The sequence below is a fragment of the Heloderma suspectum genome, chromosome 2 (assembly GCF_057233095.1).
Source record: "Heloderma suspectum isolate Gila_16-S chromosome 2, 16-S_ref, whole genome shotgun sequence".
Lineage (NCBI taxonomy): Eukaryota > Metazoa > Chordata > Lepidosauria > Squamata > Helodermatidae > Heloderma > Heloderma suspectum.
The window spans coordinates 199,274,301-199,335,248 of NC_139459.1; the positions used below are offsets into that span (position 1 = coordinate 199,274,301).

At 43.4% G+C, this 60,948-nt stretch overlaps 2 protein-coding genes across 2 annotated transcripts; one reads left to right on the top strand and one right to left on the bottom strand.

The window, feature by feature from the left end:
- Positions 1-10,210: 10,210 nt before the first annotated feature.
- C2H17orf67 (chromosome 2 C17orf67 homolog) lies at positions 10,211-15,194 on the bottom strand. The gene is made up of 3 exons (XM_084832332.1): positions 15,146-15,194; positions 13,788-13,888; positions 10,211-10,327 (listed from the first exon to the last, which is right to left on the bottom strand). Exons 1-3 carry the CDS (start codon positions 15,192-15,194, stop codon positions 10,211-10,213), a joined length of 267 nt encoding a protein of 88 aa, XP_084688458.1.
- Positions 15,195-19,039: 3,845 nt separating this feature from the next.
- On the top strand, positions 19,040-50,956 carry DGKE (diacylglycerol kinase epsilon). Its single transcript, XM_084837238.1, has 12 exons — positions 19,040-19,084; positions 19,473-20,865; positions 26,466-26,625; positions 31,775-31,894; positions 34,304-34,447; positions 35,923-36,080; positions 38,295-38,346; positions 40,244-40,357; positions 42,961-43,032; positions 43,470-43,597; positions 45,272-45,383; positions 46,801-50,956. The coding sequence occupies exons 2-12, from the start codon at positions 20,405-20,407 to the stop codon at positions 46,990-46,992; spliced, it is 1,713 nt and encodes a 570-aa protein (XP_084693364.1). The 5' UTR covers positions 19,040-19,084; positions 19,473-20,404; the 3' UTR covers positions 46,993-50,956.
- The last annotated feature ends 9,992 nt before the right edge of the window (positions 50,957-60,948 follow it).

Below are 60,948 nucleotides of genomic sequence, written 5' to 3' on the forward strand. Positions count from 1 at the left end.
TTCTTTCATTACGGCTCAGTTCAGACATAATGGAAAACCATGATTTCCCACTGCATGGACAAGGCAACATGTGCCTCAGGCTCATGCATGTCCCCTGGTTGGTTTGTTTAGGTATTTCTGTATCGCCTTTCAGAGGGCGATATTGAAAGCTTCCACATTTGCTTTCCACTAACCACAATTTCCCATGATTCCCTGTAGTATGTTTAAATTATGGTTTGAGACCAAGCCAGGATCTGAAACCACAGCTTGATCCTGGCTTGCTCACATTAACCGCAGTTTAAACAAACCACAGTTCAGGCATCGTGAGGAACTGTGGTTAGCGTAAAAACAATAGTGGATGCATCTGGTGCATAAAAGAGGAGAAGGGAGGTGGGACCACATAAGCCCAAGGCTCATTCATGGAGCAGGAAACCATGGTTTCCCATTACACCTGAACCATGCCTTTGTATCTATGTGCATCCATTTATTGTGTATTAGAGTAAAATACATTTACTACACACAAACACACAAGCCTGAACTTCTAGAAATCCCAGAGAGGAAATTGAAATCGAAATGTGAAGACTCTTACTGCATGTATGCAGTCTAACAATTATTTTTTAAAGACATCCCCAACTTCTTACCAAGAAAACAACACAGAGACAAGATTTTCTCTGGAGTAGGTACCAGAAAATAAAGAATTCCTGTGCCTCAAATAGACTATTGATATTGATGCCCAAGGCTGTTACTTTGCAGAATAAACGACAGAGTGTGAAGTTCAACAAGTTAATGTTTGAAATTGCAGAGAAAGGCCAGGGCCAATTCCAACAAACACACATGTAAATATCCAGGAGTAATTGTTTACAGGGGAAGCACCCATGTTGCCCAGTGCTGCTCAGGCCTTGTAAACCAAAGTTGACTTATGGTTTATGAGGGGTTTATGGTGAGGATTATACAAAATGAAACCACTTAGAGGAGTAGGAGGTGATAACTGATAACAGAGCTCAGTGGTCTGTATAACATCTTGGGATCACTATACCAAACTATTCACGTATTATTAAACAGAATTAAGATGCTGCTTTTCCACTACAAAATAAAAATAAAAGTGGATTGATTATAATGAATCTTTTTTCATAGCATAGGTAAGGGTTACATTATAGCCACGGGACACCCACAATTAAGCCTTTATTATTTGCTGAAATTTTGATGCTAGGACTAGGGAGGGAGATTTAATTTGCACGCAGGAACAGTGACATCTAGTGGACAGCTAGCTTTAAACATTGCAAATTTCTAATTGCAAAATTATTCTCCAACCTTTGTTGGTTTATCAACATAGTAAGATTTCCCACTTTGGTTAGGGCCAGGCTAAAAGATATAGGCAAAATGCTGAAATATCCTAGAGCATATTATCTCAAACATGTTAGTCACAGTTATTCCTTTCCTGTCAAGACTACCACAGATGAGAATGCATTCAGAATCTTCCTCAGTTCCTGCCTGGACTAGCCACCAAAATTTAAAAGAAATTGATATTTGGATCCAGTGCAGTTTTGACCATTCTAAGTCCTGCTCAAAAAATTCTGATCGTCATAATGAAATTGGCCATGCTTTCAGCAAATCCACCATACGTCCACACTAGACTAGGTTTTAGTTGTTGTCACACTTAACCAATGAGTGTATTAGGTATCCTTTGTGGTATTTGCATTCTAATATTTTATGTCAAGGTCTGTTTCACCAAAACTCAGATGCAATCCTGAGCAAGATATTCATGGGTGAGAAAAATGAAGTGTTTATGTAGTGTTAAGACTACCAAATCCATGGTACACTGCAGCCCAGAGCAAAATATGCATGTGCAAGAATCCATTGCAAGTCGCATCTGTGAGCAAAAACCTACACGTTAATACAACCAAGGGCATGAATTAAAGCAAATAATTGTTACGGCACTGAAGGAATGGAAGGGAAGCTGGAGCTAACAGAAATTCAAATTAGATTATAGATCTGCACAGAAAATCTGTTGTTAGGGGCACTGGAATATGAAAGTGGAATCAAATGTTCCTCCTGCAGATTTTTTTCAGAAGACAGTTTCACACTTCTTCCTGTTCTATCCATAGAATATATTCCATATTTCAATATATTTTTTTCTCCATGCTAGTAGGCTACCATTCCTCTAAATCAGAGGAGGGCAGAAGGTAGATCTCCAGATGCTTTGGACTTCAACTCCCAGAAACCCCTGCCAGCATGGTCAGTGGTCAGGAATGTTGGGAGTTGAGTCCAAAACATCTGAAGATCTACCTTCTCACCTCTGTTCTAAACTAAAAAACAGAGCTACTTCCACCCTGTTTTGTGAGGAGGGAACAACCAATGCATTCTTAATTGGACATTATTCTTCACAAACCCTTTATAAGGAGCAAGTGTAGCATGCTTTTTACAGTGGGACACTTCAGAGAATTAAACCATTTCAGGGGACCAAATTTAGCTGGGGTCTTACTCTGTAGTAGAAGACTTAGCATAATAGTGGATCCAGTCATGCCCTTGGTTGTTGTACCAAGAAGTTATACTTACTTCAGGGCAACCTGTTCTGGCCCCAATCTACATGGAAACAGTATGAGAAGTGCTTTCTGGTTATATCCGAATTTTCATGAAATTGCTTTGGCCCATCAACAGCACATGAAGCAAGAAAAGTGGAGTATACACTACCTAAAAAAACCACTTTCACAGATCAAACTGCACTTGAAACTGCCTTACTCTGGGGTTAGGTGGGAGGAGTTCTGCCAGTAGAACTGAAAGTCATCAACTGCATAGATGCTGCTCAGCGAAGAGAGAGGTTTGTTCCCCACCCCTGACCATGCTCCCCTGCTCAGAGAAGTTTAATGGAAGAGATGAATTATGTCCCTGTAGCTTACCCAACACATCTCCTCTCGCATCCACCATTTGTCTTTATAAGTGCGCTCCGCTTCTAGAATGGTTACATTGATAGGAAGCTGTGCATTGCATAGTGCAAAGTAAAAATAAACAGTGGAGAAGTGCCCTATATCAAAGCACATCACTGCGAAGTAGTGAGAGAGTGAAACAGCGCTATTGCAAAATAGTGCTACTGCGATATAGTGTAAAGTAGAAATAAACAGAAAAGAAGGAAAGAGGAGTGCCAGTGGTAAAAGAGTGAAACAGAGCTATTGAAAAATAGTGCTACTGAGATATAGTGCAAAGTAGAACTAAGTAGAACTAAACAGAGGAGAAGGAAAGGGAAGCACCAGTGGTGAAAGTGTGAAATAGCACTATTGCAAAATAGCTCTACTGCGATATAGCACAAAGTAGAACTAAACAAAGATGATGATCTTTGAGCAGAAACACTGGTGAGCAGTGCCGTCACCTCTGCCCATCCTTGGCAGTAGAAACACAATAATAAAGTAAATAACTAACCATTTGCTGCCCTTTTATGACACTCCAAAACTGCTGCCTGAGGTGACCGCTGGTAGGGCCGACCTGTGAGGATTGCAGCTAAGCTCAGAAGGAACAGGGAATTCTGTGAGGGCAGCGGGTGACATATGACATCAGAATCCCTGCTAATAAAAAAGTGCCAGCACTGTGTCCCTATGAGCCCAGGCTCCACTACACCACCACTGGAGAGGAGTTCCTGGACGACGTGTCTTTGTACCCAGCATGTTGCAAATCATTGTACTTTCCGAGCCACATTTTACCCTCACAATGATTTGGTGAAATAACTTATCAGTTCAGTTGTCAGGGAAGTGACGAAATGATGCTGGGGAAATTTTCTGAAAGTAACTATTAAAATCACATTAAAGGTGCAATTCTATGCAAGTTTAGATAGAAAAAAAGACCCACAAAAGAGTTGTAGGCCTTTTTTCTGTTGAAACATGCATAGGATTGCCATTTTATAGATTAGTATGTCATCATAGGAGGATTTTTTAAAATCAACATTCATCATCTGATCCAGTGAATAAAACACCAAAATAACGGAAGCAGTTTTTGTTTCAAGCAGTTTTTGTTTTGTTTTGTAATACACAAGGCAATTAACATAAAACTAGCATTGAGCGAACAGTTGCATTTAGTTACAAAGTAATTAGTAAAACTGCAGACATGTTGTTATTTGTCTTGTCTTCCAAAGCAGCTGTGTTGTTATGTGTACTCTTCAGTGCAAGCTTCCCGTTTTCTTATATATCCCAAAGTAAAAATTTCTGACATCTAGTGCAATTTTGTTCCAATTCAATCCTAAAACTTTGAGGGTGTGTGTGTGGGTACAGAGATCTGAAAATGTTTGGTGTTGGGCTCTGACAGGCTAAAACTCTGAGGGCACACAATCCAGTCTCAATTTGACTGGATTGTGTTTACTCAATGTGACCCATGCATTTACTCAAAAGTAAGTCCTATTGTATTCAATGGAGCTTCCTGCCATGTTAATTGTGGATGGGATGGGACTGAATGAGCAAGTGAAGCATACATTTAAATCTCTCCCACTGAAATGTACTTATTATGTCATAGGGAGAAATATAGATATGATACTGGACAGAGGGCTTCTTTACATGGGGCTTTTGTCCTGCTATTGAGATTGGTTACTCATGGGAATTTGCGGGTCCTTCAGATGACGTCGTCAGCTTCCAAGACTTCTCCCTCACTAAATGACCTTTATTCTGTTTTTTAAAAAGACCAGAGATAATGAGCTATCAAATCGCAGTGCTTGCGTTCTGCTTGAATTCCCTCCCTGAGAAAGGAAAAGCTCCAATAAGAAGAGCTAGACCACAGCGCCATCTAGTGGCTGTATAATGAAACATATGGAAGACTCGGATAGGGGGGAAAGGGGGGGAGAAACCGGGGGGAGGAAGTGTAAAGGGAGTCTGTCATGATCCTGCATTTAATACAGAAGCAGAAAGCCCCATTTTAAATGTGGGATTTTAGGCTGGTGTAGAAATGCTCAGAAAGCTGCTGCCAGAAATAGCAGTCCCATGTCAATAGGGATATACGAAAGGCACTTACCTTTCGCGGATTATGTTTATGGGGGGAGTGTTCCGTCCCTCCCCCCAGAATCCTCGCCGGGGGGGAGGCACTCCGTTCCTCCCCCCCCCCCCCAGAATCCTGGCCAGCTGGCTGTGCTCCGCAGGGATTCTGCGGCACCGCCGGCTGGCTCCGCCAGCAGCCAGACATCCGGCCGCTAGCTAGCAGGGACACAAATGGTGGCGGCCATAGCCGCCGCTGTTTGCATCCTTGCAGTCAGCCGTGATAGGCTACATAAATGTTTATGTAGCCTATCACGGCTGACTTTAAAAAAAAAAGCGCGTACACAAATGGCGGCGGCCATGGCCGCCGCCATTTGCGTACACGCGGGGGGGGTTTGTTTTGTTTTAAAGTCAGCCGTGATAGGCTACGTAAAGATTTACGTAGCCTATCACTTTTTTAAAAAAAAACCTAGCCATGATAGGCTACGTAAATCTTTACGTAGCCTATTACGTTTTTGTTTTTTTTAAAACTGGAAATGGCGGTGGCGGCAGCCAGTCAGAAGACCGGCCACCGCAGCCGCTGCCGTCCAACCGCCGCAGCTGCTGCCGGAGCCACCGCCGCCAGGAAGATCCGCCCAAGGTAAGTCTCATCCCGGGGGAGGGACGGGGGGGCAGGCCATTCCGCCACCGATTTCAGGGGGCCAAATGCGCTGGCATTCGGCCTCCCCGAGATCCATGGCAGAATTTTCGTACATCCGTACATGTCAAGTTTATTCCCACCAGTAAAATGTTTGCGTGGACTTATCTATATTGTTCCCTTGCACTTCCTTGCCCCCTTCCACATAAACTGGCAGCTACTGGCAGTGGCGGTAAACATAGAGAAAAATATAGAGAGGTCTTCCTAAATGTTATGGGAAGGGGGATGAGAGCTCTACATGAAGCTGCTGTTTTCAGTGGCAGCTCTGTGTGGAGCTCTTAGTTTTAGAATGAGAAGAAAGTGCTGCAGAGTTTAGGTTTTTCAGTCACAGATAGCAGTGGTAGAAAACAGGGAGGGAGGGATAATTAAAGCCACAATTCTAGTCACACTTACCTAGGAGTAAGTTTTATTAAAATGGGTGGGATTCACTTCTAAGTAAATCAGGTATCCAGTCGGGTCATACATGCAAAACCATTTGTACAAGCAGGAATGACAAGATGGATGCTCCCAATCCTATGTATGAATTCCCCCTGAATTCAGTGGCACTTAGTCCCAAGTAAGTGCATAGCATTGCAGGCTGAAGAAATTGTGTTGGATACAGAAAGTAGCCATGGGGTTAGATCCAGTTTTAGTCATACTTAGAGTAAACCACCCCTTCATGGATCACTGCCTTGTTGTGGCGAAGGGGCTTGCGTAACTCAGTGAAGCCATAAGCTATGCCGTGCAGGGCCACCCAAGACGGACAGGTCATGGCAGAGAGTTCTGACAAAATGTGGTCCACTGGAGAAGGAAATGGCAACCCACTCCAGTATTCTTGCCAAGAAAACCCCATGAGACGTATCACAAGGCTAAAAGATATGACGCCGGAAGATGAGCCCCTCAGGTCGGAAGGTGTCCAATATACTACTGGGGAAGAGCAGAGGGTATTTCCAAGTAGCATCAGAAAGAGTGAAGCGGCTGGGCCAAAGCTGAAAGGACACTCAGCTGTGGATGTGTCTGGTGGTGAAAAGAAAATCCGATGCTGTAAAGAACAATATTATTTAGGAACCTGGAATGTCAGATCAATGAATCAAGGTAAGCTAGAGGTGGTCAAACATGAGATGGCAAGATTGAACATCGACATCTTGGGAATCAGTGAACTCAAATGGACAGGCATGGGCGAATTTAATTCAGGTGACCATCATATCTACTACTGTGGGCAAGAATCCCTTAGAAGAAATGGAGTAGCACTCATAGTCAACAAAAGGGTGGGAAAAGTAGTACTGGGGTACAATCTTAAAAATGATAGAATGATCTCAGTACGAATCCAAGGCAAACCATTCAACATCACAGTAATTCAAGTCTATGCCCCAACCACTGATGCCGAAGAAGCTGAGGTTGATCGGTTCTATGAAGACCTACAACACCTTCTAGAACTAACACCAAAAAAAGATGTCCTCTTCATCATAGGGGATTGGAATGCTAAAGTAGGAAGTCAAGAAATCACCAGGAGAACAGGCAGGCATGGCCTTGGTGCACAAAATGAAGCAGGACAAAAGCTAATAGAGTTTTGCCAGGAGAACACGCTGATCATAGCAAACACTCTTTTCCAACAGCACAAGAGGCGACTCTACACATGGACATCACCAGATGGTCAATATCGAAATCAGATTGATTATGTCCTTTGCAGCCAAAGATGGAGAAGCTCTATACAGTCAGTAAAAACAAGACCTGGAGCTGACTGTGGCTCAGATCATGAGCTTCTTGTTGCAACATTTCAGCTTAAATTGAAGAACGTAGGGAAAACCACTAAACCATTCAGGTATGACCTAAATCATATCCCTTATGAATATACAGTGGAGGTGAGGAATAGATTTAAGGGATGAGACCTGATAGACAGAGTGCCTGAGGAACTATGGACGGAGGTCCGTAACATTGTTCAGGAGGCAGCAACGAAATCCATCCCAAAGAAAAAGAAATGCAAGAAAGCCAAGTGGCTGTCTGATGAGGCTTTACAAGTAGCAGAAGAAAGAAGGGAAGCGAAAAGCAAGGGAGAAAGGGGAAGATATATCCAACTGAATGCAGAGTTCCAGAGAATAGCAAGGAGAGACAAGAAGGCCTTCTTAAATGAACAATGCAAAGAAATCGAGGAAAACAACAGAATGGGAAAGACTAGAGATCTCTTCAAGAAAATTGGAGATCTCAAGGGAACGTTTTGTGCAAAGACTGGCATGATAAAGGACAAAGAAGGCAGGGACCTAACAGAAGCGGATGAGATTAAGAAGAGGTGGCAAGAATACACAGAAGAACTATACAGGAAAGATCTGAATGTCCCTGATAGCCATGATAGTGCGGCCACTGAACTTGAACCCGACATCCTAGAGAGTGAAGTCAAGTGGGCCTTAGGAAGCATTAGTAACAACAAAGCTAGCGGAGATGACAGTATTCCAGCTGAGCTATTTAAAATCCTAAAAGATATTGCTGTTAAAGTGCTGCATTCAATATGCCAACAAATTTGGAACAGTCAACAATGGCCACAAGACTGGAAAAGGTCAGTTTACATTCCAATTCCAAAGAAGGGCAATGCCAAACAGTGTTCAAACTATCGCACAATTACGCTCATTTCACATGCCAGCAAGGTGATGCTCAAAATCCTACAAGCTAGGCTTCAGCAGTATGCGAACCGAGAACTACCAGAAGTACAAGCTGGGTTTCGAAGAAGCAGAGGAACTAGAGATCAAATCGCCAACATTCGCTGCATCATGGAGAAAGCAAGAGAATTCCAGAAAAATGTCTATTTCTGCTTCATTGACTACGCTAAAGCCTTTGATTGTGTGGATCACAACAAACTGTGGCAAATTCTGAAAGTGATGGGAGTACCAGACCACCTTACCTGTCTCCTGAGAAACCTGTATGAGGGTCAAGAAGCAACAATAAGAACCAGACATGGAACAACCGAGTGGTTCCAAATTGGGAAAGGAGTATGACAAGGCTGCATATTGTCACCCTGCTTATTTAACTTATATGCAGAGTACATCATGAGAAACGCCGGGTTGGATGAATCACAGGTCTGAATTAAGATTGCCGGGAGAATTATCAACAACCTCCGATATGCAGACGATACCACCCTAATGGCAGAAAGCGAAGAGGATCTCAAGAGCCTCTTGTTGAGGGTGAAAGACGAGAGTGCAAAAGCTGGTTTGAAACTCAACATTAAAAAAACTAAGATCATGGCATCTGGCCCCATCACTTCCTGGCATATAGAAGGGGAAGAAATGGAAGCAGTGACAGATTTTACTTTCTTGGGCTCCAAGATCACCGCAGACGGTGACTGTAGCCATGAAATTCAAAGACGCTTGCTCCTTGGGAGGAAAGCTATGGCAAACCTAGACAGCATAGTAAGAAGCAGAGACATTACCTTGCCGACAAAGGTCCGTCTAATCAAAGCTATGGTTTTCCCAGTAGTAATGTATGGCTGTGAGAGCTGGACTATAAGGAAGGCTGAGCGCCGAAGAATCGATGCTTTCGAACTGTGGTGCTGGAGAAGACTCTTACGAGTCCCCTGGACTGCAAGGAGGTCAAATCAGTCCATCCTAAAGGAAATCAACCATGAGTGCTCATTGGAAGGACAGATACTGAAGCTGAAGCTCAAATATTTTGGCCACCTAATGCGAAGAGAAAACTCTCTGGAAAAGACCCTGATGCTGGGAAAGACTGAAGGCAAAAGGAGAAGGGGACGACAGAGGATGAGATGGCTAGATAGCATCACGGATGCAATGAATATGAACTTGAGCACACTCCAGGAGAGAGCGGAGGACAGGAAGGCCTGGCGTGCTATGGTCCATGGGGTCACGAAGAGTCGGACACGACTGAACGACTGAACAACAACAGAATAAACCAATTGAAATCAATGGGATTTGTGTTAGTCATGACTAACTGAAATCCCACTGTTTTCCATAGGCCTTCTATAAGTATGATTAAATCTGTATCCAACCCAGCCCTGTCTGTATCACTCTGGTTTCTAATTCTTATGCAGAGGTTGACTTGCCCATGCTTCAGAGGACTACAAACCTACTTTTTAAACAACAACATTATCAAGAATTTCTAAGGAATCTCCATATATATATATATATATATATATGTCTACTCCGAACTAATCCCTATTGTTTTGAATGGGGGTTACGCCCAAGTAGGTGTGTATAGGATTATAGCCTAAGGCCAGGAAGATTACTCAAATGTATGCCAAGCTATTTAATAAACACGAAGCTCTTATCAATACTCATTGTTACATAGAAAGCTCAGCAAAATTGCTAAAATTGCAAGGTAGTATCAATTCTCCCAAAATATTTGATGCTCTAGTTACATAAAAAGTACTAGATGAGTCTTGTCTCGTTTCATGTAGGTTGTTGTCTTTTCCCTTTTTTTCTGCCCATAGAAGGATGATCTGGGATGGGAAGAAGTATTTGAAGATGTTATATATATTAATTAATTAAGAAGCCCACTGCATTTTAGAAGTCATAAAAATTAGATTTCTTCTTTGAATGAAATACTGATTGACAAACAGACAGATTTTTAAATGCTTACTTCATTGGAGAAAGAAAGTCAGCCTTTACACTGGGTAAACTAAATTTCTATTGCAATGTGGATAGCAGTGTGGATTCAACCAGTGCTCAAGAAACTGTTCTTCAGATCTCTGCTCCAATTGTTGGAGGTAAAGCAAATGCTCCTGTTAAAAGAATTTATGTTATTATTTTTTTAAAAAAAACTCTCACCAATGTGGCACTGCCCTCCTTCAGGCCTTACATTAATCAATTGGTTTAATCTACTGAACCCGTTGTACTAATCCACTATGCTAATAGCAAATTCATTCTCTGCGTGTACAGCTTTATGTAGCCGAAATGTCACCCCCACCCCACCAGGACTGGCACCAGGTTCAAGGAGCCCTGGGCAAGGTGGCTATCCAGTGTCACTCTGGGTCCCCCCTCCCCCAGCCAAGATAAGTTTAGCATGTGGTAGCTGGTAGCATTTGAAATGGATACCCCTCTTTTTTTCATTTAAAAACATTTTGTACTAGGATCATGGTTTGTGTCACAATGTTGAGCTGAGTGCTGCCACCCTGCCTAGTAAAAACTTTTCTTTCTTTTTTTAAGAAAAAGGGATGTCTGTGACCACCATCAGCCTAGGTGGGCTGATTTTCCCCACTCTATGGGTGCTAGAGTTGTGTTTCAGCTTCCAGAACCAAATTGGGGTGATTTGGACAGATTCAGGAGATGTCCAAATTGAGATGGGGCTCTTCTGAAGTGGACCAAATCAGAATCTGAACACCTCTGAAGATACAAAATTCAGAAGAACGCAGAGACACAGACAGTGTGTCTCCAAAAATGGATGCATTCCTCCCCAAGCTCTCTATGGGCTTTTCTACATGGGGCTGCTAATCCACTGCAGCTACTTTCAGTTTTGTCGCAAAATTGCCGAGCACTACACGAGGAGTGCTTCCTTTCCAGCTTTTCCACTACATAACCTCTAGGTAGCACTGTGGTATGGCAGACTAGCACAAATACACAAGTGGAAACAGCATTTTCTTTTGCTTTTCAGAAATAATTGCCCACTTTCTCTGCTCTAAAAAAACCTGTTTAAAAACAGAAGCAAAACTGGAGGGTCACAATGTCATCTAAAGAACCCTCAGACAACCGTGAGTACGGAAAGCTCTGGGGAGGGAGGGGATGTAGTTTTCTGCCTGGCAGCTATAACATATCACAGTGAATACCAAGACTCTCCAGTCCCAGTGCTATGGAGGAAGGGTTCTGAAGTAATAGATCACAGCTCTTTGCTAGTTCTCTCTCCCAGGAGCAGGAATGTTAAAAGAGGTTTGGTGTAGTCTGCGAGACCTGGGAGAATGCATCAGTTGAATTGCTGTGGTTGTCACTGGTGTTTTAGTTATTTTATGCGGTGGTGGTATTTCAGTGGATAGCTGTTTTTAATGTAGTGTATTTTAATTCTGTTGTAAGATGCTTTTAGTCTTTTTTGAGAAACGCAGCTAAGACATATTGATAACAATAAGAACAACAACAACAACAACAATGGTATCTGTTGCACTCGAGCTGTTGGAGTTAGTTTCATTAAGTTGCGAAAACCAGGGGCTGAGGAGCAAAGCCATACTGTTTAATGACTGCATGGAAATGGCACCGTAAGCATTCAGCGTTCCATAGTTTGAGGGAGGGTTACAGAATGCTTTGGAGGGAGGTGAGAGAGCAGGACAAGTTCTCTTTTTAGAGACTGTAGTGGGGCTGGGGATTTCAGGCCTGTGTATGGGACCCATGCCAGCAGCCTCAGAAGGAGATCTTGCTCTACGCGTGTGGGGAAACACCCCTGCTCTCAACGGTAAAGAAAAAATAATCTGTTCATGAACAGGGTTTATTTTCTTTATTGTATCACACAACTTGAGCCTCGTGTGGCGCAGAGTGGTAGACAGCAGTATTGCAACCGAAACTCTTCCCACGACCTGAGTTCGATCCCAATGGAAGCTGGGTCTCGGGTAGCCGGCTCAGGTCAACTCAGCCCTCCATCCTTCCAAAGTCGGTAAAATGAGTACCCAGCTTGCTGGGGGAAAGGTAGTCACGACTGGGGAAGGCAATGGCAAACCACCCCACTATAGTCTGCCATGAAAACGCCAGCGCAAGCTGCGTCCCTCTAGGGGTCAGTAATGACCCGGTGCTTGCACAGGAGGAACCTTTCCTTTCCAACACACAAATTCCATTATTTCTTCTTTTTCTTTTTAAGGAGCATAGCCAAAGATGGGCCGTGATGGTGCTAAATGGGTGTGGTCAAAAGAGAAGAGGTAGAACTACAGAAAGACCAAGGATACCTGCAAGAGATTCTTTTCTACTTATACCAGCAGTCCTTAACATAAGAGACAACAAGAAAAAGCACATTATGATTCAGTACAGCCTCTCTGAACAACAACAACAAATATCAATTGGTAACAAATGGCATGAGACTACAGTCCCATGTATAGATGGTCTAGAAAATGGCAAACTAATGGAATATATGGAAATAAGTGAGGGTAGGCAGCAGGTGAAGTGTTCTGAAAAAAATCCTGGTGTCTTTTGTTAATTTCCTGAAATTAACAAAATTCTTCCCCGTTTCTAAGCCGAAGAGCCAGCGCTGTCCAAAGACGCTTCCGTGGTCATGTGGCCGGCATGACTGAACACCGAGGTGCACGGAACGCTGTTACCTTTCCCGCCGAGGCGGTGCCTATTCATCTACTTGCAATTTCTTGCTTTCAAACTGCTCGGTTGGCAGAAGCTGGGACTGAAGACGGGAGCTCACTCCGTCACGCGGCACTCGGGTCTCGAACTGCTGACCTGTCGACCTTCCAGTCTGCAGTTCAGCGTCTTAACCACTAAGTCACCGCGGCCCTTTTACCTTAAGTGAGGGTAGGCAGCAGGTGAAGTGTTCTGAAAAAAATCCTGGTGTCTTTTGTTAATTTCCTGAAAATATAATATAGCACACCTCTCATAGGCTTATTATTATCATAGGCTTATTAATAGGCTTATTAATAGGCTTATTATTATCATAGGCTTATTAATAAGCCTCTCATAGGCTTATTATTATTATAATATAGCACACCTCTCATAGGCTTATTATTATTATCATCATCATCATCATCATCTAAATTGAGGATTTATTATATATATGCTTCATTCACTTTGTATATTAATGTACACATTAATTAAAATATTGCTTTTAAAGGTCATTGCCTACAGAGGAAATACTTCTTTCTTACAGTGCAATTTTGTGTATGTCTACTCAGAAGCCAGCCTCTTTGAGTTCAATGGGGCTTACTTCCAGAAAAGTTGTGCCTTAACTAAAAACTGTGCTAAAAACTGAGCCCTCCTATTAAAATGGGGGAGCAGGTGTGACAACTATTGATTTCCAAATTTGTGGAAGGATTGGAGGAGGCATATAGAATATACAGGTATATTCAATCACGTTATCACAGAAATGATCAAACTAAGATTATTTGGGGAAAATGTTCACCTGCTTAACTATAAACATTTTGTAGTTATTTGAATAGAAGCTTAGAATCTTGCATAGTGTAAGATAACAGTCAGCAAAACAAAACAAAAACAACAAAACACCACAAACACATATATTACTTAACTGGATTAAAAAAAAAAAATCACCCTCATTGGTTCATCAGGGAAACCAGCTTTTCTTGGTCTGTCTTCACGACGGGTTCTCAAAAGCTGCTTGGCTTGTTTTTCTGGTAGTATTGGCGAGGCATCTTTTAAAAAAGTGAATTGAACAAGGCTAGTTAAGCTTTCAGGTATAGTGTTAGGAAGGGTGTGTGTGTATGTGTGTGTGTGTGTATGTGTGTGCGCGTGTATATATGTGTGTGTGTGTTGTGTGTGTGTGTGTATGTGTGTGTGTGTGTGTGTGTGTGTGTGTGTGTATATATATATATATATATATATATATATATAAAAACAATATACAAAGTGTTCTTTCATTACAGCACCTTCTCAAGAGGATATTACATTCCAAGAGGCATGAGAGGAATCTGAAACCATTTTTAATAATAAATTAGAGCTTGTTTATAAGTTGGATAGGTTAAAGTAAATTAAACCTATACATAACACACATCTTTTCAAACTGAGGAAAGTCTAATGGCACCATCTACTTGTGATCAGATTGACCTTTTTTCCATTGGGCACAATCCACTGGGATTTTTTTTCCTGTGCAAGCCCCATTGGGAGGAATGAAAGGAATGCTTTTGCACAACTCTTTCATTTCAATAGGGTTTGTGCAACATCACGTCCCAGTAGATGATGTCCTTCATCTTTAAGGGTGCTATGCAAGATAAAGCCCTTCATAATCCTTTTGCTTTGATGACATTATTGAGTCAAGGACGTTGTATGAAATACTGAAGAAAGCCATAGTAAAATGATGGCAGCACAAAAGGCAAATTTATAACATAAAAGGGTCCTGTCCAGCCTTATGTCAAAGTAAGTTCACTAAATTCAAAGACAGTTACTCCCAGGTAAGAGTACATAGGACTGAAGCTGTGCAGCATAACCCTAAGCATACTCAGAGTATTTACTCAGAGGTTGGTTGTACTGAATTCAATAGCGGACAAATCCTAATCTAGGAAATGTGTTTAGGATGGCAGCCAGTCTTTTGTTAATTCATCAATGACTCCACTATCCAGATGCTGAATCTCTTTAAGGCTGTGATCCTAAGCATGCTTACTGGAAAATAAGCTCTATTGAATTCATTGGGGCTTGCTACCAAATAAACATGCATAGGATAGGTCTGATATTGCTCTATATGGAACTAGAGTCTACAATAGCACAGTAGTTTAAAATATCAAAATTAAAAAGCTGTAGCATAACAAGAGAGTAGATTACTTTAGGCAGAGGCTCAGTCAGAACCATGGAGAAAAAATTAACACAAAATAGCATGAGCCAATTTGCTGTCTACAGAGAGCTCCAGCAGGCAGAAGAGTACATACTTTCCCACACCCCCAGTATATAATACCTACCTACAAAAATTATTAGAAGGGTCAAAACAAGAACAAAAGCTGTCTTCATTTTGTTTCTGCTGTCTCTTGGTCTGCTCCTCCAAAGTGTATTACACAGACGGAGGTATTAGCCTATTTGAGAGGCAGCTACGTCAGTCACAGATGTTTGTTTATTCTTCAACTACTATGACTTAAGAGTATGGGTTGGAGGACATCTGGTCCTGGGTTTTGAATATGGCTATTGTAGGCTTCAACATTCTTTGAGTGCTAATGTGTTCCTTGGAAAAGGAAACAGAAAGGCCTTCTTTGCAGCATTACACTGATTTTTTTTTTTTAAGAAGTAAACAAGGAGGCAGAAAAAGGTGCTAAGTACAAGTTGTGCTGCCTGAAGTGTGCATGCATTTATTTAGTTCAAAGATAGCTCAAGCAACACATGACACTTGCACCAGAATCATTATGAGCAATTGGTCCCAAAGAAGAATAGTTCTACTCCAAAATAGGATGGATGACAATATTCATGCCTTTCTTTCCTTCTTTCCTTCTTTCTTTCTAATAATCTGTTTCACAGCACTATTTTGACTTCCATCTCTTTACAGTGAAAACAAATTCCATTAAGCTCCACATATTTTCTAATGGAGAGATTCATGGGCAGTCATGACTCTCCCACACTCCCCATTTGGCCTACAGCCACAGAACAGGTTGGGGATGTTGGCATGTGAGAAACTGTACAAAATATTTATTTATTTCTCCTAGGGTTGCCTGATTCAAAGCCAGGGAGCCTTCATATGACTTTAAGGGTGCAATCCTATATGTGTTTAGACAAAAAAAAAGTCCTACAACATCTTCCAGCATGCCCCAACCAGCCATGTTTTCTGTCTAAACGTGCATAGGATTGCCCTCTAAATCTCCCAATGCAACAGGTGATAAGGCAGCTAGCTAGCCACAGTTTTCCCTAACAGCCCCCTCCACAACCTGCTGAAATTGACCAGGGCCCAGTTATGCCTCACAGCAAGAAGGCGACAGGGTGGATGACAAGGCCAGGGAAGGAACAGGCTGGAAAAGCCACAGTTGCCTGATGCCCTGCCACATCGTGAGTAGGGCTGGCCACTTGCACATTGCCAAGGAAGAGGAAATGCATCACCCAAAACCAGTGGTGCAGCTAGAGAATGTCAGGCCCTGGTCTTAGGGGGGGGGGGACCACTTTAGATAGACATGTGTATCACTTCTGCTGTAAAGCACACAATTTTCATTTCTGTTCTCCCCTCCCTACCATCATTCCATGCTTTATGATTGGAGTTACACCCCAACACACCTGGAGGGGGCTAGGTTGCCATTTAATGCTGGAGTAAATGGATTGAGATTGCGATGTCAGTCATAAAAAAAAATATCTTCCAGGTTCTGTGGCTCTTGTAACCTCACAGTCAGTTCTTGAATTACAAGGGAGAGGAGCTTCCCCCTTACCTTTTGTGACAGCCCCTCCAGCTATTGTTTTTAAAAGGGCACAAGGGGACATGATTTGGCTTAAAGGGGGGGGGAGTCAGGGGTCGGGTCTTGTGGATTTCATAGAGTCCCCTTAACTTTCCCCTTATAATTCAAACATTGCTTTAAACAACACCCATTTAGCATCATCCCCTCCTGACTGTGGCCATTCTTAAAGAAACAGATACAAAATCATACAAGAGACAGTGGTGCAGCTAGGGCTGTACCTCAGGAGAGTCCCCCTCCCATGACCACCCAGAGAGTGACTAGTGATGGAGGCAGTGCCAAACAGCATCAGCATCTGGGCTTACTTTGGTTGCCACAGCATTCTTATTTTTTAAAACATTCTATAGTCAGGGGAAAGCCATCTTGGCATTTATATGGTTACAGATTATCATTTTATTATTTTTACTTTAAAAATATATTATCCTTTTCTACAAGAAAAGCTTGCTTATTCCTAAGTAAATGTGTTTAGCATCAGGGCAGCAGAAGCAACTCCATTTTCCTCCTGTAGTCATGATGGTGCTGTGATTTATGTGAGTGTAATGAGTGTAATGAAAGGAATGAGTGTAAAATGCCAAGCTGCATGTGCTCAGCTTATTTATTTCTTTTTATCAGAGTGGCAAACAGTTGTGTGTGTGTTTGTTTTTTGCTCTGAGTGAGAAATGTAGAAGCAGTTGTAAAGCCTGGAATGGTAGAGATAAGAAGAGGATAGAGATCAATGTTAAGTTTGTGCTTCACAACTGAAGTAAAACACCTGGCTGTCTAAAGTGGGCCTCTGTAGGACCATTACATCCAGAGTCTAAAATTATCTTGCTGCACTACTGACAAGAAAAGTACCTCTTAAGTAATAATATAATGTCTTCTCCCACCACTGAGCAACTCCAGTTTGTCCTACATGCTTAGAATTAAAGAGCAGTGCTTCTTCCACAGACTGATGGGCAGGGCCCCCACACAGGCCTAACCTCTAGCATTTCCCTTAAAACACACACACACACACACACACCATTGTCTCTACATCCCTTAACAACATAGTTAATAACAGGGGCGGGCGAAAGGTAGATTGGGATCTAATGGTGATTTGCACTAGATCAGCAAGCATTCCTGACTCCCAGTGATTCAACAATAGGAAAAACAAAAGGTCTCCCATACGCACATAGACACTTCTTAGGTTGCTAAAATCAAGAAAGATTAGGAGGAAAGGAGTAGATGTATCTATGAAAGGATTTGTGTGTGAGCTCCGGTTCTGGTACTGAAGAGGAAAAAAATCTTGGGCTGAGCATGAGCTCAGAAGCAACTTAGTCCTCAGCTTTCTATGCCCAAAGTGATTGGTTGTTCATACAGTGGATTTTAGGCACTGCCCACAAATAGCCATATAAAATAAAATAACATTATGTTAGTACTCTGCACACTAGACATGACTGTGCCCATTCACTGTCACCATTGGCTGAGGATTGCATCTTGCAGCCCATGGCTGCATAGCCATAAATGACAATGGTTATTCAAAAGTATGCCACATTTATTTCCCAGTATGTACATTTATGGAACTGTTACATCAGTGTTTAAGCTGCAAGCCTATGCACACTTACCTAGAAGTCCCACTGAACTCAGTATGACTTACTTCTGAGTAGACATGCAGTGGATTTTACTGCAAGAGTGTGAGATAGGAGCTGGGAAGTCCCTAAATACAATCTCATGAACTCACTGAGGCAAGCCTCCAATCTAAGTACAGTGATAATAATGCGGATTTACTTTACAGATTGTTGTAAAAATGACTAAGGGTGCAATCCTATGCATGTTTAGACAGAGAAAAGGCCTACAACTCCCAGCATTCCCCAGCCAGCATGGGTAGCATTGTAGGCCTTTTCTCTGTCTAAACATGCATAGGATTGTGCCCTAAGATAATGTAGGTAACGTAGTTTTGGTGCTATAAAAACGGTAACATTTCAAAAGAAAGTTTCTGAAATCCATACCACCATAATACCTTTATTAGGCCAAGTCAAAGGACACAAAACACTGTGCAAGCCTTCGAGGTCTCCAAAACTCTTCATCAGGCAAGATGGTAAACAAAACAAAAATGGGGGGGGGGCAGAGGTGAGGGGGAAAAGTGGCTGAATTGTAAGACCACAACGGTATGCACACTTATTTGGCAGTAAGCCTCATTGAGCTCGGAGAGGGGCTGCCCCACTCAGTCTCTGGGACTTCCTTCTGAGCAAGCTTGCAGAGATTCGGGCTGCCTAGGACTTATCCCTGTCCCGTATTCGCTGCCCGCCGCCGCCTCTAGCATCCTTTATGCAGCCTCTTTGCGATTGGCGGCTGAGGATTGGTTGCCCGTTTCCTAGCAACCCCCATCAGCAGCCTCCCTCCTGCCGCGCCTCCTCCTTCCTCTCTGGATTAGAGCGCTCAGCTGCTTCTGCTTCTGCCTCTTCCGCTTCCGCCGCTCGTCTGGCGCCGAGTGCGATTGCCCCTGCAGCCGGCCGGGTAGGGCTTGTGGGTGTGAGACCTCGCGTGGCCTGGGAGGGGGATCTTGGGTGGGAGCCGGGGCTGAGAGACCACCACAGCAGCAGCAGCAGCAGGAGGAGGAAGGGCTGGGATTGCTGCTGCTGGAGAATGCCCAAGAGCGACCGATTAGAGCAGGGCCAAGTAACCGACCCAGGTGTGGACGGACAAGGGGGTCGTAGCTGTACCGTGTGTTGAGGGGAGTTTAATAGAAAGGAGAAGCAAGAAGATGGAGGTGGGCCTGGAGAGTATATACGCTTCTGGGTTGAGTGAGGAGCAAAGCTAAATGAGGGCAGGCTGAATGCGTGGTGCCTGCCATTGTTTCAAAGTGGGTGTGCTTTTTCCTCAAGGTGACTTGTTTTTATTTCAGGTGACCGAATCTGGAGCTGCTGCAAAACCCTTATCCACCATGCACACACTCAAAGACGGGGAAAGCCATCCTTGTTCCATCCTGGGTTTTGAGTGTGAAGGGGTCCTCATTATCTGGACCTGAGCTTGTGTGTGCATAGAGTTAGAAACGAGGTGGCATTATATGTAGCAAGGAGAGAGAGAGAAACAAGGTAGTATTTCTAGCAAGGAGAGAGAATGTGCTTTATAATTGGGTTTTTGGAATTGAGTTTTTTTTAGCATTGGTTTATTGGCTTTTGTGGATTGGCTTTTTACTGGATGTTTGCTGAAATGGGGGACCGTGGCTCAGTGGTAGTGCACCTGCTTTGCATGCAGAAGGTCTCGGGTTTGATCACTGGCATCTCCAGGTAAGGCTGGGAAAATCTCTGCCTGAAACCCCGGAGAGCTGCTGCCAGTCAGTGTCAACAATACTAGGCTAGATAGGCCAATGATCTGTCTTGATATAAGGCAGCTTCCTGTGTTGCTAGGTCGGATGAGCTATAGAAAATTGATTAATAAGTCAGGAAACGGAGATCTGTCCACTCTACTGGTATTATAGGGCCTAGTGGCTAACTCTTCTGCTTTGTGAAGTCCTTGAGGGAAAGGATATAGATGATTTCAGGAAACAGATGTTTAAGCACTTTTTTAGGGGTGCCACAAATAAAAGAAAAAAGTGGGGCTTGTGCTACAGGGCCCGATGAGGAGAAGGCCAGCAAGGTGGAATATGATGATGATAAAGTAGTTAAGACTACTGAAATGAACGTGTGTTCTGACTCATTTTGCTATTGAGCCAAGTTATTGAAGGAATGTAATTATATTAATAGCAGCAGAACTCCTGTTGGGCCTATTACACATTAGCACCTTCGGATGTGATTTAATTGGACATCTAGAGAAGAGATACAAAATCAATAAAGGATGGAAGGGGTTGAAAGCAGCAGACCCATGTCCTCTTCAGGACTGTTTCCAGAATGGAGTCTAGCCTTCTGGACTCTGTGCTCGGTGATGGTGCCAGTACTGATCACCTTTTGGTGCAGTTTTCGTCGATCTCGGAGGCAAGGACTGGTACAGGATATCTTACGTAAAAGCAAACACGATTGGCAGGACACAGATCTCTTTAGCCAGCCCACCTATTGCTGCATCTGCTGTCAGCACATCCTTCAGGGAGCCTTCTGCAACTGCTGTGGGCTATGTGTCGATGAAGAGTGCCTGAAGAAGGCTGACCATCGTTTCCTCTGCAAGGAGATCATAATGAGGGGCGAAGGTGGGATCCGGACCTCTATGGTACACCACTGGATCAGAGGGAATGTCCCGTTGTGCAGCTGCTGTGTTGTTTGCAAACAGCAATGTGGCACCCAGCCCAAGCTGTGTGATTACAGGTAATGCTAGAGATACAAATGTGACAGTAATCTTGAGATAACACAATGCTGGCAATGCTTTTTTTGTTCCCCTTGTGTGCGTGAGACTTGACCACTCTAGTGTGTCCTATACAAGTCTCCCCTTGAATGCAGTAGTTGTTGCATTTTACCACCTAACTCATGTGAGTTGTCAGAAATACACTATACATATTGTCACTATACACTGAGTTCCTCTAACTTTCCATGCATAAGATTTGGAGTCCTGTACTAGTACAGAAGGCATGTTTACCTAAAGCATCATACAACCTTTTATTTCAGATGACATCTAGTGGCTGGAGTTGAGCCAGGTCAAGAAATTAGGATTTATTTTGCATGCTTTATCTGACTTCATTGAGCCATTTTATGCATGCCTCTCAGCATCTTGTTACCCTGGGTAAAATAGGCTAGAACTTTGAATAAACTACCAAAATATAGGCATCTTTCTGACAGGTCCTACTGGTGGCAGCTCTCTAGCTTAATTCAGGGTTCACAGGAAATAGGCTTTGGTGCCATTGTGATTTTCTACTTTGCTGTGAAACTGGCAGAACTAGAGGGACAGGATGCTGAGTTGCACCCAGTAATATTTCTTTGGAATGACTTAGAGCAAAAGCCTCTTGGAATTGCAAATTGATTTCCTCCCAAGACCAGTTTGGTAGAATTTATGAGGGGGTGGGGAGGTTAATATATTCCTAATCATTGTACAGAAGAGGAAATTTGGGCAGGTATATACCTTCTCATGCAGGCAGAAGGAAAGCATCCTTTGCCATCTGATCACTCTTTGTTTGTCTCTCCTCTTTTTTTGTCTGTTTTTAAATGGGTAGCTTGCCTTATTCTACAGGGCTTTTTTGGCCTTGTTGCATACATCTATTCTGCATACCTTATTTTGGTTTAGCTGGTCATGGGAAGGAGCAAGGAAGCTCTGCCCCACCCAACCACTGGAAATCTTTTTCATCAAGTTCTGTGGTTTCTCAGATTTCTGTAGGCGTTGCCCACCCACTTTCAAGCATTCTAGCCTTAAGGGCTAGAAACTTTTTTTTAAAAATAAAAAGGTTGAGATTCCTGGTTTAATTCTGTAATGAGTGCCACATATTGGAGGCTCCACCATGGTGCTCATGGGCACCGCTATGCCTGTGAACACTTCCCTCGGCACCTGATAGGCTCCCTGATCAGTTTCCTGCCGCTCCTGATTTTAAAAATGTTTTTAGATTAAAAAAAATCAACTGGGAGGCTGGCATGCTGCAAAGCACCAGCCTCCAGCACCATCTTTATTTCCAATAATGCCTCTGGGCCCCATATGAGCTTTGTTCTGAAGCATGCCCAGCCACCCAGAAACAAGGTGAACTGCAGCATGTTAGGGAATGTCCTTGGGGGCTAAACGGGATGGTAAGTAGTTGGTTTGCTTTGTGGGGCTCAAACCCCACCTCTTTTTGTATTCAGTTTCTTGACCACATTACTTGTTTCTGAGCCTTATTAGTCTGCCATCTCTGAAATGGTTTTTGGAGCAAAAACCTTGGTTCAAAGAAATGTTTTTGTGTGTTGGAGCTCAAATCCCACCTCTGCCTTTTTGAGTTTGTTACTTTGGCAGTGGGTGTTTTATGATTGGCCGCACCCACCGTGGCAGCCATTTTGTGAGAGTGCCGATAACATACTCTCAAAATTCCAAATGTGCCAACCAGACCAATAAGATTGGAATCACTGCCTACATACTGCCCTGGTGGTTTTTCACATTTTATAAGCGCGGAATAGGATTGAGACTCCGTAGCAGTTTTTAAAAGAGAAATTACAGCAATTCTCAGAACAGGCAGTTTTGTTTTTCTAGTGGTTCTGAGTTGTCTACATCTGTTGTTATCCTGTAGATATTGAAGCTTTTAGTCTAGAGCACTTCAGCTTGCCTTTGTCCATTCATCCAACCAACAGCAGAAGAATATTAAACACCCTTTTAAAAAGCAGGAGGAGAGAATACGCATCCACTGTCCTTCAAGCTTGCATTGATAGGTCAAAGTATTACTCTAGCAGAGGGATGGGGAACCTGTGGTCCTCCAGATATTGCTGGACTCCTGTCATTCCTGACCATTCACCATCTGGGGCTGATGGGAGTTGGAGTCTCACAACATCTGCAAGATCACCCTCGTTCCTGGTCTAGCACATTGTCAGCAGTAACTGGGGAGATTCCCCCCCCCTCAATGTTCTATTCTGAGAATAGAGATGTTCTCTTAAATTATAGGTGTTGTGACAGAATCATGAATATACTGTGGCAGCCCATTCCCCTGGTTTGCTTGACAAACCTCTTCCTTTTCTAAACCCAAAAGTGGGTGGAAAGGCCCTTCTGTTTTCTCATCTTTGGTGGGCCATTGAATGAGAACAGAGACTAGAAGTGTGATTGTACCGTTGCAAGTGAAATGCAACATTGGATTAGGTGGATGCATGAAGAATTTACAAAAATAAAGGTGCTGGGTCAGAAGCCTGGACGCCACATCTACTTGAGTGGGAGCTCAGACCCTAATCCTAGATGTATTGGAACAAGTTATTCAGTTATGCTGAAGAAATGGTTCTCTGCATACGTTCACTGTTTTCCTAAAAAAAAATTAGTTCAGTGATGCTGCAGAGCTGAGCCCTGGCACTGAAAGTAGGGCCCTGGGCAAAAGTTTGGCTGGAATTCATTTTTTAATTTAATATCCTGGCTTTCCACTGAATATAGTATTCCAAGGCAGCTAACAATAAAATACAGATAAAATGATCAAGTTATAATGAAAATCTTAAAACTCATCAAATAAAAACACATCAGTAAGAACGAAATAACACCAGATTAAAACCCTCATCAGCAACAAATCAGCTTAAATGCCAAAAGCCTGTCTAAATAAAGATGTCTTTGCCTGCTGGTGGAAGGATAACGGAGATGGAACTAATCTCACCTCTCTTGGCGGGGAGCTCCAGATCCTGGGGAGCAGCCACCGAGAAAGCCCTGTCTTGTTTCCTGTCCAATATGTGTCTGATGGAGGTGGGATAGAGAGAAGGGCCTCTCCTGAGAACTTTAAAACCCAGCGGGCTCATATAGAAGAATGTGGTCTTTTGAATAGCCACTCACTCCCCTTCTGAATCAAGCTACTCTTGACTGCATCAGGAAGTACCCTTTTTCACAGTGCACGTGTCTTTTTCTCTCTCTCTATCTCTCTCTGTCTCTCTCTCTTGGCTCTGTACAGTTTAAACAATGGGGAAACTGAGCGAAATGCCATCACAGCTGCTAATCCACTGCACTGTGGCTTTCTTGGCCAGGAAAGCGCAAGTGTAGTGCTTGGGAAGTGGCAGGGGAGAGGGCAAGTGCAGTTTGCTGTTTGACAACTGCTCCTTGTCCCAGCAAAAGGCATGGCTGAAATAATGTGTTAAAGTGCAGTTAATGTGATGAGCAGCCTCGTCGGTGTCACTGTCTCAGTGCTTTCAACCTACCGCTCTCATATTCTTCAGGCTGTCTCCCCAACCATGAGGACTATAAAGTTCCTTCTTTTCTTTTTGAACAAAAGCTTGGGTCTTTTTCTGGATTCTAGCAGGGGGCTGTAAGCCCCAGAAAGGTCCCATGTTCGCCTGGTGGGCCGTACTTTGCCCTTCTGTGGCTTGGAGGGCGAAGTGGTTGCTCCTAGGAATTGTTTCTCCTGAATTTTTGAATGCTCCCCCCCCCCCCACGCCCCACCACCCAAGCTGCCAAACTGCCTCTTCAGTTTTTTGCCAAGCTGGACTTAACAGTTTCCTCTTAATAGCAGACTCTATTCAGTGTGAATTAAGGACCTCATTCACCCTTCTTCTCTATGAATCCCAAATATGTAGCATTTTGCAAACTTTTAATATTAATGAGTTTGTAGCAAAGTACGCAATGTGCTTTTTCCAGCAAGAACACCCAAGACATTAATATATGTTTTCCCCTTCATGGGGGAGCATTATTTATTGCTATGCTCTATATGTAAGTTGACAACAGCCTGCGTTGCTCCCTGATTATAGTTGATAACTGCATTTCCGTTGTTGGTCTTGGCTCTTCCCTAGGCAATGAGAGCTGTTTCTCTGTACGCATGACATTGTTCTGCAGCTCTATTGTCGGACCCATAATCATTCATCTTTCAGAGCGGGAAGGGCAGAAGTAAAAGATGCTGACCAAGTGGAAATGGAGGATGCACTTCTTTTTAAGGCAGCTATGCCAATATGCATATTGTTACCCCATCCCAAAGGGTCAGAGTGGGTATATAAATAATAAACAATAAAAAAATCCTGTAAAAACAGAATGAAACTCCAACCCTTTCCCAACTGGCCCAAAGATACAGATCAGCCTTCCCTGATCTGGTGCCCTCTAGATGTTTTAGACTACGATTCCCGCCATCCTTGATCATTGGCCATGCTGGCTGGGCTGATGGGAGCTGTAGTCCAAAACAACTGGAGAGCACCACGTTAGACAAGGCTGTCGTCGATCTTGCAATGCTTCCAAAAGTGGAAGGGGACTCCAAAATGGAGTGGCAACTGCCAGGAATGGTTCTCTCTCTGCTCTTGCTGGCTGAACCTGACACACAGATGGTATTCTTAACACAGTGTTCTTAGAGATGGTAATAGGAGGATGGTCTCAGGTATGTTGGGCCTCTACTGTTTTAAGGCTTTGTAGCTTTGTTATTTAATGTATTCATATGCCATCTCTCCCCCCAGCCCCAGCCCACGTGTACTCCTAGGTTTATTTAAAATAATAATTAAAAAACTAAAATAAATAATTTAAAATAATAAAACAAAAATAAGGGATACAAAAGATAACAATAAAAGATACAAATGGAGAGCCATTGTGGTGTAGTGGTTTAGAGTGTTGGAGATCTGGGCTCTAGTCCCCACTCGGCCATGAAGCCCACTGGGTGACTTTGAACCAGGCACTGACTCTCAGCCTAACCTACCTCACAGGGCTGTTGTGAAGACAAAATGGAGAGGAGGAGGACCATGTAAGCCTCCTTGGGTTCCTGGCAAGAGGAAAAAAAGGTAGGATATAAATGTAATAATTTTTGTAAAGTCTCAGGCTATTGGTCTGTTCAGGAGCTGAAATGAGCTCTCTAGCTTGGGTTTCTCTTCTTCCACCTTTGATGAGGGCACACAGGTCTTTAAGTAGCCCTTGAGAAGCTAGAAGAAAGCGTGTCCAAGTTGAGTTCTCTCTGGCAATTGGAGAGCTGTGGCTTTTGGGCGGTATAGAAATGTAATAAAACAAATAAAATCTCTTCAGGCATTGATAGTATGAATTCTCTGGACTGGGCTTCTCCTGTGCTACAGTAATAGGCACCTTGAATTAGGCCCAGAAGAGGATTTAGAGACAATGTACACATGTGTAAGAAGTTTGGGGGGAAGGGGGAGAGTCGTTTCATCCTTCAAAATCCATGTGACTGTTCATGTTGAGAGAAATGAGGAGGCAGTAGGCCTCAAGAGTTTCTTTCTTGATGGCACCACCATGCTGGCTGTAGTCCCACCCATTTCCCTTGTCAAGCCTATTGAAAATGTCAAAATGCACAGCAGTTGTCCAGCAATGAAACAAAGCAGTTCATTGAGTTCAGCTAGTCTTTCTTTTTTTCCAGGTGTGTTTGGTGCCAGCAAACTGTGCATGATGAATGTATGCAGAGCTCTCTGAAGAATGAGCAGTGTGAATTTGGAGAATTTCGCAGCCTCATTATTCCTCCTTCTTACTTACTCAACATCAGTCAGATGCGTAAGGACAAAAGAATGGACTACAGCAAGGTAAGCCCTGCTTTGTTCGTTGGGTCACTACAGATATGGAAACACTCAAAATGGCTTCCCTGAGGGTTCTTTGAGCTTTTTTGAGCTTTTGCCATGGTGAGTGTGGCTAGCTGTGGCAGCTACTCTTGTGTCATTCCATGCCCAGGGCAAGGCCACTTGTACAGAGGAGGAGGAACCAGAAACATGTGTGTCCTTGGGGTGCTTGTGGCCAATTGAGAAAAGACCCAAAGGAAGCAAAAAAAAGGCCTTCATCAAAGGGCCTTGAAGGTGCATACAACAATATAATATATCACCACTAGGGCAGAGCCTTTTTGGTACTAGCACCCTGGTAAAGATTTGTCTAGCACCATCTTTATGGTCTTTTTGGCACCTGGTGAAGACCTTTTTATTTGCCCAGGCCTTCTAAATGACTTGTGTTTTATAGTCTAGGTCTCATACTTTTCAATCTGTTTTTATTGTGCCTTTAATTGTTATCATTTTTATTGTTTTATGTTGGATTTTAGTGTTGGATTTGCTTCCTGAGCCATCCAGAGAATGTGTGCTTATGGGGTGGCTATATACACTGAACAACCAAAAAAGTATCCTGCTGCCTATGACTGTTCCCCTTCAGCAAAGGAGATTGTTACCTTGTCATGGTGCTGGAGCTTGAGCACCTCAATGATGTCATGAGCTAAACCATGAAGGGACACCCAAGACGGGAAGGTCATGGCAGAGAGGTCAGACTAAATACGATCCCTGGGGAAGGAAACGGCAACCCATCCCGGTATTCTTGCCATGAAAACTAAATGGATCAGTACAACCAGAGATATGTCAGTATACCATCGGAAGATGGGACTCCCATGTCGGAAAATGGTCAAAATGCTACTGGGGAGGAACAGAGGATAAGTTCAACTAGCCCCAGATGTGGTGACGCAGCTAGCTCAAAGCCGAAAAGACGGCTAGCAGCCGATGGTGCTGGTGGTGAACGACGAATCCGATGTTCTAAAGATCAACACACCATAGGAACCTGGAATGTAAGATCTATGAGCCAGGGCAAATTGGATGTGGTTATTGGGGAGATGTCAAGATTAAATATAGACATTTTGGGTGTCAGTGAACTGAAATGGACTGGAATGGGCCATTTCACATCGAATGACCACCAGGTCTACTACTGTGGACAAGAGGACCACAGAAGAAATGGAGTAGCTTTCATAATTAATAATAAAGTGGCTAAAGCAGTGCTTGGATTCAATCCAAAAAATGACAGAATTATCTCAGTTCGAATTCAGGGTAAGCCATTTAACATCACAGTGATCCAAATATACGCCCCAACCACAGATGCTGAAAAAGCAGAAGTAGATCAGTTCTATGAGGATCTGCAGCACCTACTGGATAGTACGCCAAAAAAAGATGTTACTTTCATTATAGGAGACTGGAATGCTAAGGTGGGTAGTCAAACGACACCTGGAATTACAGGCAAGCATGGTCTGGGACAACAAAATGAAGCAGGACACAGGCTGATAGAATTTTGCCAAGACAACTCACTGTGCATAACAAACACTATCTTCCAACAACCTAAGAGATGACTTTATACATGGACTTCACCAGACGGTCAACATGAAAATCAGATTGACTACATCCTTTGTAGCCAAAGGTGGCGGACATCTATGCAGTTGGTAAAAACAAGACCTGGAGCTGATTGTAGTTCAGATCACAAACTTCTTATTGCACAATTTAGAATCAGACTAAAGAGAATAGGGAAGACCCACAGATCAGTTAGATATGAGCTCACTAATATTCCTAATGAATATGCTGTGGAGGTGAAGAATAGATTTAAGGGACTAGATTTAGTAGATAGGGTCCCGGAAGAACTATGGACAGAAGTTCGCAACATTGTTCAGGAGGCGGCAACAAAAAACATCCCAAAGAAAAAGAAAACCAAGAAGGCAAGATGGCAGTCTGCTGAGACACTGGAAGCAGCCCAAGAAAGAAGGAAAGCAAAAGGTAACAGCGATAGGGGGAGATATGCCCAATTAAATGCAAAATTCCAGAGGTTAGCCAGAAGAGATCAAGAATTATTTTTAAACAAGCAATGTGCGGAAGCAGAAGAAGATAGTGGAATAGGAAGGACAAGAGACCTCTTCCAGAAAATTAGAAACATTGGAGGTAAATTCCAGGCAAAAATGGGTATGATCAAAAACAAAGATGGCAAGGACCTAACAGAAGCAGAAGAGATCAAGAAAAGGTGGCAAGAATATACGGAAGATCTGTATAGGAAGGATAATAATATCGGGGATAGATCTGACGGTGTGGTCAGTGAGCTAGAGCCAGACATCCTGAAGAGTGAGGTTGAATGGGCCTTAAGAAGCATTGCTAATAACAAGGCAGCAGGAGATGACGGTATCCCAGCTGAACTGTTTAAAATCTTGCAAGATGATGCTGTCAAGGTGATGCATGCCATATGCCAGCAAATTTGGAAAACACAAGAATGGCCAACAGATTGGAAAAGATCAACCTATATCCCCATACCAAAAAAGGGAAGCACCAAAGAATGTTCAAACTATTGAACAGTGGCACTTATTTCACATGCCAGTAAGGTAATGCTGAAGATCTTGCAAGGTAGACTCCAGCAATTCATGGAATGAGAATTGCCAGATGTACAAGCTGGGTTTAGAAAAGGCAGAGGAACTAGAGACCAAATTGCCAATATCCACTGGATAATGGAGAAAGCCAGGGAGTTTCAGAAAAACATCTATTTCTGTTTTATTGACTCTTCTCAAGCCTTTGACTGTGTGGATCATCACAAATTGTGAAAAGTTCTTGGTGGTATGGGGATACCAAGTCATCTTGTCTACCTCCTGAGGAATCTGTATAACGACCAAGTAGCAACGGTAAGAACAGACCACGGATCAACGGACTGGTTTAAGATTGGGAAAGGAGTATGGCAGGGTTGTATACTCTCACCCTACCTATTCAACCTGTATGCAGAACACATCATGCGACGTGCTGGGCTTGATGAAGCCAAGGCTGGAGTTAAAATCGCAGGAAGAAACATTAACAATCTCCGATATGCAGATGATACCACTTTGATGGCTGAAAGCAAGGAGGAGCTGAGGAACCTCATGACAAAGGTGAAAGAAGAAAGTGCAAAAGCTGGGTTGCAGTTAAACCTCAAAAAAACCAAGATGATGGCAACCAGCTTGATTGATAACTGACAAATAGAGGGAGAAAACGTGGAGGCAGTGACAGACTTTGTCTTTCTAGGCGCAAAGATTACTGCAGACGCTGACTGCAGCCAGGAAATCAGAAGACGTTTACTTCTTGGGAGTACAGCAATGACAAATCTTGATAAAATAGTGAAGAGCAGAGACATCACACTGACAACAAAGGTCCGCATAGTTAAAGCAATGGTGTTCCCCGTAGTAACCTATGGCTGCGAGAGCTGGACCATAAGGAAGGCTGAGTGACGGAAGATAGATGCTTTTGAACTGTAGTGCTGGAGGAAAATTCTGAGAGTGCCTTGGACTGCAAGAAGATCAAACCAGTCCATACTCCAGGAAATAAAGCCAGACTGCTCACTTGAGGGAAGGATATTAAAGGCAAAACTGAAGTACTTTGGCCACATAATGAGAAGACAGAATACACTGGAGAAGATGCTGATGCTAGGGAAAGCGGAAGACAAAAGGAAGAGGGGCCAACCAAGGGCAAGATGAATGGATGATATTGTGGAGGTGACAGACTCGACCTTGGGGGAGCTGGGGGTGGCAACGGCCAACAGGAAGCTCTGGCGTGAGCTGGTCCATGAAGTCACGAAGAGTCGGAAGGGTCTGAATGAATAAACAACAACAATGACTGTTCCCACCCCCGATCACAGTTCAGTTGCTCACTTAGAGCAGAATCCTGTGCATCTCTACTCAACAGTAGATTCTATTTGAGTTCAATGGGGCATACTTAAAGTAAGCGAGTATAGGACTGCAGCCTTAGGCACACATTTGGACTAGGCTGGAGAGGGGAACTTGTTCCTTCCTAAATATCTGCCCACATTTTTAAAGACAAGTTGAGGAGGATCCTGCAACCAACACAGAATAGTGTTGACTTGCTTCAGTCATGTGCCAAATAATTAATGTTGCTCATTTATCCCTGCCATTGAAGAAATGTTGCTGCTGAACAAAGCCCTCATTTCATTTTAAAGCAACAGGGGAAACTGTTAAATTATGGTGCAAATGTATAATCCTGAAGTTTTTATTTGTTTTAAAATAGGGTATAACCAATTGTCATAGTCCAGTTTCAGTAATACAATTATGTTAGTAAAACCACTTAGAGAATGCATAAAACCACACTAGAACTTCAAAAATTTAAATGCTCAGGCAGGTAAATAAGAATGTATTATGTTTTGCCTGGTGTTGAAAAGATTGCAAGGGATCTACCCTTAAAGGTGGCCTAAAAATAATTTAAAATAAATATATGAAGGCCCCAGGCAAACCTCTTTAGGGAAGGAATTCCATAACAGGAGCACCACTGCTGAGAAAGCCCTCACCCTTGCGATTGAGCAGCATACCTCTGATAAAGGAGGCACCAGAAGAAGATCTTAAAGTGCAGGGAGGTTGGTAGGCTAAGACCCTGGTAAGTTGCTATAGAGACAATTGAGAATATGAATTCATTGCAAGATCAAGCAATGAGAGAGAGGTTATCGCTTGTGTTGGGTAGAAAAGGTGTGGGCCAGGATTTATTATGACACTACCAGCAAAGGGCCAGTTCTTGTGACTTCCGATGTATTTGACATGGTTATGGACCATATCATAGGAGCTGTTGATGTATGTATTACTTGCATCTTCAAAGATGCAAATAATACCAAGCACGTTCAGCACACCAAAATTACTTGGACAAAGTCAATGTTGACCAGTACAATCAACATTGGGTCAAATGTGAATCAGCTCTTATGTCTTGCATGGAACTGGGAAATTAGTGTTTTATGCAAGTTGCAGAGCCCTGTATTTCTCTGTAGCTATTCGTTCTGTGCTGATTGCAAGGTTACATCTTTCCTATATAATTTCCTTTATAATAAGGATAGTGAGTCCTGACAATGTAATGAAGCTTAATGCCTTTTCTCTGCTTTATTGCACAGGTGTAAATGTAAAGGCTTGTTTAATATGTTGTTTGTTTTCTGCAGCTAGCTTCCTCCTGTGGAAAAAACTGGACTCCAGTAATAATCCTGGCTAATACGCGGAGTGGAAACAATATGGGGGAAACATTGATGGGGCAATTTAAGACTTTGCTCAACCCAATTCAGGTAACTATGTTGATTCAGTGGAACTGCAGGCAAAGTGATCGTGTTGCCTGAGTAATAAGAAATGGAACATATTTTAACATAGCTTAAGGCACCCTGCCAAGGAGTTTTAAACACACTAAGGAGTAAGCCCTACTGAACACAGTGGGCACTGTTTCTGAGTAAACATGCATATGATTTCACTGTGAGGGAGGCAGCATGTTATAGTGGTTAGAGTGTCAGACTAGGACTGGGGAGACCTGGTTTCAAATCCCCACTCAGCCATTAAACCCACTGGGTGATCTTCAGTCACTATATCTCTACCTAATCTACCTCACAGGGTTGTTGAGAGTTTGAAGGGGAGGGGGCATATATACCATCCTGAGTGCCTGGGAGAAAGAGCAAGATATAATAATAACTGTGGTTTGACTTTTTGAGAAAGTACTGTTGTCTCACTTTAAGAACTAAGCTGAAAGTTTGCCTGTTAAGCTTGATTAATAAGGATGTGTCATCTTCTAGAAGTTGTACTGCAGCTTTGGAAATATACTCATAAGTGTTACGAGCCTACAAAATTTTTAGTAGGCAGCTTGCTATACATGTATGAATTTAGAAGGGGAGGGGGCTCTAATCTTAGACCTTAGAAAGTAAAACCCAGCTGTCCTAGGATTGCAACATTAAAAAAGGAGGGAAAATATTTAGTGTTAAATTTTAAAGTAAAATATCAATCTTGATGTAATTGCAAATGGCACAACATACTGTATTGGGGGTAGGGGAATGTCCCTGGCTCCATAAGACCCTTTCAAGAGCCCATTTCCCTTCACAGATAGTAAATGACCGAAGACAAAACAAAAATCCCCCTCTTCCCCCAAACGGGCACCCATTTACAACAAAGCTGTGTGGGGCACTGCAAGTGATTGTTCACATTTTCGAATCCCCTTTAACTTGAGCCAGAGTTTGCTATAAGCAGCTTGTTTTTATCGTGAGGGCTCCACCTAAGAATGTGTAAAGTCAGAAAATCTCTGATCATTAGTAAAGTGTCTTTTTTACTCATCAAGGAGCCATAAACAACTGTGTCTAGACCTCAAACTTCATACAAAAGCTGTATCTATTCTAGTCTGTTTTCTCTGAAGGCTACTGCACTTGCTAAAGGAACTGCAGGTGGCTTAAACAGCTAATCCAAATTCTTTTCTTATCCTCTGCTTCAGGACAAGGAGGAGGTTGGTGTGTGGGGGGGAGGGGCAGTGGACTTCCTTCCGGAGCTGACTACCTTCTCAGAGCATGCACAGTCCCCTGACTGAGTCATTGTCTTAATTTACTGGGTCTTAAATTTCAGTGGCAGTGGCTGTGTAAACTTCCATGGGCATAGGGGTGACCGCTGCCTATCGCTTGTGATCAGGAGCAAGACAGTGATGCCCTCTACTCAAACAGGCCAAGCCGTTTTGTCAGCTTCTGTCTGCAGTTGCTTTGGAGGCTGTATGCTCCCGTGCTGGTCAGCCTGTCCCCGGCAGGATTTAACGAAGGGCCACAAAGCCACAAATCTATCCCCTGCCCTACAAAAGGTGCACAGCACATGGTTTTAACACTTGCAGGTTGGATACTGTGCTGTTGATAAAACCTCCCTTGTGTGAATGCTGCAGGATGATTACAGTGCAGTTAGAGCAAATGTTTTGAATGGTCAAGCAGAAAGACCCTCATTTCTCATCTTTAAATCTGCTGTAAACCGCCAATGTGAACTCCTTTTTGAAAACAAAGCAATGTTTTAGAGGAGAAGAAACAGGTGCTGTTCCCTCCCCTCCTCTCCTTCATTGTATATTTTCTTTCTTTACGCTCTATTTACTAAAATATTTGACTAGCTTTTTGAAATACTTGCTGCCTTCTTCCCCGTTTTTGTCACTTGAGCTTAACTGGGGGATAGCACAGGATGCTGTGATAGAAGCCTGCTGTTCCTTAGGTTTCCTGTTTTGCTTTTTAGTTCTCTTCCTGTGAATATCAAAACAGTGCTTAAATCTAGGCGAGCCAAGTTCTTAAAATTCTCTGTGCAAACTGACTGTATCTTAAACAGGCTCAAAGAGTAACACATCTGATGCGTTCAGTATTATTTTCTCTCTGTCATGTCTTTACAAGAGAGACAGAGGAGCATCACTGCAGACGTGGCTTTCCAGATGTTGTTGGACTCCAGCACCCATCAGTCCAAGCCAGCATGGTTAGTGGTCAGGGATGATGGGAGTTGTAGTCCGAAACATCTGCAGGGATACAGGTTCCCCACGCCTGGTGTAGGGGCCTAATTTGTGATGCTTAGGCCTAATTTATATTGTAGCATTAGTGTATCAGAGCATCAGTGTGCTTTATTGAGCATTCACTATGCCATTTGTCCTGTGAAGTAAAGTGACTCCCATTTTATGAATAAGTTGTTCTTCTTAAAAATCTCTCTAGGTGTTTGAACTGACCAAAACAACACCTGCAAAGGCACTCCAGCTTTGCACTTGGCTGCCTTGCAATTCTGCTAGAGTACTCATCTGTGGTGGAGATGGCACTGTTGGCTGGGTCTTGGATGCAATTGATGACATGAAGATAAAGGTATAGTGTTCCAGAGTGATTTGGCAACCCCTTTTTTCAGTGCTCTCCATGGGTTCATTTCTCCAGTGTTTGCTTTGCACTCCCAACTGAGCAAACCAAGCAGTGACCTTACCATACATTTCCAGATTAAATTTACAATGTCCTACTTTTTTATCACCTCCATGTCTACTTTTTCCTTTGTCTCAGAAGTGCCATTTTAAATTTTATTTTTGAGGGGTGGAGGTTTCTCAGCAAGGTTTAAAGGCCCAGTCTTGGATACAAGCAAGCATTTCATTGCAAAAAGGCAGTGTGTTTAAGAACAATTACTGTGGCTGCCTTTTAATGTTTCCTAATAGGACTTCTATTGGCACAGGTGAAACAAGTAGTCGGCCCCCACTCCCCTGTCACTTTATTATTTTTAAAGCCAAGGAATTGTGCCTTTGACATGCATATGTAGTGCACAGGCACATTTGTTTGAAAGTAGTTGCTCCGGTTGTCAAATGTGTTCTGAAACACGTTGTCCCCAAATGGTATCTTGCCATCTTTCCTGTATCAGTCTTTTTCCTTGAAATTTTCCCAGTACTTAATTTGTCAACATTGATGCTGGGGCTCAAATCTTCTTGCAGCTCATGCGCTCTGACTTGAAAGACCTTCTCCCACATATGAATGGACTCCTTCCAGTCATAAAGCAATATTGCGCTGTACTATAGGTTGCCCATGAGCAGATGATTCCAGCTTCGATCATTCTTAAATATCTTTCTTTCTGGTCTTCCTCTGTTGGTCATTAAAATGCATCTAACGGTACATAGACAGGGTTCACACAATACTCTAACCCACCATGGTTTATGGTGTTGTCTGAACGCAGCGCATTTTCTGCGGGGTGGCTTGTTAACCATGCAGTGTGATTTATTTTTCTCCAACAAGCTACCTTGAGGACCATGACTTGTTGCTGGGTTGTTCAGGGTGGTTAATAAGCCACACCACATGGTTAACGAGCAATCCTGAAGAAAACGCACTGCATTCAGACAACACGATAACTCACCCGGCGGAAAACGTGTTGCGTTGAGACAACACAATAACCCACGGTTCAGCAACAGCCCACACTGGAGAAGGAAATGACATACTTCCTTTACACTTTCTGTTATCAGTATTCCAAAATCCAGATTAGTCTAATACCTTCATTAGGTCAACCAAAAGGTCGCCCAAAAGCATGCAAGCTTTTGAGATCTCCAGATCTCTTCATCAGGCAAGAAGTTCCAGAAAGCAGGGTGGGGGTCAGTGGGAGGTAACTTGATGTTCTCATTGGTATGTAGCTTTGCCATCTGTTCTCATTAGACTTCTAGCTGGACCATTGAATAATAGCCCTTGAAGCAGATTTTCAGTTAATGGTACTTAGGCCATCCTTTAAATTCCGGGATTAACTGTGGGGAGACAGGGAGCAGGCAGCCACATAACATCAAGAGCCTTAACATTGAACGAGTATTTCTGTATGGCAGGGGCAAGAGCGCTACATCCCACAGGTCGCAATCTTACCCTTGGGAACAGGTAACGACCTGTCTAATACCCTGGGCTGGGGTGCTGGCTATGCTGGAGAGGTCCCAGTGGAGCAGATTCTGCGTAACGTCATGGATGCCGATGGAATCAGGCTGGACAGGTGAGCTGCAAAGCACAAGGTCTCCGAGCTCTCTAAAATGTTTTCCCTCTAACCTGTATAAAATATTGCCATAGGAAACTGAATGTGTTTAGTAATCTCAACTCCGTGCATTACTAAAGCATGGCTCTACTTCAGTGTCTGCATGAACTGTATCAGGCTATAAATGCTGTTATACTATTGGTAATTTTCATTACTTGGGGGGGAGGGGAGATCAAACAGAAAAAATCAGCAATTCCCATTTTAACAGCAGAAAGGGTAAGGAGGCACATAGGAAGCAGCTGCACATGGAAGCAAAGCTCATGATGATTAGAGATCAGGGGGCCCTTGAGTAAGCAGCTCTGGAGAAACCTAACCATTCAGTTTTAATCCAAACCCCGGACAGTAGAAGTGTAGCATTGCCAACTTATACGACTGCAGCAGGATCTTACTGGTTTCAGGTGGTGTGGGCCCACAACATATGTTGTCTGTATTTCTTTATATATCATTTTTTTAAAAAATACTTCTACACAACAAGGCCCTCAAAATGACATTAAATCATTAGTATAAAAGAATCAACACAATTTAAACCTACTTCAAACTATATAAACACTACCAAAACCATGAAACAATTAAACAGGTAAGCAAAGCAATAGCAGCACAGCGCTAGTTTGTGTCTGTCTGTCTCAATTTACATGTCAGCTCTTTGCATCAAAGGACTTCCAAACCACTCCAGTTACTAAATTTAAATCAAATGAATTAAACAAATGTCTTTTTCAACCTCTTAGAGCAAAAGGGTCTCCTTGCGGAGGGAGTTCTATAAGTAGGGAGCCACAATCAAGAAAGCCCTGCACTGTAGTAGCCATACACCTAACCTGTGAAGGCAAAAGCACTCGGAAGAGGGTCTTGTCAGATTGCTCAAGCATATGGGGGAGGTGGTGGGCTTTATACAGAAGGCATTCCCCAGGGTACTCTGGGCCCAGGGCGTTTGGGGCTTTACCGGTTAAGACTAGCACCTTGAATTGTGCCTGGAAACTTAGCAGGATGGTAGTATTATTACATTCCCAGTTTTGTACTATAATGGCTGCAGAGAACAACTTGTCACTCTGGCTGCACAAAGGCCAGAACAAGAGCAAGAAGTTGTTTTTTCAAAATCAGACACCATAATGAATTTCTGGGTGTCAGGGACAGAAAGGCTGTGGGGGTGAGTGGGGTATGTGTGTGTGAGATCTAGCTTATCTACATACATGAGATGCAATACCACTGCCATAACCTGTCAGTCAGAGGTGTCAGTAGGGCTGCATGCCAGTTCCCTTGTGGCTGTTGCAGTGCCAGGGTTGGAAAAGGTCAGGGACTGTGCCACAGTTCATTCCCCTTTGCTCATACAAACTTCTTGAAGTGGCAGTGATTCTCATGAGTTCCTGAGCAGAGTCAGTTCCAGGAGGAAAAATGTCTGTGCCTGTGACAACAAGGAGAGAAAGTTCCTAGGCACCAGCTGTGTATTTTCAGTTGCCATGAGAGCATCCAGGATTCTTCCAGTTCAAGGGGAGGGTAACCTGGCTTGTTGTGCAAGTGCTGGAGCTTTCTAATTCAAAGAAGTTGTAAGGACACTCGAGTAACCTGGTGCATTGTCAGGAGTGGGCAGAAAGTAGAGCTCCAGATGTTTTGGACTTCAATTCCAAGCATTCCCGAACATTGGCCATGCTGGCAGAGGCTTCTGGGAGCTGAAGTCCATAACTTCTCGAGATCTACATTCTGTTCACCCCTGCATTAAGTGACGCTCCCTTTAGGTTTGTTTTTGTAGCATCTGGAGGATGAGGCTGAATAGTCTTCTAGCAATATTGTGGCAAAATATGGTATTGCCCCACATATTGCATTGGTGGAGTCTCTGGGAAACTGGGGATAAGGCACCCCATCACACATAAATATGTCCTTTCCTGGCTCTTCAAGGGGCTAGTGTAGCACTGTTGCCCTCTTCTCCAAGTGTGGACTTATTTCCTGTAAAGAAAGGCTAGCTACCCCATTCATGTGCAGGCAGAGTTAACACTGGAAGTCCTGAAGCTTACGTTTATGGACTTTCTTAGCAGCTTCATGCTCCCTAAAGTCAAAATGTAAAAAGTGACTGGTTTTGTAGTGCCAGCTTCAAGACTCAGGTCAAAGCGGTAGGGCTGAGTTTGAAATGTTGGTTGTGTACACTGTTGTTTATATGCCAATCTGTCTTTTTTTGCTTTTGTCTAGGTGGAAGGTACAGGTAACAAATAAAGGATACTACAATTTAAGAAAACTCAAGGTACGATTTTGAAATGTATGAGTTTATATAGTGAGAAACAATTGTTCTCATCCTGGGGGATCCAGGAAGTAGAGCCCGGTCAACAGTGGAACACTGGGCAACTTCTGGTGATCCATCTTGAGCCTGCTGGGATTCCTCCAAAGGCTGCTGGGCTAGGTGGGCTGGGCTAGGTGGACCCTGGGCCCGGCAAAGCACTTCTTAAGCAAGCAGTGCATACTTGGGAGCCCTGAATATACCTGAGAGAGCAACCCTAATTGGGCTGTGGTAGGAGGGAGGTGGTAGATTGTCCACCACTTCCAAAGCTCTGCCGGCTCGCTCTAGCCAGGGCAGGGGCATGGACTTACTTTTTTCTTTTGCCTGTGTGTGTGTGTGTGTGTGTGTGTGTGTGTTTAAATTTCCCTCCCATTGAAACCAAGCGGGAGGAGGACGGCCTATGCCAGTCTGAGTCAGGCACAGGCAAGGAGCCCAATCCTGGGGCCTGCCAGGAGAAGTAAGGGGCCTTGGATCCAGAAAAATAAAGACCGCCTCTTAATTGACCCCAGAACTTGGGCATGCAAGGTAGATGTGACCCCATCGGCAGAGGGGCACCTCCTGCCCCATCCTAACCCCACCAGCCAGAGGATCTGGGGCTTAGGATTGCCCTGCTTGTTATGACTTAACTGTTAAGATACCTAGGTACTCTTGCTTTGTAAACTTATATTGGTGGATCATAGGAGTTATAGCAGGGGGAGGGGGCAGCAGACTAACTGACAAAGTAGACCCAGAAGCCTAAAATTGGCCCATATTAACAACTGGGGATAGAATTCCATCTATGTCAACAGATTCTCTTTCCATCATGGAACCTAATTTTTTAAAAGGATATCTACCACAGAGTCTCTCAAACCCGAATTCCTGATCAGAAGGGGGTATTACTTTGAAAGCTTAGAACTTGAACAACTGTTCTCTGTTCTAAGCACCTTAGGCCTAGTTCTCACAAATGACAGGCAGATGAAGTGGTAAAGTTGTATCTGGGCTGCATCACTTCACCTGCAGGTGGGAACTCGCGTGATAGAGTACTCCTCCGTTAACATTTTTTTTTAAAGTCCTTTACACACATAAAACTAGACTTCAGGGAGAGGGTTAGGTATGAACCCTTCAGCCTACTTGGGTCAAAAGGTGGGGTACAGTTCTTTTAATAAATGCATGTACAGGAATTGAATATTTTTCATGGAGGAACATTCCGTTACATAAGCCTTCACCTGCAGTCTGAATTGGTACAATGGAGATACAGGCTTACTGCTTCATGTGCTTCACGTGCGTACAGCTTCCCTAGACTCTAATTTCACTGTCTGTACTATGGGCGGGTGGAACACTGGGATCTGCAAGGAGGCTGTGTTGCTATCCCTGTAGAGAGCTGAGGAAGTATCGGAGCAGTGTCCCAGCAGCGCCCGCATTGCACAGGCTAAGCTCCAGTTTTACCATTGGCTTGTTCAGTGTTGTGCAGCCTGATCCTATTAATTTTTCTTTGGAAGCAAGTCCCACTATGTTCAGTGGGACTTATTTTCAAGTAACCATGTACAAAATCACCATTTTAATAATAGCATTTTAAAAATTGCTTTCCATGTCACTTTTGCTATACAGGGTGATTTAGGGCACAGTCCTATGTGTGTTTAGACAGGAAAAAGTCCCATGACTCCCAGCATTCCCCAGCCAGCCATGCTGGCTGGGGAATGCTGGGAGTCGTAGGACTTTTTTCGATCTAAACGCGCATAGGATTGCACCATTAGTAGCTGTGCAAAGCTGGCTCATTACGAAGACCTTACCTGGTATGATGGCAGAATGTATAAACCTGTTTTGTTGTTTAACTTTGTTGCATTTTGCACGGATTTTTCATGGCTGTTGCTCTCTCTTTTTGCAGGTCTTCACAATGAACAACTATTTTTCTATTGGACCAGATGCTCTCATGGCTTTAAACTTTCACACACACCGTGAGAAGTCTCCCTCTTTGTTTTCCAGTAGGATTATTAATAAGGTATGTTGGGCAAAAACAAAGCATGCTGCATCCCTTTGGGTTGGGTCTCTGGTAGAGACATATTTTTGTCCTTTCCTCAAAGTTACACCTGCTAATTACAAATGTGTAAAACTGGCTCAGTGAAATTAAGCAGACACCTAAGCTGTAGTGTGTGCATGTTATAACAATTAATACTGAATTTAAGCCATTTTAGACGGAAAGTTTGGCTGTCAATTCTAGACTGGAAGAAGAGAAGAGTTTGGGCTATGCAGTGTGCCAACATTTATTGTTTTCCTGTGTGTGGGTATACATACATACATACACATATATACACACACATATATACACACACACACACACACTCACTCACTCTCTCTCTCTCTCTCACACACACATCTCTCTCTCTCTCTCTCTCTCTCTCTCTCTCTCTCTCTCTAGTAAAAGCAGAAGCTGCCTTGTTTCATGCCATACTGGCTTGTAGTCCAAAACCTGGCAAGTGTCTGATCTGCTGCTCAAATCTGCGGCGGCAATCATTGGGGCCTTATTTATGCATGGAGTTGAGGGTTCTTTAAGGCGGTGCAAATGAACTCCTGAACTGTAGATTTCTCATCCATCTCTTTGAGCTGGAGTTTTAGTACAACATTTCAGGCAGCGTGGATTTCAGTCACGCATGTAGATTCATTGGGCACAATTCATCAAGGTGGTGGTGACGCCTGCGCTTTGGCAGTAGTTTGGGGAGAACGAGATCTGTTCCTAAACTTCAAGGCTTAAAATGGTCTGTCCTAGTAACAGCCAAAACAAAGAGCCGGAACAATATGCCTACCGTCTAAATTTGCCCTTTTCATGAAAATAATTCCTATTGTCAGTCAGGACTAAAGCTTAATACTGCTTTTAGGGCTTTATTTTCCATCTGTAATAACAAATTGTTGTAGTGTAGTAGTGCTACACTACTTGTAGCAATAACTAGGTTTTGGAATTCAGCTGACATCTCATAGGCAACCTGGCAATCTTACAGATATTGAAATTTATGCATTTTAACCTGCCCTTCAAAGAGCTCAGGGCAACCCACATGGTCATTTCCCCACCCATTTTATCCTCACAGCAACGCTGTAGGCTAGGTTGAGAGGTTATGATTGGCCAAATGTCACCCAATGAGCTTCATGGCCGAAAAGGAGTTTGAACCTGAGTCTTTTTAATCCCAGTCCAATACTCTGACCACTGCACCACACTGAAATACATTTTGGAATTTAATTTGGATGGAGAAGGTCTGTGATCCAAGTTTTATAGAACGTTCGTCTCAATATTAACAGCAAGAGAGATTACTTCGACTGATAGATGGCATCAGGCTTTAGGTTTTGAAAATCCTCAGTAATGCAGCTCATTCCTTCTCAGTGTGTATGAATTTAAGAGGAGCTCAGTATTTTATCTTCACAATGGAACTTGGCAACTAATAGAATAGGATTTATAGGTCTAGTGTACAACTGTTGAAAGTGTTCTAGTTCTAAGGATGTTGTGCGTGTTTAGTATGGATGCCCTCAGATCAGGAAATTCTGGCAGGAAGCTTTTCCAAAATAACTGGCTAGTGTTTATAATTAGATCCAAAGGCAGTGCTCTCAGGGCTTCTAGAAAATATAAAAGAGGGGTTATTTTTAATCTATAATAATAAGAAAAAAGGATGTCTGTCTGAAACTTGACATGCATTCTAGGGGGCTCCTAGGGGTTATTTTGTTTTTAAAACACACTAATTTTAATTCTAATTTTAATGTGTCCATGTGGTTGAAGTCTGCAGTAACATCTTCAGCCACTAGGGACAGTATTCTCTAACAAGCACCTAGCTTTGCAGTCCATACAGTCTGAAGCCAGGGGAGATAGTAGGCCGAGGGATGGAGTTATAGCCCTGCCCCTCTCCTCCCACTATGGAGCATCCCGCCCCTCGGAGTGGGGTGGACAGACCCCTCCCTCAAGGGGCTATAGGGATGCACCATGGCAGAGGGCATGCCTAGGGGTGCCAGTGGACATGGCTTCCCTCAGACAGGATGATCCCAGTGTGTCCAACTCTGACAGCTGTGTACATTTGCTTGAAGGCTTTGCTGTGTTAAATGAAGGGCAGTTCCAACCTGTGCAAAGCTGGGTCTATTCACTAGTATTTTAAAAAGTGATAATGGGCAGCAGTGGAGCTCTACACTGTTTTGCCGATGATTTTAGAATGGGTATGGAATATAGTAACTTTTTCACGGATACAATGTTAATGTATGTAAGCAAACAGTAAGCCTTACTAGGATTTGAAACTGGGTGGATTTTTCCAAGTTTTTTATCTGTATTCTGTTTTTTAAAACTAACTTTAATATAGAGTTTTATTCTTTTATCTTTTTATCTTCTGTTGTCCACAGCTCCTGAATCTGTCTATATGTGGAGTGGTATATAAATGTTGTAAATAAATAAATTTCATTTTGGGTTCTAGAATGGGAATTGTAAAGGTTTGTGTTCGATACTTTCATTTTTCAGAATACTAACATCTAAGAATTATAAGGGCTACGTTTGTGACAGGGAAAAAAACCTCCACTATGTTCAGTCTTTCTCTTTCACAACAGTTTCCTCCCTCTCTCATTCTTTTTTTTTTTTAGGCTGTTTATTTTTTCTATGGAACCAAAGATTGCTTAGTGCAGGAATGTAAGGATTTGAACAAAAAAATTGAGGTAAGACGGTTGTGTTTCTTCTTTCTATAGTTCATTTCTTTTCCTCATGGGAAATATGCTGCTATTTGCAAGGGAGTGAAGTCTGAAATAGAATGCATCTAGGAGTTATTAAATCATGCATGCAAAGGTGGCAAAATATTGGCCTCCTGAGCAGATGGGAGTCAAAAATATGGGGTGCACCATCTCAAAACAGGAGCGTGCAGCTGTTATAGTGAGCAGTAATTGGATGCCTTGTTTTGCCCTCACTCCCCCTATGTTTGCATTTGCAAGGACATACTGAGCCACAAAATCCAGTTGCCTGAAGCACTTGGAGCCACTCTACCCTATGCAAAATAGCTGCTTGGCTCCTTCAGAGTCCCCTGACATGCCCAAAAGGCTAGTTTTGCATTGAACCTCACTGGTGCTATTTACTAACAATCTGTTGTATGTCTTTAAAGGTAGAGTTGGATGGAGAGAGAATCGACCTGCCCAGTTTGGAAGGGATCATAGTTCTGAATATTGGCTACTGGGGAGGTGGCTGTAGACTGTGGGAAGGAATGGGAGATGAGCTTTATCCTCTGGCAAGGTAAGACTGTACTCCTGTTGTATGTGAGGTATGTGCATTTGATTAAGTCCAGGGGGATGTTTACTGAGCAAGCAGAATTCTGCAGCCTGCAATGTCATCAACCCGATGGCACTGCCAGGGTTGAGGGGGGCCCAGAACAAGATGCCCTCCTGCCCCTCCCAGCTGTCCTGGTTGCTCTACCACCCTGGCTTTCTCTCCTCCCTAGGGATGTATGGATTTTGTTAAAACCATTCTGTCCGTGTTTCATGGATTTTCAGGCATCTTTCATTCCATTGTCCACTCATTGACAGAAACAGATTTTTTGTAGAAGAATGTTCTACTTGCACTAATACGCACTTGCAAGTGCACAAATGTGCTAATACGCATTAACTGAACTTAAGCCGCTTTAGGCAGCAAGTTTGGCTGTCCATCTAGAATGGAAGAGAATAAGAATGTGGGTTATGCAGTGTGCCAACATGTATTGTTTTCTGATGTATATTTTTAAAAAATGTAGTAAAAGCCCAAATCCATGGTGGTGGCAATCATTATGGCCTTCCTTATATGTGGATGCAAATTTGCAAATGCAGATTTGCACAAATCTCCCCCGTGTGGCGCAGAGTGGTAGGTGGCAGTATTGCAACCGAAACTCTCCCCACGACCTGAGTTCGATCCCAGCGGAAGCTGAGTCTCAGGTAGCTGGCTCAGGTCGACTCAGCCTTCCATCCTTCCGAGGTCAGTAAAATGAGTACCCAACTTGCTGGAGGGAAAGGTAGTCACGACTGGGGAAGGCAATGGCAAACCACCCTGCTGTAGTCTGCCAGGAAAACGCCAGCATAAGCGGTGCCCCTCTAGGGGTCAGTAATGACCTGGTGCTTGCACAGGAGGAACCTTTCCTTTTTCCTTCCCTCAAAAGTGGAAAAAAACTGAAAAATGCACAAATCCACATTTTCATGCTGTAGCCTATGTGAGAAATTGCACGTTTTGGCTTGTTAGTTTTTTCTTCATATTTTTGTATGACTCAATTTGTGTATAATTCCCAGATAGTAATAAAAAAAAGAAGAAAAAATGGTCCGCAAGTCCATGGAATCTGCATGAATCGGAATCTGTGGGTCGGATTCATAGAAATCAGAACTCCTTTGAATCCGTTACAGATTTCTCCAACATCCCCACTCTTCCCCCGCCCCACCCCCTGCCAGCCCAGCCTGGATTTCTCTCCGGGCCACCCTGGTCACTCACTCTCTTCCCTCACCGCTTAGCAGGTGGCAGAAAGGGAACAAACTGGTGAGTTCATTTTCCCTTTTTCCCCCTCCCAGTTCACTTTCTGCTTCAACAGGTGGCAACAACAAACGACAGCACCTTATTACTTCACTTGGTCTCGTTTTAGAAAATAACTTTTTACCCAGAGGTTGGGCCTTCTGCAGAGTGGGGCAAAGCCCCAGTCGCATCCACCATCTTGATTGGCCCAAAATGTGATAGGGTGTTTCCTCTCTTTGCCACTGCCATGCTGTCATGTGGGGGGCCCTGACCTGGGCCCTGTAGCCCAGCCTTAGTGGTGCCACTGACTAGCCTTCTTAAACGGTAGAAGGAATCAACATTTAAAGCTGTTTACCACAGTATGGCTGCAGTGCCCTTCTTTTATTATGAAGCCTATCTAAAGTTGTGTCTTGGTAATAAACTCCCCTTTTTCTGTCTTAGGCATGATGACGGGCTGCTGGAAGTTGTTGGAGTTAATGGCTCTTTTCACTGTGCACAGATTCAAGTGAAGCTGGCAAATCCCATCCGGCTGGGACAAGCCCATACTGTGAGGGTAGGTGATCCGCCTGGGGCATATCCACATGGCTGCTTTCCAGACTCTTGGGTAAGCCCTCTGATGTCAAGCCTGGAAGTCCAGTTGATCATGGCCAGAGTCGAGGAGGCCTGCCAGAAGCCTATATGTTGTATGATGGCATTGTATCCCTGAAGTAAGTGCTGGCGGGTGTGCTTTTGAGCTGAGGCATATTTTAACTCTTGGCTGACTCATCTGGTGCTTTTTTTTCTGGAATGAGCAGTCAGCCTCCACTGGGCTAGTCCAATAACCTCCATGGGATGTTGGTAGAGTTAACACCCCAGATAGATTCAGCTTCAGTTCAGTTTTCAGTGGCATTCTAGGAACCACCCAAACCATGTGTGTGGAGTTTCTCTCACCATAATCTACAGTCCTCAGGAATTAATAAGAGAAATGTGCAATTACAGTAAAAGTATCTTCTAACCATGGATTTCTAGCCTGCCCTGTCTTGGGAAGTCAGAATCAGTAGTATTTTTTCCTTTAAATGGTGCATTTTCAATTTTGAAAAAAGGTCAGCTCATATCGGAAAAGAACGTAGTAGGGAAACATGAATCCCGTTCCATTAACTGTATATAGCTTGCTGCTTTGACCCAGGGAAGTCCCCTTTCTTCACCAATCCAAACAGCGATTGCTTCAGTATCATAGACTAACTGCAGCTGCCCCCAGTCCAACCCACACTTGCCACCTGAACTTTTCTATTTGTTCCAGAACATTTTCTTGAATGAATGCAAGCCTGTTGTTTCCCTTGTTTCTTGTGCAAGACAGTTCACTCCCAAATTCACCTCGATACTCTCCACAAGCTCCTGCTCCCCCCACCTTCCTGCTTTCCCCATATTTTGCTCTAAATCCCAGAGGGGCTTGTACTTGTCCCTAAAGTCACTCTTGTCATTTATTATGTGATGTAGGCTGATCTGTTAAAGCAGCCTTGAAAATAAGGCAAACAAAAGTGTACTAGTCTGCAGCTTTCTTTTACTAGCCTGCTAAAGGGGCTAGTAGCCTGCATTTCGATGCTGGCCTCAGAGGAGAGAAAGCACTCTCCTCCATGGCCAGCACGGAAACCCATGCTGCTGGCCTCTTAGCAGGCTAGTGAAAAAACAGGAAGTGGGCTAGTAGACGAGGGTTACAGGCAACAGATAATTCCATCCAGGAAGGTGAGTGGACTGGCAGAGGATGGGTGGAGTTCTCCATCCCTCCTCCACCAGCCTGTTGCATTTCCCTGTTGACTGCAGGGTTTCCCTGCCTCTGCAGCCAACACAGACACCTTCCTTCACAGAATTATTTTTTGCCTAAAGATGTTTTGGTATGAGCTTCCTGTGCTGGTGCAGTCGTGTGGCCTGACGTGGCTTTCAGGCTCCACCCTCTCTACAACTGTTTGATTTTTCTTTTTTTTAAATCCCAGTTGATCTTGAAGACTTCAAAGATGCCGATGCAGGTGGATGGAGAGCCCTGGGCCCAAGGGCCTTGCACCGTTACCATAACTCACAAGACTCACGCACTGATGCTCTATCACTCAGGAGAACAGACAGATGACGACGTGTCCAGCGTATCTGAACAGGAGCTGGCAAAAGATCAGACAGATGAGGACACATAGGGCTTGGCCAAGCTTTGACATGCTGAACGGTCACGGTAATTCCGCTTGGCCTTCGCTGATAAGCTTAGCGCTAAATATTTAGCCTCCTATAAACCTCTTAAGGCCATAACATCTCCATACTTGCAAAATGGCACAGGAGTAACAAAGCCATGCTTTTAGTGATTTAAGCAAGGTAATCCAAGCTTAAATTCAGCAGGCACTTTTGCTTTGGTGTATAGCATCAAGCTGAAGGGGCGTGGGGACCTTTCTTGGCAACTTTACGCCTACTGCTCTGCAGGCTGAATGCCCCCTTCAGCAGGCCCTCCGAGTTCGTGCATAGTTCTGTGGAATAGCAGCCATTGTTCATGGTTTGTAACTGTGTAGCTCTAGTTCTGAAGAGTACGTACAAATATCATGCTACCATTTGGGGTCGTGTGGGCCCAGTGCAGATGTAACCCTGCCCGATCAGGAACCCCCCGTGGGCTCAAGTGCTCCTTTCCCTTCCTATTTCCTCACACATCCCTTCTTGCCTTTTCATTTTTGGAGCTAACTGTGGTGCAGTAAATGTCAGCTCCAGTATTTTTGCTACCTGTGGCATCTTTGAAAATGAAAAGGTGCATGAGCCCACAGGACACTCCCGCTTGGGTGAACTCTGTGTCTGCATCAGATCATGACCAACTTCGTAGAATCATAGAATAGTAGGGTTGGAAGGGGCCTACAAGGCCATCGAGTCCAACCCCTTTCAGTGGAATTGCATAGAGTGTTACTAGATCTCAGAGATTACTAAAAATCACTGCATATCACAGTAGTGTATATGTTTACCACCTTAGGTGCTGAACAGAAAGGTCTAGAGTTGCATTTTGCTCATCTAGCCAGTCAAGGCCCAATATTTACATTATGTTTTGGTTTTCATCAAAAGGTGTTTGCAGTTCTCTAGTATATTTATCTTGCTTCCTCACTGGCCAATTGGAGATTAAAATAATGTGTTTGTTCTCTGAATCTTGGTTCTGGGAGACGATAGCTATGGATAGTCCAGATCAGGGGTAGGCAATGTTGTGCCTGCGGGCACCAGTGTGCCCCCAAACACCTTCCTTTGTGCCCACCAAAACACCCTTAATCTTTATTTAAAATAATGTTTTCATATTTTCTTACTGGCAGCTGGCATTGCTTCAAAGGGAAGTGGGAGCCTTTAGCTTTTGCCGTCTTAGTTTCCCATGAAAGCCTCTGGGGAGGTCGCTTGTCCTTTGTGACTAGCCATGCTCGCCCATGGCAGCCATTTTATGGTTGTGCCCAGGACAGTTCCTTAAATTTCCAAACGGACCCAAAAGGTTGCCTACTCCTGGTCTATAGATAAAACTATTCAGCGTAATGTAAATACAACATGTTGACTCTGCCTTGCCCCCTACAGAGTAACCATTACATACTTTCCTGGGAAATACAGGCCGCGAACAAGATTCGCAAAATGCAGTAACCAAAGGATTGCCAGTTACCTGACCATCCCTGTGATTGGAGGGAAATGGAATCGAATAGAAATATCAGAGAAGTTCTAAGCTGTCAATGATGCACTGATTCTGCCCACATGAAGCAGCAAATGGGAACATTATTTACTATCTCTGGGTTGGATTGTGAGTTGCCCTCTTGCAAAAGGAAGGGCTCCTTCTGTTCGCAGCCGCCTTCAATCCAGCAGAGGCTCCTGCTGGAGGAAAGTGGGGGGAGGTGATTTTCACCAATTCCCCCTTCAACCCCACCCCCCATGCCACCTCCCACACGGTTCCACAGGGTCCCCCAATTCTCCAGAGCAGCTTCTCAGGGGACTGCAGGGTGGGAGGAGGAACTGGCAAAAATCCCACTGAAATGAACAGAACTTACACAAGGATGAAATTCCTCTTTCAGTGAGATGTATATAAGACACATTTCTGGCAGATTAAGCCCTTGGTTGTAACACTGAATTATTCTTGTCACTTTAGGAAAGATTCCCAATTCCCTTTTTGTCTGTGTATATCTAAAATGGTTCTAATGCAAGTTATCCACTTGGGTGGAATAATTCCAAGTTCTAAAACAATAGTCTTGGATAGCTTAAATTTAAGACTGCTTTGCTCATTTGAGTGAAGGAAAATGTCAAAATGTTTTGACAAATCAGGCAAGTTTCAATATTAGCGATTTATAATTTAATACTCTTGTGGCAGTGCCTGAGCCTGAGGCACCGAAAACAAGATTTTTGGTTTCATGCAGTTGATTAAATAGGAGTGACAAACCAAAATATTTTCCATTGAAATCGGCAAGGGTGTGCGCGTATGTGTGTTGCGTTAAACCTTTTTCCAACAATAATAATTAACTTTTGACAGTCTTTTTCATCAAGTAGATGTATGCTTACGCTATGGATAGCTTAACAGCTTGCTAGAATAAGCATCTTGCTCAAAGACCATTGGCACCTATGAGTGTTTTCTGTTGCACAAGTTGGTTTCCATCTATGAATGGATTGTGTAAGCATTGCCCCTGGGAGAAGTGCACAGCGGTGGTCTAGAACTCTTAGTGTCAGGAGGGTATTGCAATGTGACTCCCTGGTCAGTCTCACAGTGCCCATACACATGAATCTGTTTGATGGGACGTCATTGCTGAAAGACGATGAAACAGGACCTTGTTCACTGCTTATACCTTGTCAGATGTTGTTATACAATTCTCGTGTACGTACTGAAACAGATAAGAACAGTAAAATGATGTATCTGGAAAGTCATTATCAGTGTGCAGCTGAGTCCTTGTAGCACTTTGCCAGCAATAGGGCAAGGAATAGGTTCTGAGCCACTAGATCAGGGGTAGGCAACTTTCAGGGGTCAGAGGCTGCATTGTCCCACTGGAGCCCACTGGGAGCCACACCTCACCCCAGCTGCTGCAACTAGGTGGATGTTCGGTTTAATATTAAATTAACAGAGATCATTCAAGTTCTGTTCTGTTTATTTGAATGGTTCCCTTATTTTTGTAACTTATTTATTTAAGTGCTATGCTCTGATCTTGAGTGTCTTGGTGTTTACATAGGCATAAAAGTAAGTGGACCATACTCCGAAATGGACTTGCTGAATATGCTTCGTGGTTTCCTACTAAAGAATGTGTTAATGCCCATTCAGTACCTTAGAGGTGGCAGTGTGCTTCCATCTTTATTCTTCTGTTATCTAGAGCACTTCACTGCGACAGAACTGTAAGGAAAGTTCCTGCCTTGAGTTGTTTCCTATGCAACCCTAATCACTTTCATCTAGCTACTGAGGGAACAAGTTAAGCAGCAATTAGGCTCCGTAAAATGGAATTGTAACACTCTCCATGTCTGGTTGATACTTCTCAGATACAGGAATCTTTTATGTGGTGTGCAGCAGTGAATAGACTTAGCTCCACTATGTAATGCTGTATATGCATGTATCTCCAATGTGCAATCTTTGCTTTCTCATCCACTCCCCGCCCCCCCACAATTCAAGGAGGGAAGGAGGGCTGATTTTGCACATAATGCTACACTTCAATCTGATCACTGGAACGAGCCTGTGTGCAGCCTCAGGCTTGCGCACTTCTCCCTCTCCCTGTACATGGCTGGGAGAAGGATTTTACTAGTGTTTAGTTTCACTTTCAAAAGAGTCCTGGCTTCTTGTTGTCTATAAACCAGATATTGTGGTTTATAACAAACTCTGCTTAGTTCCTAAACAAGCCAGCTTCAGAAACCATGGTTTTGTGTGGCTTGTTTAGAAACTGACCAGAAGTTGTTATATAACTCTCAAAAGAATCCTGGCTTGTCATTACGTATGAGAGTGAAACTAAACCCAAGCAGTCCTCCTGGCTGCATGGGGGGAGGAAAGGAGGGAGTGCACAAGCCTGTGGCTTCACTCAGGCTCATTCCAGTGATCAAGCTCTAACGTTACACACAAATCAACTCACACTTCCCCCTCAACATTGTATGGAGGTGGGGGAGTGTACAGAATTCATTAAACTAACAATTTTGCACATCATGGCAGGTGTTCTTGTCTGATTTCTATACTTCTGTAAATTTGCTTCGGAACAAATTCTGAACTGCCCAGAGAGCTTTTGGCTACTGGGCAGTATAGAAATGTAAAATAAATAAAATAAAACAGGAAAAAGCTGTTTAAAGGTTTGGACTACTGAATCTTGAACAGAGTTCTACCCCGGAGGATTAAAGAACTCCCCAAATGCTGTTGACCAATTATCCAACAGGGGGTGCTCAGCTACTAAGTTCCAGCTTTCCCTTGAACTGACTTCACCCCACTCTCTAGTTTACATTATGGGCAAATTCATAAGTGCTTAGATTTTCTAAACATGTTTTGTGGTGGGGGGGTTGCTTTATATTTAACTAAATATAGTTATCGTGTGACTAAAATGAACTAGGCTGCAGGTCAGTTTGTAGAAGATACTGGCTTCTTTGCAAAAGTTGCTGATTTGAGGTTTTCATGAAATTATTGCTGTTGTCTCTGTGGCTGATCTGTGTCCCTGTCTCATACCCGTGTTTCTGTTTGGGCTGGTTTGCAAATCTCAGTTACATATCGAAGCAGCTTGAAGTAGCCTCCCCAGGATGACAGCCCCCCTTGGCCGTTTATTGCATTGTTGAGTGTCACGTTGTGTGTGGCACACCCTATCTAGTCTTTCCAGCACCCAAAGGGACTCCATCTGATTCAGATGACTGATGTGCCTGGCTGCTCTGTGCTACCGCTGCCACTGCAGTTGCCGCTTGGAGGCTGTGGTGTCTTCTTGCTGAGTCCAATAGGGAGATTTGGCTCTTGGCTGCTAACCTCAAATTGCTAAGCGAAAACCTAAACGGAGACTAGAGGTCTGCCAGAATGCACCAGGGCGATCACTGCTCCTTGCCTGTGTCATAACATGGAAATAAATAGGGATGTTTGGAAAGAGGAATTGGGGACCATCATGTCATGGACAGATTTGGAGAGAGATATTTCAATAATTACAACTGAACTGTAAATCCTTGAAGAACGTCTGTGGATAAATATAAGGTTATTAATAGATTGAAACTCCTGTGATCCCAGTTGACTGTAATTGGATTTCCTATGTAATGTTTGTGTTTAAATGTTTTTTTAACCAAAAAAAAATAGTAACTGTCCTGGATGTAGCAAAGCTACTAACATGTGCACAAAGATGCTGTCGCCATATACTCTTTTCCTTGCTATCTCAGATAACACTCAGGTCACTGTGAGCTTGCTTCTTTACCCAAGTAGCCGGCATGGGAAGAGGTGAGCATAGTTCGAATTTTGCTCATCTCTTCCTACCCCAGCAACTTCGATAAAGAAAAACAGGCCCCTCAAGGGCTCTCTTTCCATGCTTTTAGCTAGCTTCAGCCTCCAGTTAGCCTTTAACCAATCCAAGGTTGAAGTGAATTAAAAGTTGCTGCTCTTGGGCGAATGGGACTTTATGAACTAATCCTTTAATTGTGGACAAGAGTCAGAAGAACACAGACACACATTCAATCTTTTCTGAACCTCTTTGCTTTAATTTTTTTAAAGGACATCTTTTGGATTGTGTGAAGTAGTCTGTTACTAAACTAAAGTGTTTTGAAGCACTGAAGCCTGAAACCCAGATGCTGTTCATATCTCTTCTTTTTAGAATAATTGGTATGATATATTCTTTTATCGAATGCTGCTTAATGTAGTTGGGAAAACTTAAGACAGTGGTTGTTGTTTTATTTTAACTTAAATTCAAACTTAGAGTGCTTTTCATAGCTCCGTCTCTGCCCAATCCCTTCAAATAGTGTTTAATCTTATATAGGGTAGAATTTGGGCTCGCTCTGACATTAACTTCCCCTGCTCACATCATTCAAGTAGGGAAGCTATGGGGAAAAAGGCAAATACCAGAGGTTCTGCTAATACTGGATTGGTCGGATGCAAATCTGCACAGGACTGGCCAAGGTCCCAAAAGTGACCCCTAAGTTTTGGGTATCAAGCTCACTTATCTGAGGATTTCTGACCTGAAACATGATAAATTGTTTTTTAGTCAAAGCTCATAAAACAGAGTTTATCATTGCAGAGCTGCTCTCCCATCCCTATGCTGTATGCATAGCGTCTCCATTCTCTTTGGTGGAAGGAGCCAGTTTCTGAGCACAGGAATGTGCATTGCAGATGGGGCCCCTTTACTGAAACAAATGGGGGTGATTGGATGTGTGCCTTGGAGCTCCTGTGCCTGGTACAGAATTGCTGGATTGGGACAGTACGAGTCTTCCTGCATGGAAGAAAATGCTGTGCTAACTTCTAGAAAAATTAATAGTTTTTAAGGAGTAATTAAAGGTAGAGCTGGGAGTTGCGTGAGAGCTCCCCTCTTCCTCCCCCTCTGTAATGTACAGCCTAGTTTGCTGCATGTTGAGCATTTCCCTTCAACACAAGCTGAAGTAGATGTTCCAGAGTGGTAAGAGGGAGGAGAACTCAACACAGAGCTGCTGTTTTCCACGGCAGCACTGTGGGATTTGTAATGATGAGTTAACCCTGTGTGCTGTTCTGTGGTGTGAATTAGCTTCAGCTGAATCAAAAATAGTTTGACCTGTATTGAGTGAAAACTCTTGTTTTGCCATGACGTTCCCCAATGCAAATGAGATCTCTTCATTTGTTCTTTAGTACAAGCACTGCATCTTTCTCAGGTATCTTTTTGTATATAGTTTTGTTGCTTGAAGTATTTGCATGCTAGGGTGTTGTGTATTTCCTGATACACACTCTTATTTGTTGTCTTTAAATGTAAGTTCTTTCACCTGCAACATGTTCTTTCTAGAATCCAGTGGGCAGAAAAGAGAGTACTAACGAAATGTGTGTGTAACTGCATGTCCAATTTGCATTGTCAAAGGTTCCTAACCTCACTATTTGATTTAGTTCTCTTTATTTTAATTAAACATAGGAAGTGTACAAAAAGGGTTAGAGCAGGGGTGGGGAATCTTAGGCCTGTGGGCCAGATCTGCCCCCCTAGGGTTCCCCAGATAGCCACGCCCCTTCCCCTAGCCCCAACCTTTTTCCCCCAACGCTTTGGTGGTCTCCTAGCTTTTGCAGTTTTTTTCCCATTCTAAAAGGTTGCAATGCCTATCCTAAGCTTTCGCTACTGGCACTAAGAGCTTTCAGCTACAATATGCTGGTATTTTGGCCCTGCCCCCTTTTCCTGTGGCCCCATCCACCACTGGAATGTGGCCCTAAGGTTGAAAGAGGTTCCCCACCCCTGGATTAGAGCATGCAAATAGTTACTGCTTATAGGGTAGGGAAGGTGCTTCAAGGCCATGTGTCTGTGTTGACTGTTTTGAAATTTTAGATGCTCTTAGCCTTAGTGCAGCCTTCCTGAACGGGTGCCTTCCAGATATTTTGGACTTCGGCTTCCATGAGCCCCAGCCAGCACGGCCAATAGGAATGCTGGGAGTTGTAGTCCAAAGCATTTGAAGGGCATCAGGTTAGGGAAGACTAGTGTAGTGCATGCAGCAGTCCCCACCACCCCACCCATGCTCTCACTGTTTCCTTGCCCCTACATGTGTGATAGGAACAGTTGTGGTACCATCATTACTCATGCATGTAGAAGTGTGCATCATCATCCAGAATTGTGTTTTTTAACTGGGGCCATCTAGTAAAGGCATGGGAGAGTTAGTTGTGCTTTTCTAGGAATATGCTCCATGTTTCTGAATTCTCATTCACTGTGTAAAAACAGAAATGAGGGCCTCCACATTGTAGATGTGTCCTAAAAGTAGTGCACCAAGGAGAAGGCTTTACTGCCTGAGATTACTACTGTCATGAATGAGGAGCTCTATTGCTATTCTCTGTTTTGCTGTTCTGCAAGAGTCAGTTCAGAGGTGCAGAGAGGCACGTCATACAACGCTCTCATGGATCTGCACCAATCTTGGAATGCAGGTGGTCAGTTGTTTGTTTGAAAGCATCCCTATGTTTAAGGCTCCCTCCATGTGAAATGTTAACATATCAAGGAAAGGACTAGGCTAGAATTTATTTCATTTTGAGTACATCTTGCTTCTAAACGTAAGAGTTAGAAGCCTTCTGAGATAGTAGAGTCCATGAGGATGGTACCAGCGCATTTGAATTTGAGCCTGATTTCACCAGTGGAAATGTTCCTAAAGTTGCCATGTGTGTGTCGGCTACGATCTGGAGTTTAAGATGATTATTTCAAAGACTTCTTAGTTCAGGGTTGGTTCATTCATCCAGAAATCCCTAAATCATTGTCTTCAGGAGCATGAGGGGCCAGCACCAGTTTATGGCTTTGCTGGGCTGGTGCGGAAGTGCTGCTTATGTGAATCAGTTCTTTCAGATGGGTACTATATCCTTGGCCACCCTTATTCCCATGATGGTGGAGCATTTTTCTGAGGCACTGTAATCACAGAAATAGGGAGTTTGGGGGGGAGAGATGTTTTCCCAGGTGGAAGTACCAATCACACAAATGCCTTGTAAAGAATGTCTGCTTCTTGTTTTGTAAATACTCTTTTTACGAAACCCTGTTTTCATACTTCTGAGACCTCTACTGAATTTCTTAGTGTTTCCGTTGATCAGTCCATGGTTTTCTCTATGTAACATTTTAGCTGAAGAAAAAAGTGTGGATTTGAATCCATGTTGTCTGCTCTGAGGTGAGACAGTAATCTGAAGGCCTGTCTGTTCCCATAAGCTGTAATAAAATAAGACTGGCACCTAATGTTTGTGTCCTTTTGGTTTTATTTAACAAGGTAAAATAATTGTTTTACTTCACAAGGTCTTCTAAATTTTAATTATTTTACCTAACCTATGCTACTTGCATTTCCATAAATGGCTCTGAGTCCAGGAAAAAAACCCAAGTTGTACACTTGATCCTTCAAGGAGGGTGCAACCCCTCCAATGCTGGTCTCACACCTCCCTCCACATCAGCAGGTTTCTCCCACCCACAGTACCTCCATCTTAGTTTGTTTGCCATTACCTATCCCAAAACTTTGTCAGGACAGCTGTTCAGTGTTTTCACAGCCTTTCTGAGACTTAACTGGAGGACTCAAGAGGTAGAACTGCATGTCATCCATGTATGGATGACACTTGAGCCTAAACCTCTGGATGACCTCTCCCAATAGCTTCATGTAGATCAAGGGTGGGGAATCTTTGCATCTGAGGGCGAGATTCCCCCACCTTGGCCCCCAGACCAATCTGGTGGGCCGGATGACATTGAGGAGGTTGGGCCTTGCCCTCTCATGTGACATCATCCAGGGACTGTGCCTCTCTCTGCACAAAGAAAGGGATTTGTCTGGTGCACCCCAGTCCTGATTGGGATGCTGAGCATGGCATGAAGGGACTTGGCCACTGCTTGGAGGAACGGCACTAGCCAAGAGGTGCACCACTTATCATCCCAATTGGGATAGCACACAGAATGCACAGGGACTCAGCCAGCACTTGGAGGAGCAACTCTTTCAAGTGCCAGCCGAGTCCCTTTCTCCATGCAAAGAGTAACCCAGAGAAAATTTTAATGGGGGGTGGAGATGGGGTCTCATTGGGCCAGACTGAGAATCTCAGCAGGCCAGAGGTTCCCTACCACTGACTTAGATGTGAAAAAGCATTGGGGGGGGGGGAATCCTGAGGTACTGCAAAGGCCAATGGAGTCCCCCAGCACCATCCTCTGGAAAGGGCTGGAGCCAGTGTTAACACCATCCACCCCACACACCACCCGTCCTACCCCAGCTAGGCAAACCCAGAAAGGTACAATAGTCAGTGATATTGGCCACTGAGAGATTGCACTCCCACTCAGTATAAGGAGTCCACCACAGTGACCAAGGCTCTTTACTGTCCCAAAACCAGGCCAGAAACCAGACTGGAATGGATTCAAAGAATATGTATTATTGAAGACCACCTGGGGTTGAGAAGCCACCATCTTTTTCCATATTATATGGAATGGTATATTAGATACCTGATGATATTTAATAATGACTTCTAATAAAAGAACCGAGAAACAAAAAATGTGGTATTAATAGACCTAAGTTAGTATACAGAAAGGAGAAGACATGTCTGAAGAACTGGGTTCCATTTTATGAGTTTATGCCACTATAACATCTTTAAGACTTTGTTTTTGTATCAAACACAGTTACCTCCTGGAATTTGTCCCAAGAGAAAAGACCTGAACCAATGCTTTACTACATAGATCAAAGACTTTGAGCAAGGGCCATTGTTCAGTGGTAGAAAACATGCTTCACAAGTGGTAGTGTTCACTCCCTTGTATCTGCAGGTAGTGCTGGGAAAGATTTGTGTCTGAAACGAGAGAGCTGCTGCCCATCAGTGCAGGCAGTACTGAGCTATATGGATCAATCGTCTGTCTTGGTAGAATAAGGCAGTTTCCTATGTTCCTAAACCAAATCATTCTCAGATCTGAAAATAAACTGAATAATCTGAAAATAAACTGAAAATAATCTCCACCACCCTGCAACTGTTGAAATGTGTAATGAGATAGCTCATAAGAGGGAAACGATGTTCCAGCAGTGGGTTGGTTCACCTGTAATGTTCTGATCCTCTAAACCACGGTTTGCAGGGTTGGAGAGGTGCTGTAGGTTTGCCTGTGCAAGATCAATTACTTAACTCTTGGTCCAAGCAACCTGTAGTTTGTCATTGCACCTAAACCACCAAACTATGATTTGTCCTTGTCCTTCAAACTAGGATGGGAAGCCACAGTTGGTTTCCGATCCTAGCTTGAAACATAGCTTGCTGAGTCAGATGTAATGGCAAAATCTGGTTTGTCTGAACAAGGAAATGACAAATTGAATGTGTAAGGGGAAGGGGAGCCCACCACACATTCCTGATCTTTGAAAGCATGGTTGGTGTGTACAATTGGCAGGTTATGTGTGAACCAACCCAATATCTCAGTATTACCTATTCCCTTCCTACAACGAATCATTGCAGTTAACATGTTTTTCAGCTGTGGTCTATGCTGCCACTATAGAAGATTCACAGTGTAGTTACTATTTTTTGTATTTACCAAGTCATTCAATGGGGATACCAATAGATTTTTCTTTTAATAATGCTGTCATGGTTTATTAATGTTAAATGCAAAAAAAACCTGTGAATCAATAAACCTTATGCAGGCGTTCAGCCTGCTTACATGAAGGCTAAAAGTGGGCAGGGGATCTTTGTGTGCACACGAACCCCATCCCCAATCCCCCTTTGTTTGATCAGGGTTCCTGATCATGCAGAGGCTTAGACTTCCATCCAAGCAAATGCAAGTAGAACCACCTTTCACACCACCCTGCTGCTCAGCACAGGAAGATCCGGGACGGGGCTCATGTGAGAAGGCTGAATGCCTGCACAGGGCTATAATAGAGAGCAGACAAGCAAGGTACAGAAGGAAGAGGAAGGTAGGCAAAGGTGGAAAGAAATGGAAGAGGTTTTTTTCTTCCTATATTCACCAATAAGTGTACAGGTGAAAACAGCAAGAGGGCTGCCTACCCACAATCACTTTAAGCCCTAGATAGCTGCACAGTATGTACCCTGACACCGTTACGTCTCTCCAGCTCTTCCAAGAAGGGGGCTTTTGTGCAGTGAATCTGTTGTGCCCCATGGCAGATTAGTCCTGGGGAGCCATACAAGATCTGCAGGGCTTGAAAGCATTTCAAAATCTACATGTAGGAAGGGAAGGGCAATTTCCACGGGCTGGGCTGGGGATGCACCCCACCCACTGCCGAATTTGCCACAGTGGCAAAAAAAAGTGTTGATTTTGCCACCACAGCAAATGGAGAGGCAGGTGTGCATATGGCCCGCAGGCCATATATTGCCCACCCCTGATGCAGGACAAGAAAGAATGCACCATTCATAGAAGACAATGACGGCAGTCCAACACAGCGTTAGGCACATGTAACCCCTACTGATTTCAGTGCTCGCAACTGAGAGGTGCTCAAGAACACTTTGTATATGGGCCAATGCCCCCTCATAGGCTGTGCTCAAAACACGAAACCCATGGTTTCGTTGCTACATCTCAGGCTCATGTGTTCCTTCCCCCTTTCTCTAGCACCGCTGCAAGGATTTAATCAGAAATATTTGCTTCTGTTTTTAACTAACTGCAGTTTGTTATTATGACCGAACTGGGAAAAACTGTGCTTAGTATTAACTATGGTTTGTTCAAACAAACCAACTTCAACTATAGCTTTATCATCCCGTCTTGTTTAGGTAAATCATAGTTAAAATACTACCCTCAGTTCCTAGTTCATATGTCAAGGCAAACTATGGTTAGTTGTAAACAGAAGTGGATGCTTCTGGTCTCCTCCTTGTGGCTGTGCTGGAGGAGCTGAGAGGAAGAGGGTTCCTGCACATAATGCTAGTTCAGAGTTATGTTTACACCAGACTATGGAGTCCGCAAGTGGGGGTACTGCAGTTGGTATGATCGACATGTTGTGATGGCACAAAACATCCTGGCCGCATGGACAGCCCCCTCCCCCTTGTGCAAACCATTTCGTGCAGCGTCTCAGTGTGAGCATCTCTCCAGGCTGCAAGTCTAGCAACAGTTTCCCAGAGATCAGGTTTCTCTACATGGTGCCCTCCAGATGTGTTGGACTGCACATCTGGAGGGAGTCAGGTTGGTGAGGGCTGCCACAGGTGATCACATGGGGTGATGTGGGGGGACAAGTATATAAACTGGCCCTTACTCTGAAAAGCATTTTCAAACGTTTTCAAATGTTCATGGAATATAAACCTTTTGCCCTTTCAAAGCAGGATCGCCCGTTCACCCTTTTCACACGCACTGGTCCTGAGCTGGGAAAGCATCCTAATGATAATCCCATTTGGCATGTACATAGCTGTCACTGGACAAAAAAAAGACAAAAAACACCTAATGGGGTTGTGGGATTGCTGGTGGTAGAAAAGAGGTTCAGAGATCAAGTGCCTGAATACCTTCTGATGGCAGCAGATGGGCTGGTTCTGAGCACAGAGGACATTGGGGCTGAATGCATCCTTCCAGGGGGTCACTTCATCATGGTGTCAGCATCCTCCCAACATCCTTTCCCTTCTGCTCCCCTGACTGACTTTAGACAAAAGAGGAGCTTCGGCATTTCAGTGCCCGATATTGTGCCCATGATCAGACCGCTTAAAAGACTATTTGCATGTAGCTTTTGATTCCAAAGTAAGGTCAGGTCAGATACATTCAGCCTACGTTTTGCTCAGTGCAATAGCATAATTATCTCCACAAAACTGTGGAGATCATTATGCTGCCATTGTGAGCGCAGGATCTTGTGCCAGTTTCCCCTTCTTTGCCTGTAGCCACAGAATTATTGTCATATGGCATGTTACAATTATCTCAAAGTTCTCCATAAGAGAAACACAAGATTTCTTCCCTTCAGAATCACTTTGTAGCATTCCGTTACTTTTGTCGATAGGAAAGCATACAATGTTATTTATTTCATATCATTTGTAGATTGCTTTTCTACATGTGTGTATTCAAACTGATCACTGATCAAAATCAGAAATAGTTAAAAATGAATTAACTAAAATGGAATCTATTGACATACAATCATGACTAACATTTAACAAGCTATGGTCAAAGACATGCAATAGTATTTAATATTTGAATGTCATGGCTGGCATGCAATGGCCCTTTGTATCTGGAAGTACTGGATAATCAACTACAGATAGCATATATTATTTCAATCAATCAGTTTTATTACAGTCATAGTCCAGCAAGAGCATATATTATAGTTAATATATTATATTAGTTGTGTGGTGGAGGGAAGATGGGCTGTTGGTGCTTCTTCACCACATGGAAGGAACTGTGCTTCCACGTTATGAGTGAACTGAGCCTTTGTGTGGGAAGAACACACACACGCTGTCATGTGTGCAAACTGCACAATCTCCTGCGATGTCATATATTTTGGAAGCTGCAGCAACAGTCTTGAAGCTCAGCCTTTAAGATATCCTTTTACCACCACTGAGAAATGAAAGCAAAAAGTTAGAACCTGGTGAAAGGGAGTTCTCACTAGGTTGTTAATTAGTAAAGGAAACTGCGGCTCTTCCGACCTTGCCA

Coding starts and splice junctions, on each gene's coding strand:
- C2H17orf67 (XM_084832332.1), bottom strand. CDS start 15,194: ATGAAGACAGCTTTTGTTCTTGTTTTGACCCTTCTAATAATTTTTGTA. Junction 13,889..15,145: donor CCTTCTAATAATTTTTGTAG/GTAGGTATTATA, acceptor CTTTTTTAAAAG/ATGCCTCGCCAATACTACCA. Junction 10,328..13,787: donor TCCCTGATGAACCAATGAGG/GTGATTTTTTTT, acceptor TTCTTTTAACAG/GAGCATTTGCTTTACCTCCA.
- DGKE (XM_084837238.1), top strand. CDS start 20,405: ATGGAAGGGGTTGAAAGCAGCAGACCCATGTCCTCTTCAGGACTGTTT. Junction 20,866..26,465: donor CCCAAGCTGTGTGATTACAG/GTAATGCTAGAG, acceptor CTTTTTTTCCAG/GTGTGTTTGGTGCCAGCAAA. Junction 31,895..34,303: donor CTTTGCTCAACCCAATTCAG/GTAACTATGTTG, acceptor AAATCTCTCTAG/GTGTTTGAACTGACCAAAAC.